General features: G+C 43.3%; 1 protein-coding gene across 1 annotated transcript; it reads right to left on the bottom strand.

The window, feature by feature from the left end:
* Window positions 1–9152: 9152 nt before the first annotated feature.
* Window positions 9153–36140, bottom strand: LOC120020973 (RIMS-binding protein 2-like). Its single transcript, XM_038964645.1, has 17 exons — window positions 36036–36140; window positions 33201–33251; window positions 26735–26939; window positions 25548–25699; window positions 25082–25161; window positions 23175–23284; window positions 21122–21937; window positions 19597–19748; window positions 14601–15407; window positions 14337–14492; window positions 13587–13733; window positions 13191–13296; window positions 11180–11349; window positions 10828–11005; window positions 10434–10534; window positions 10252–10323; window positions 9153–10010 (listed from the first exon to the last, which is right to left on the bottom strand). Exons 1-17 carry the CDS (start codon window positions 36135–36137, stop codon window positions 9849–9851), a joined length of 3567 nt encoding a protein of 1188 aa, XP_038820573.1. The 5' UTR covers window positions 36138–36140; the 3' UTR covers window positions 9153–9848.
* Window positions 36141–61144: the final 25004 nt, after the last annotated feature.

Raw genomic sequence — 61144 nt, 5'->3', positions numbered from 1 at the left:
TGGGTCATATCCTGGTACTTGATCAGGAAGTGCTGGCCCTCGTAGTCGTCGGAGAAGGGCTCCTTGTTGTTTAGCATCATTGAAACGAGCGTGCTGACACACCAGAAGGGATTCTGGTACTCATCCATCAGGGTCAGGCTCATCATGCAGCAGTTCTACAGAGAGGAGGGAGAGAGAAAGAGACATATATAGAGAGAGGCATATATATAGAAAGACATATATAGAGAGAGACATATATATAGAGAGGCATATATATAGAAAGGCAGAGAGAGAAAGAGAGAGAGACACATATAGAGAGAAAGACTTATAGAGAGAAAGAAATAGAGAGTGAAAGACATATAGAGAGAGCACAAGAGACTATCTATGTCTGCTGTTCTGTTATTACAATATCCCCATCATCTAGGCCTAGTGGTACGCACGCATGACTAAGCCGCTTTGGATAAATCATCTGCTAAATGGCATATATTATCATATATTATAAAGTGTAACCTCAACCAGTGGGAGTCAGTGTACCTCCACGGTGCCCTCCAGAGCCTCACACTTCCAGGGCATACTGATTCTGCCAGAGAGAGGCGTGTGCTGCGACAGGCTTCCCCTATTGATGACGTTCAGCTGGATGACACTACCATGGACCTGAGCTGGACAACCCCAACCAAAGTCAACTACAGACTGCATTCTGGTACCCAAAGTATATACAGTAGTTCTAGAATATAAACTCTCTTGGTAGTGGTTTGTTTACTTTTGCGGCAGTAGAGTTGAGAGAAGTGGATGGCCATTATCTGGGTTAGAGTGTTGTGCAGTATAATGCGGAGCGTGTAATCATGGAGGCCGAAGTTAGGGTCCACGTCATCAAAAGTAGGCTTGTCCTCTTGCATGGAGTAGGGGGAGGGAATGAGGGAATTAATGACTGAATGATTTAATTATTTAATCTATCATGCATTCCATCATCCTTTTCTGCTGAAATGAAACCTGAAATAGAAAGGACATAATCCAGCCAAGCTCTGCTCAAAAGTCCCCTCCAACCCCCTCTTGTCAGACACTGATCTCCCAGGTCACACGCTGGCTCCTGAGGCAGGGGAGAGGAGAGCAAAAAACTTTAAATTGAATTGAATTGAATCTGGTGCAATGAGTTTCAATGAGTAGGTTCTGACAATACTACAGTAGCATATGTTTTATATATTGTATGTTCTATACTTAACAACAGAGGCAGTACAACTTGAGCACTGACTGCAGTTAGTCTAACCTGAGGACACTCAGTCTGACTGGGCAGGCCTGTGAAGGGGTTGATGTCTCTCAACTGCTTCCTCCACTTGGTGTCGTTAAAGTCAGCCATGGTCCTAAAATATAGCCTTCTCCAATAGCCCTCTCCTGCACCACCACCACATTCAGCTTGTCCAGCACCTGGTGGGGGAAAACACCAATGATATTACAAAAAGTACTGTGCTTACAAGCATATAGTGCTCATAGCAAGCATCCCTGGTGGGATAAGCAAAAAGGAGTGTTATAAAATTGAATTTCAATGACCCTTGTCCATACGCTTGAGCCTCCACCTCTTACTCTGTACATACTCCGCGGAGTACATATTGTGCCACGTTCCACTGCAAGAAAATACTGTGGGTCAAAAATGATCATGCAAGACTGTAGGGAGGAAGAATAGCCTACAATGTGACCAGTACTTCACTCCTCACTCCTTACTTATTGTGAACCATCTCATAGAAGCGCTTGTTGACGTAGCCTATGGAGAAGAGAGGCATCCATGTATGACAGGATCTTCAGAAGAATCATCCTAATAAAACACCAATTAGACATGATTACAAAATGAATGAGAAAGCTCAATCTTTCCCATCTAGAGCAAACCCAATTGAGCAATTAGATTGCAGGGCAGGGCATGGAGCCAGTAACATTATGCACCCCTTTTATCCGTGTCAAGAGGGTACCATAACGACCCACTTTTACCACTCTGCGATTGTGAGTAACTACACAGCTGGCTTGAAAGTATGTCCCGTAGACCTTGGCGGCACGCTGCAGGTACAGTGGCCTTCACTGCCTTGTTTTTCCTCTTATTATTTTGTGACAGTGCTTGACTTGGGCAGAATCTCACAGGAGCTGAGTACTGGCATCTCAAATGTTTCACTGCTTGAGCTCTGTTCATCCTAAAATATTAACTTGTGGAGCTCCTGCACCTAAATATAAACTGTTGTACCGAAAATCTCCCCCCGGACAGAATCCCCCCCAGAACACGCACACACTCAATTCTTCATTGCTGCGACTTGCTTGCTAGTTAAGATTTCTGCTCTTCACTCCGTTGTCAGTTTAGCCTCCATTTCACTGATCTTAGTAGCAGAAAGTATTTTTTATTTGTGTCCTTCAAGGCATCTGTCAATGATCACGTTAGATGTCCAATGTCTTATTCGACTAGTAGTTGTTCTGAAACATTTCACTCCCCCCTCTATGTTTACTAACACACATACATTAATTATTCATTTTGGTTGCCTTTCCTGACGTGAAGTTTGTTCTATAGAAAGTATTTGACTCTGATGTGTGCCACAGAAAGTAGTTGACTCCAGTGACAAAATTAAGGAAATTAGAAGGGGGGGTGGGGGGGTTTCGGCAAGGTCATTTTCTTGCCTGCCAAAATTCTCCTCCTCCTCCTATCTTGGGACTGCAAGGCCTGGCACACTTCATAATAATTTTGGTAGCTCATGTTGACCAGTAGTGTGTGCCACAGAAAGTATTTGACTCTAGCCACAAAATTAAGGAAATTAGAAGGGGGGGGTGGGGGGTTGTCAAGGCCATTTTCTTGCCTGTGCCTGACTGGAGTACAATTCCCTTATACTTTGCTTGAAAAATTAAAATGTACTAAATAAATACCCTACCATCTAACACTACACTCACTAATTTCACAATTATACAAAATAAAATGAACACCCCCCTACTCCACTAACTAAATGTATTTATTCCTACCTCATGCCATCATCCTGAAAGGATGGGACATCACCACTTAACACATCCTGTAACTCTTCTGATGTCAAGTCTCGCACACCCAAAAACCTCTCTGCAGCTGCCGCCACAAACTCAATTTTCTGCAACTTCTGTTCCATCCCTGCAGTACAGTTGATAACCATTGTTATAAATGCTAAAAATCCAATCTTACTGAAACTGATATCACTTTTTGGTCTATCCATCTGTACTGGTATATCTCTACTACTCTCATCACTCCTCCACCTTGACCCATCTTCCTCTACTTTCTTCACTGCCTCAGCATGACAACTTCTTCTCTACTCTAACCCTGGAAACCTCAACCTGCCTCTCTCGCACGGGACATTTCTGATCCCCAGCTCCATGGGCACCCCTACAATTAACACATTCCACTACTTTCCCCAATACTACCCATTCCTTTGTATCATGCATTTCTGCACATTTCTCACACCTTGGGCCCTCCCTCCTACACACTGCTGCCACATGCCCATAAGCTTGACACCTATAAAATGTATTCGGCACATACGCTTGTACAGGATAACTTATATATCCTAACTGCACTTTGTCGGGCAAAGACTCAACTTCAAAACTCAAATGAACAGACAATGACTCTTCTGTTTCCCCACTCTCGCCACCCTGTCTGCGTCACATCAAACAACGAGCATCACATACACCGGGAATCTTTCCCCTCAGCTGGTCAAGTTTTATATTTACTGCTACCCCAGTTATCACTCCTTTCATTGGTGCCCTTTTCTTGAGAGTGAAACAATTCACTTTTCTTGCCCCCATTCGTTTTACTCTGAGTGCCTTCTCCCTCTGACCAACAGAAACACAAACAATTATCACTAGACCACTTCTGGTTACCCTCACCGATTCCACATTACCCAACTCTTTTTCACCCAACATGAAACTACAAATGGATCATCCACAAGGCAAGAGTCCACTTTTCGATGCATACCTCGGTCTCCGATAACTTCACCACACCTACCACCCTCACTCACTTCCATTTCTCCTCCTGTCTTCAGCTCCCTCTGCTTACACTTTCTACCATTCTTCTTTAACAAACCATCTCCCTTTTTCACACAATTTTTATCAGACTGAAGCTCACCCTCCATCTCTTATACCTCTTCTCCCTCTCTTTTCCCCTCCATTCCTTCTCCGTTTTCCAAGTATATGTCTCCTTATGATAATACTGCACTACTCCTGACAACCAACTTGTTCTTGCTTTCTCTAGGGACTCCATTTCCTCCGAGGCCCGTTCCCTCCACCAAGTGCCACCGAAGCTCCCTCCCACTCCTCCATGTGAGTTTATTATTGTTCTTATCACATTTAAATGGCCATCGGGTCCAGATCACTGCTGCCATCCATAGGATGTAAAGTGTAATAGCAGGCAGTAGAGCTTATCCCTTCAGTAGGTTTCCCCTTTCATCTCTGGTAGGCTATGCTTCAAAATCCACTTTTAATGATGTTATTAGTTTTAATTCATCCGACATGCGTGAGTAATTACTTGTCATTCATGAATAGGACACTGAGATAAAAAAGAAAATCACACACATACATGAAAGTAATCCAAACACAGATGTTCTACAAAATATCAAATTTATTTTTGATTTAAAAAAAAAATAGTTTTTGCACATGCACACAATATTTGATCACCATAAATATTGTCCAATGACTTCTATCTTTTTCTCTTTGATTCACAGAGCAAGCACATAACCACAGACTTAAACATCTTATCTTGAGGACACAATGGAGAATGCTTGCACTGTTTACAGTAAGAATACATCTTAAAGCACTAAAAAGGCAGTCTGAAAATCAAGTATAAACATTTAGAAATTATCTACAAATGGAAAAAGTACAAAAATGCAACAACATAGACATACACGCATTCACAAATGAATGATCTGGTATTATGACTTTAACACCTTTTAACAAATGGATGCACAACATAATGCATAACTTTGGATGCATAATAAAATATAAACTATTTTGCCTGCTCAACACTTCATACATTCCTTTTTGGCAATCCATCTTTAGATTTTCTATTTTTTAATAAACAGACGATCCCTGTAATCATTATACAGCGGGATATTACACTTGCCTTAAATATCTTAGCTGATGGGCATTTAAAGAACGTGTCTGATAGGTCTCTCTCCGACTGGTTTTCACTATCAATCACATTTAAACATATTTTATTGTGAATCATGGATTGACATATAGTCCATTATGATTATGCACATCAAATGGTGGCTGTACAGCAACTGTAGTGATGCTAAACTATTACAGAATGGGATCATGGGTTATGAAAATGGGTTAATATAGGGCTTTAAAAGCTGTCAAAAATACAGGACAATGTTTGTCTAGTGGCTATAACAGCCTCCCCAGTAAATGACAATCAGCTGGATGCATCCTCTATTTAGCCCTCATTTAGCCCATAAGCCACATGACTACTGGTTTAGAGGTTGTAGGTACAGTATGTAGGTCATCACTCCCTTTCTCTTGCCAATAGGTGTAAACAAGTAAACGGTGCAGAATCTTGAGGGCACACCTAGACATCTTTACTGAAATGGCTGAGTGGGTAACACAACCCTCAGAACTGAACATTACACCGGCAATGTAGTTAGCGGCACACCACTAAGATCACATGACTCCTAACCACATGTCCTCTTTTTGGAAAAAAGAATGCACAGACATGAATGCACACTGAGCACACACACAGCCTGCACCTACACCCACACACACAACAATGCTTTTCCATTCATCAGACAAAACATACCTCTTTGTGCAATTGAAAGGCAAACACAGAAGGTTCTTTTTAACTGTCTTTTTTTATCAAACAAAGCTGCAGAGATGCAGCAGGGGTTCTTGGCAGACTAGTGTTAGTTTAAAAACAACCTTGTTCAACCATAGAAAACGAGGAATGTCATGCTCATATTGTTTTCATAAAGGCCACTGAGATGGTTCAAACGTCTTACCCAATGTAGCTTCCTCTCCTGTCTGTAATGCTCTGTGGCCAACCACCCTGCAGACTTCTAGGTTCTGTGAGTGATTCAACCCTTTGTCACCCTCATGGTTGTGATGTATTGCACTGAATAAAGCCTCTGTATTAGCAGCCAGCATTACTGACAGAATGCCATCAATAACAGTGTAGTTGAGTTGTTGCTCTAGTGTTCCAGGAGTATGGTCTGTCTCCTAGTATTGACATCTGACTATCACAACAACTTGTTTTTGCCACGCCATGTATTTTAGAGACCTTATATTGGCACAATTGCCATGGAAACCAGCTCAGGTTGTAACAAAAAAAAATAGGCTACTCTGTTGTTACCCTACTTGTAACAAATGCACACAAATGCATTATCAGCATTGTCCTGATTTCCAAAGTCCCTTAATAACCATTTGATTAAAGAAAACCGTGGTAAAATGTAATGAAAGTCCTAGTTTATACTCCTATTTTTTCCTCCACCTCAAATATATCACAGTTATACAGTATGTGAGCAAAGTTCTCATTGAATTTGGCACTGAGTACATGTACGTAAATATGTGTATTCATCACTAGAACATGAATGTTGTATCGCTGACTATATTAGATTAGGCTCACATATATTGTCCTGTAATACATACGAACACGTAGCCACTGTAGTTGTGTGCTGTAGATTCGGCTGATTTGATTGTGTGTACTGTATGCAATTTACAATACTGGGCCCAGCATCTTTTCTGGGGTCAGCTGGGGACAGTTTATTTTACCGGAGAGATTCTCTTGAGCAGTTTCTTCCCCTTGGAAAGCAGTCCCTTTTTCTTTTTGTTGTCCCGGGGGTCCCTGGGGCCCCTGGCGGGGCTGATGGGCCGCATGGTGCCTGGAGGACACAGGGGACGCACTGTGGGGGACGCTGCTCGGACAGGCGGGGCCGTACTCTCTGTGGTATCCATGGCTACCTGAAGAGAGATGCCATGGTGGGTGTAGGGGCAGGGCATTACAAAGCAAGTAGTTGTCCTTTGTGGCTTACCCTTTCTCTGTCTGAGGTAGGACTAGTACACACAGTCTACAGTCAGCACTGTGTCCTTCAGTAACACTATCACCCCACTGTCACACTATAAATCCAATGGGACATTAAAAGACTTTGGGTTCAGTGCTCAAGTAGATCCATTACTGAAAGTTTCCCAGCCATAGAAATAGAATGAAGGGTTGATATGCCAAAATATCAATTTCTAGAGAGTCGAATTACAATTCCAACGATACTTGAATTTGATATGCTATGTGTGTTGACCTTGAGACTTCTCAACAATAGCTATCAACATACACACGTACGCATACATAACTCTGTATAAAGTCATAGGAAAACAACATAACAATGCCTTTACAGATCATTATACTTACTGTCGGTTTCCCACTAAAATGTGTGTCAAATACATACGTAACATGAATGTTTGGGCAATTCCACGATAACGTAATTATGCTAAGACTCCAATTTTTCACTTTGAAATGTATGCCAAACGAAAACCATTGATTTCAAAGTTTAACAAACCATGCAACTCTATGCACAATGATTACTTTGAACAATGATTACTTTGAATCCCTCAGTTTTATTCTGTTACCAAACTTTGTATCTGCACAGTTCTTTCTGTAAATGTGTTTTTGTAACATTTTATGTGGAAGTTGTTAAAATTAGTCCTTGTGCATATAATTATATTGTTTATTAAACTTTGAAATCAATGGTTTTTGTTTGGTATACATTTTAAAGTGAAAAAATCTGAATCTCAGCGTAATTCCATTATCGTGGAATTGCTCATTTCAAATATATATGGGCTGATTTCCCAGACACAGATTTAGCCTAGTCCTGGTCTGAAAGGCATGCTCAATTACAATTCTCCATTCAAATAGGTTTTTAGTTCAGGACTAGGCTGAATATGTCCAGGAAACCAGCCCAATAACGTTTTTCACCTATGGAGTGAAATTATTCAGCATGTCAAAACTGTGTGATTGTACTGTACTGTACTTACACCTCTGGTTTAAAAACAAGAGAGAAGAAACAAAGATGTTTATAAAAGAGGTTATGAATCAGGTATTGCTTTTGGACTGTTATTTAAACTATTCCTTTTAGACTCCTGTCCCTCTGTTGATGGGGGACTGAAGACGTTGGTGGGGCTGGTGAGATTTTATACATACAAACATTGAGTAGGAAGCCATCAAACAGGTCGTTACTAGTTACCACATCCACAAAGCCATAAACCCCACTTACTTCTTCTATGTATCTTCTTGAAATCTGAATTTAAACCTAACCTTAACCACACTTCTAACCTTATGCCTAACCCTAAGACCAAAAAGCACATTTTTGTTTTCCAGAATTTTTACGTTATAGCCCATTTTGACTTTGTGGCTGTGGTAACTAGTGAAAACAGAGCACAACATCACAATACCACAGCTTCTGATAGGTCACCGATCATGAGGGACACACAGAGTAATTTACAACACTCAGGGACACAACTGTAGATACCATCCCTCTTGTCTAATGCACTGGGCTGGCAACCAAACATGCTACCATACAGTTCACCTAGGACCTTTAAAATAAAGAGGAATCATAACTTTGAAACAAATGGGGATTTGCAGTTCCCATTAGTAAATGGTTTATCAATGACTACAGATATAGGGAACTTTTGAGCTTGCAAAATAGAGCACTATCTCTACTTTGCAGGCATTAAATCACTGCAAAAATGCAACAATGTCTAATTTATGCTGAAAATAAACATTCTGGTTACACTGAAAAGAGGAAACACTTTCCTCATTACACCAACTGGTATGTAATACTTTAATGTGCAAGCATGATGAATGACCATGTTGCTATACACCTGTGAATGTGTAAGCAGAATGTTTACTGGCTACAAATAAACCATTTAACACAGGTGTAATAATCACAATGCCCAGCATTAGATCTGTCCGGCTGGTATCTCTAGTTGCTCACTTACTGTACGAGGCAGATTTTATGACGTGAAATGAACAATCTTCTTCTGTTTGTATTTGCCAAGCAGGTGAGGAAAAAAGGAAATCAGATGTGGTGACATCATCATTTCAGTACAACCCACACCACAACTATGAGAACAAAAAAAATTAAAACAAATACTACAATACACACGAAGACAGGTCGCAAATGAAAATTATTCATATCCAATTTCTGCTTTTATTTTCCCATTGTACCATTACAGTATGGATGTCTCACTGTGGCTGTTATTTCTTCTGGTTTAGATCAAACATGGCATATCTATCCAATTTCACCAGGCCTGAAAAATATATATTTTAAGTGTGTGCAGTATACAAAAAGAAACAAAGCCTCTCCCAGGAAATACAGCAGTTGGGCCAATAAAGTCTACTATTATATAAAAGGTATCAAGTTTATTTTTGAAAAAGGCATGCTTTGCTATATTATCAACCCCTACAGTTTACTCAAATCCTTTACTTCCATTGGAGAACAACTGATAGAAATCAGGAACTCTTCAGAGGTGTTCATAAAGCACTATTAATAGACACAATATCCAGCGTTTGGTTTAGTGTTTCAGTGCAAAGAGGGTACCCAATTAATGACTTAAACCTTTTTCAAATATCCACTGTCCTTTGTCACTGCTATGTGAATATCACCTGCCCCGTACTGACATAGGTCAAGTGTTCTATTTCTCTGTCCACTTTGGCCTTGGCTTCTTCCTTTCTAACAATCAGAAGGTATGACTGTGTTTGTCCCTTTCACCAGGCGGGGGATAAGGTTTGTATGTTCACCACTGTCACTGTCAAACACGGACAACACACACACACAGAACACAGACGGCAATTGGAGAAAGCGAGACGTAAATCAAGAGAGACGGAGGATGGATGGACAGAGGGCCTAGCGCTGAGAGCGGCGATGTACCCTTTTGGCCTCTGCCCGGTTGGCGTGCTCGTCCTGGGCATAGTGAGAAGGAGTGTCCGTCAGGTACACCTCCACGTCGTCAGGCACTTCTTCTAGAAAATTAGAGGGGACGAGGCCGCGGTGGCCATTGATTTCACCCTGCAGAGAGAGGAGAGGAGGGGGCAGTGGGGATGAGAACCATGGCTAGACCCACTGAACTCTGGCGGTCAGGGAAAGAGCCCTCTCCTGGACATAATATGTGTATGAACCAGGTTCATTCAATGGCATTTCTTTGAAAAATGAATAACTGAAACATCCCAGACTTTAACAACCTGTGAATGGCCCTGTGTAATAAAACAAGTTAGTCACATCATGGAACCAAGAAAAGAGGCATACTCACATAGTAGAACCCGTCTTCATCAATCTCTCCAAATACAGAGATGATGTCACCAGCACAGAAGGTCAGCTCAGCCTATCAAGAAACAGAAACGTCATTAACACCCTTACGATGTCTGTCTATCTGGTTACATGTGCAGTGTCAGTATGTTTGTCTGTGTGTTTTGTGTGTTTGTATGGCAATACCTCCACGTCCACATTGGGGGAGCTCTCTCTGGGGTCATAGTCGTAGAGGGCCACCATCCTCCTGGTGGCCTGGTGCTGGCGGAAGCCTCGTCTGTCCTGCCCTGTGAGAGGAAACAAGAGGACACTCCAGGAGGTGATATAGTGACAGATGTGTGTAGAGTCATAGTGACTCACCTCATAGGGTGAGTTCGTAAATTCCTATCTACTCCGAGAGTGAAATGCTCGGAATTTACAAACAACCCAGAGCACACTCTGACACACCGGAGGCAATTTACGAACACACCCCTAGAAAAATAATAAATGGGTACAGTCAAAATGGTTGCCAGTCCATCTATTATGGAATCATTGACTTGAATGAGGATATCTGTTCTACTCATTCTAGTTCTGTGGTTACCTATTCCTACTTTATCCACTGGTGTGTTGAGCGGGAGGAAGCCCTGCTTGATGAGCTGGTCCATGGTCTCCTCGTCCTCAGCCCTGATCTCTGACACCATGTTGCAGGGCAAGAGCCCCATCCTGCCTCCCCTGATCTCCCCTCGGTAGAAACCATCTGTGTCCTTATCACCATATACCTGTAACAGACAGACAGAGAGAGAGAGAAGAAAAGAGTGAGAAAGCGCAACAAAAGAGACGAGAGAGGGAAAGAAAATAATATTTTCAATGCTGTTTTATGTTTTACCTCAATGTTTTCAAACACAAGCACAATATCTCAAAACATATGGCCTAGCCCTGTGTGTGACACCCACCCTAATGATCTGGCCCTCTTTGAAGGGCAGTTCCTCATCTGCTGCGTCCGGGTTGGGAGACATGGACAGGGGGTCGTAGTCAAACAGAGCCACAAAGATCCGGAAGGATTCCTCTGGTTCCGACTCATCGTAGTTAGGAGGGGAGCGGCGTTCCCGGTCCCTGTATCCCTCTTAAACACGGGAGAGAGAGAGAGAAGAACACATCCACCTGCATCTCATGGGGTCACAGTCTATGGCTTTATGTTATTCTGACATTAAATTACATTAATCATAGATTCATATAGCATGAGAAACACAAATCTATATTTTGACTGAGTTTGGCAACTCAGTAACACCAGTGAGTAGTAGTGAAGCAAGTTACGCATGCTATTGTGCATGGAGTGAATAAGGGGAAGAGGCATATACAGACAGGTGTGTTGTTTACAAGTGTTTGACAAGTGAGAGAGCCAAACCATTTAGGTGACCATGCAGTACTACATAATGGATTGAGCTTGCTTCGTAAAACCAACACTTCATTTTGTAGCATGCTAGCAGAATTCTGTGGTCAATCCATCAATTGGTCCCATTATCAGCACAAAAGTATATCATGTTATGTACATCCATCTGACACCACATATGAGCTTATGACGTTATCAGGCATTACATACTTTACAGTTACACATGGATGGAGATTGGATAGCAAGCCGGTTGTGATGGGTTACAAGAGCATGGTGGACACCATAGACAAAAACACAATGACACACAGCAACACACACACAGAAAAGAGCACATAGACCACAAGACTCTGAGTTAAGCATGCATACTATTGAACCCTGAGGTAGTGATCTGACTATTGTATTAGGCTCCTCTAAAGTACGCTGGGCCTACAGTTTGTCCAAAGACAACTCGCTCTCTGTCCTTCAGTTGACCCCTTGCTTAGAAACGATAAAATAAGACCAGGCCATCAGCAAAGTAAACATATGAAATCCCAAACAAACAAATGAGTTTGTCTCTATGTAAGATGTAAAAATGTATTTTCACTATAACTTTCTGCAACAGTCATTGAGTTTGCTCAGCAAGGACAGCATTGCTATATAATTGTGTCTTCAGCAACCATGACTCCTCCCACCCAGTCATGCATAGTAACCCCAGTAAAGGTGTGGTGGGGGTGGTTAGATTGAGAGGGAGAGGGGTTTAGCAGGCATCTGATGGAGTTCAGTGCAAGGGAGGGAGGGGAGAAGCATTCTCTGAGCAGCAGTCATTCCAATCCGTAACATTGGGTGGCCAACATGGGCCCAGTGTGGCTCAGTGAGCCGCCATTTTGGTGCAGTGCAGTGGATCATGCTAGGCGTTCTGAGGCATGTTAAGCCACTCGTTGATGTCACTACTGTTCTCTCCACTAGCACTGGTGGATTTTGGCAGTGCTTTGGCGGAGGAGCGAGGGAGAAACCACTGCACGTACCATTATAGGAAGGCTTGGAGCCCGTGGGGTGTCGGCGGGACGACCATGTCCTGTGCCGTGCTACACTGCCATAGTAAACATCCTCCGTGACGGATGAGAGGTTCCCATCACTGTTACTCTCTGTGGTTATCTCTACAGGAAACACCAATCAGATGGTGGTGGTTAAAGCGCGGAGGTCACTCATTGGTTGGTTCATTCTAAGGTCTCTTCCCGTCATAACCTTGATAATCCTAACATATCACTGGCCATAAACAGAGACATCAAAAGCAGTTTTTTATAATTGGAATATTAATTGAAATGTGATAAATGTGTCTGTGTCCACTGTCACCCTAGCAGCCACGGAACTTTCTAGTAGCTGATAATACTGTGCTGATTGATCTCTATAAGTAAGCTGTCAGTACTGGGAAGGCCTGAACATGGTTCAAAGACACAGAGGTGATCTGTAGAAACCGAGGAGCTCATGGAGGATTAAAACAGGAAGCAGAATATCTACTAGAGCACAGAGAACATCAAAGCACAAAAAGACTACAATACCCAGAGTCCTCTCTGTGTTTATGTAACCCTACTGACCAATGGAGGGCACCATGAGAGGGCGTCTCTGGGGCTGTGGACCGTCTCGGGGCATTCTTCTCCCCGTCTCCCGATCCAGCCGACCCCCGGAGAGGGTGTTCCCAATCTTAAAAAGATCCCACAAAAACAGTGTTAATATTCCCACAACTAGCAAAGATGACTTTCATGCATGTCATTGCTCCAAACAAAGGAGAATGTGAAGGTCAATCAATCAAACAAGCTAGAGTAAAGTGTCCTACTGTAGACACATGGCTCGACACGTGCCATATCATCCAACAGTAATAAAGGGGTTTGCATGCTTGCTTGTTTCCATTGTACGAGTGGTAATCAGAACCAAACTCAATTTAAAAATTTAACATTTCAATGTTGAGCGTTGAGGAGCTTTGTTATTCCTACCTTGAGTGCATTGTGGGAGTTGCGTCGTCGTCCCTCCTCCAGCTGCATCTCAGAGTAGAGCTCCTCCTCATCCTCCTCCATGATGTCAGAAAGGTCAGAGCCCCGGCTGCTGTCACTGTGGTACTCCTCACTGTGGCTGTAGTGGGCCTGACACACACATACGCAAACACACACGCAAACACATATACACACACACACACACACACACACACACACGCACACACACACACACACGCACACACAAAAGATGTGAAATCGAATCAAAGTTTATTTGTCACGTGCGAGGAATAGAACAGGTGTAGACCTTACAGTGAAATGCTTACTTACAGGCTCTAACCAATGGTGCGGGAAAAAAAGGTATGTGTGTGTGTGTGTAGGTAAGTAAAGAAATAAAACAACAGTAAAAAGACATTTGAAAAAAAGAGTAGCAAGACTATATACAGACACCTGTTAGTCAGGCTTATTGAGGTAGTATGTACATGTAGGTATCGTTAAAGTGACTATGCATATATGATGAACAGAGAGTAGCAGAAGCGTAAAAAGAGGAGTTGGCGGGTGGTGGGACACAATGCAGATAGCCCGGTTAGCCAATGTGCGGGAGCACTGGTTGGTCGGGCCAATTTAGGTAGTATGTACATGAATGTATAGTTAAAGTGACTATGCATATAAGAAATCATACCAAGATATACAGCATCTGCACAAAACTACGGAGATGCGAGTATGTTCGATACTTTTTATTCTGTGTCTTACCGGCCTGCCCAGCTCGGACCCTCTGAGAAACTCATCCACTGAGGCCCCCTGTCTCCTGCGGCTTCGACCTTTCCCTTCCTCATCCTCCTCCTCCTCGTCTGAGTTCTGTTGGTGGAAGGCCTGACACTGCTCATTGTAGATGACTCTCCTCTCCATCTAACCCAACCAATAGGCAGATATGTGTAATTTAATTCAACAGAAAAATGATCAGACTAGAGCTCTAACCAGGGTATCATTGATTGATTTTATGTATGAATGACTCACTCTGCCACTCTCTGCAGCCACCCTCTGTGCTGCCTTGCGGGCGATGGCTTTGGCCATTTGGTCTGGGATGGGGGTGCCCCTGGGCTGGGGCAGGATCCTCTGGGGGGAGGGCGAGCGCAGGTTAGCAGAGGGGGGCGCCTCCAGGGTGTGTCCGTGCATGGGGGTAGGAGGAGGCTGGCCGGAGGGGGAGCAGGTAGGGTCCCAGGGCTGGCTGGGGATTCCCCCATGGTGGGCCACCTGCTCTTTCGGTTCCAGGTCTCTGGCACTAACTGGTCTCTGGTGGAGCTGGGGGGGGGGATGAGGCAGCAGGGGTAGGCGGTGCTGGGGCATTGGGTGAGGTGGGTGAGGCTGGAGGTGCAGTGGCTGTGGAGGACCACCAGGGTGAGGGGGGTGAGGCTGTTGGTGAGTCTGGGGCTGGGAGACAGGATGAGGTTGCAGGGGTTGGAGGTGTGGCTGGGGTTGAGGGTGAGGAGGGTGGTTAGGGAGGGGTTGTGTGTGAGGCAGGGGTGAGAGAGGCTGGGGGTGAGGCATGGGTAGTTGGGGGTGGGGGAGGTGAGGTGACTGGAGGTGGGGTGGGGGGGCATGGGGGTGAGGTGGAGGGGGCCCTGCGTGTAGGTGCGGAGGGGGCAGGGGGGCATTGTGAGGAAGAGGCACCAGTAGGTTGTTTGGAATGGGGGCGACTTGGGAGTCCTGGGACTCTCCCTGTGCTGACAACGTCCTGACGATGACCTCCCTGGCCTCCAGACACTGGATCCTGTTCAGCTCCACTGTTACATAGTCAGCCAGGGGGTATAACACCTCCGCTATCTGACAGGAAGCACAACACACATAACTCGGGTTGGAGACCGTTGACATTGAATTAATTGTTGCATTCCTTTCAACTGCTTTACCCTCTATTGCTCTTAAATTCAGAGCAAAATCCACTACTATAGACACAGTTTAACTAACACAGACCCTGTGCATGACTACAAAGGGAGGATGTCAATATTTATGTTCACCAGCAGAGGGAGGGAGAGTGCTTTCTAGGGTTTTCACAGGCCCTTGTATCCTGAACAAAAATATAAACACAACATGCAACTATTTCAAAGATTTTACTGAGTTAAAGTTCATATGAGGAAATCAGTCAATTTAAATAAATTCATTAGGCCCTAATTTATGGATTTCACATGACTGGGAAGGGGTGCAGCATGGGTGGGCCTTGGAGGGCTTTAGGCCCACCCAATTGGAAGCCAGGCCCAGCCAATCAGAATGAGGTTTTCCCCAGAAAAGTTTTTTTTTACAAACAGAAATACTCCTCAGAACCACCACCCCACCCACCCCTCAAATGATCCTGCAGGTGAAGAAGCCGGATATGGAGGTCCTGGGCTGGCGTGGTTACACGTTTGGTTGTACTGCCAAATTCTCAAAAACGACGTTGGAGGCAGCATATGGTAGACAAATTAACATTCAATTCTCTGGCAACACACACTCCTTCAAAACTTGAGACATCTGTGGCATTGCGTTGTGTGACAAAACTGCTCATGTCCTTTTCAGTGTCCCCAGCACAAGGGGCACCTGTGTAATGATCATACTATTTAATCAGCTTCTTGATATGCCACACCTGTCAGGTGGATGGATTATCTTGGCAAAGGAGAAATGCTCACGAACAGGGATGTAAACAAATTTGTGCAGAACATTTTTGAAAAATATGCATTTTGTGCGTATGGAAAATGTCAGCTCATGAAACATGGAACCAAAACTTTACATGTTACGTTTATATGTTCCTTCAGAAAGTATTCACACATCTTGACTTTTTCCACATTCCACAATTTTACCATCTACTCCAATGTCAAAATGGAAGAAAATTCAAACTTTTTTTTAAAGACTAAAGGAAAATAATATAATACAGTATATCTTCATTAGATAAGTATTCAACCCCCTGAGTCAATACATGTTAGAATTATCTTTTGCAGCGATTACAGCTGTGAGTCTTTTGGGGTAAGTCTATAAGAGCTTTGCACACCTGGATGGTACAATTTTTGCCCATTATTCTTTTTTAAACTCTTCAAGCTCTGTCAAGTTGGTTGTTGATTACTAGACAGCCATTTTCAAGTAACCAACAATGCAGTTTTAATAAAAATAACTGTTAAGTAAAAAAATTGATTAGTAAAAATAGAAAATAAAAGTAACAATAGCGAGGCTATATTCAGGGGGTACCGGTACAGAGTCAATGTGCGGGGCACCGGTTAGTCGAGCTAATTGAGGTAATATGCACATGTAGGTAGAGTTAAAGTGACTATGCATAGATAATAAACAAAGACTAGCAGCAGCGTAAAAGAGGGGTCTGGGTAGCCCTTTGATTAGCTGTTCAGGAGTCTTATGGTTTGGGGGTAAAAGCTGTTAAGAAGCCTTTTGGACCTAGACGTGGCGCTCCGGTACCACTTGCTGTGCGGTAGCAGAGAGAACAGTCTATGACTAGGGTGGCTGGAGTCTTTGACAATTTTTAGGGCCTTCCTCTGACACCGCCTGGTATAGAAGTCCTGGATGGCAGGAAGCTTGGCCCCAGTGATGTACTGGGCCGTACGCACTACCCTCTGTAGAGCCTTGCGGTTGGAGGCGGAGCAATTGCCATACCAGGCAGTGATGCAACCAGTCAGGATGCTCTCGATTGTGCAGCTGTAGAACCTTTTGAGGATCTGAGGACTCATGCCAAATCCTTTCAGTCTCCTGAGGGGGAATAGGTTTTGTTGTGCCCTCTTCACAACCGTCTTAGTGTGTTTGGACCATTATAGTTTGTTGGTGATGTGGACACCAAGGAACTTGAAGCTCTCAACCTGCTCCACTATAGTCTAGATCTATTACTGAATAATGTGGCAATTAATTGAGGAGACTAAACTGCTGGGTGTAACCCTTGATAGCAAGCTGTCATTGTCAAAACATAAAGATTCAATGGGAAGAAGTCAATCCATGATAAGACGTTGCTCTGCTTTCTTGACATCTAAATCAACCAGGCAGGTTGTCTCCCCTGGACTACTGCCCAGTTGTGTGGTCATGTGCAGCAAATAAGAACATTGGAGAATTGCTGTTGGTCGAGAACAGAGCAGAATGTCATGCACATAGATGTGTACATGGAGGGTGAATGTCAGTGGTATGCATATTAATCTCTCCCGGCTCAAAGTTGAGGAGAGATTGACTGCATCACTATTGGTCTTTGTGCGAAGTGTTGGTGCGAGGTGTTAAAGGTACTGAACTGTCTGTTGAAGCAGTTGGCCCACAGTTTGGATACTCAAGAGTACCACACAAGACATGCAACCAGAGGTCCCTCACAGTCCCCCGGTCCAGAACAGAGCCTGGGAAACGGACAGTATTAAATAGAGCCTTGACTACATGGAACTCTGTCACCCCAGGTAACTCAAGCTGGCAATAAAAACAGATAAAATAACACCCACATTTTTGTATATACTGAACAAAAATATAAATGCAACAATTTCAAAGATGTTACTGAGTTACAGTTACAATAAGGAAATCAGTCAATTTAAATCAATTTGTTAGGCACTAATCTATGAACTTCACGACTGCTGGGCAGGGGCGCTGCCATGGGTTGCCATAGGCCCATCCACTTGGGAGCCAGGCCCAGCCAATCAGAATACGTTTTTTTATTACAGAAATAACTAGTCCTCTGTTTCATCAGCTGTCCGGGTGGCTGGTCTTAGATGATCCTGCAGGTGAAGAAGCTGGATGTGGAGGTCCCAGGCGGGCGTGGTTACAGTTGGTCTGCGGTTGTGCGGCCGGTTGGACGTACTGCCAAATTCTGTGCTTAGCACTATTACGTTTATTTTTACCCTAATAAAACTCACTTGTCCTTGCCGATGATGAGCATATCCATAACATGATACAGCCACCACCATGCTTGAAAATATGAAGAGTGATACTCAGTGATGTGTTGGATTTGCCCCAAACATAATACTTTATATTTAGGACAAAAAGTGTATTTCTTTGCCGCATATTTTGCAGTATTACTTTAGTGCCTAATTACAAACAGGATGCATGTTTTGGAATATCTTTATTCTGTACAGGTTTCTTTTTTTTCATTCTGTCATTTACATTAGTATTGTGGAGTAACTACAATGTTGTTAATCCATACTCAGGTTTTTCCTGTCACAGCCATTAAACTTTGTAACTGATTTAAAGACATCATTCACCTCATGGTGAAATCATTGAGCGGTTTCCTTCCTCGCCGGCAACTGAGTTAGGATGGATGCCTGTATATTTGTAGTGACTGGGTGTATTGCTATACCATTCAAAGCGTAAATATTAACTTCACCATGCTCAAAGAGCTATTCAGTGTCTGCTTTTTTTTATTTACCCATCTACCAATAGGTGCCCTTCTTTGTGTGGCATTGGAAATCTTCCCTGGTCTTTGTGGTTGATTCTGTGCTTGAAATTCACTACTCAACTGAGGGACTTTACAGATAATTGTATGTGTGGGGTACAGAGATGAGGTAGTCATTCAGAAATCATGTTAAACACTATTATTGCACATAGAGTCCATTCAACTTATTATGTGACTTGTTAAGCACATTTGTACTCATTACCTTATTTAGTTTTGCCATAACAAAACGGTTTGAATGCTTATTGACTCAAGACATTTCAGCTTTTCATTTTTAATTACATTTGTAAACATTTCTTAAAACATAATTCCACTTTGACATTGTGGGGTTTTGTGTGTAGATCAGTGGCACAACAACAATGACACGATTACACACATACGTCACGTACTCTGCCACTGTTGTTCACTCACTCTCACATAGTGCATACTTTCTCCCTCACTTCTTTGTCACTTAGGGTATTCCCTTACTCACCTGTCATTTGGCGCACAGTTACTGACTCACTCTCTGTCCCTTAGTGCACATACTCACCCACTCCCTCACTCACCCTCTGACATTTAATGCACACTCCCTCACTCACCCTCTGACCTTCAGTGCACACTCTCTCAACCACCCACTCTCTCACTCACCCTCTGTCCTTTAGTGCAGACTGCATATCCGATGACGCTGGCTCCATTGGAGGTTCCGGTGGGTGAGAGGACAGGGGGCTTCCAGCGCACCTGCAGGACCCCTGGGGCCTGGCCACACTGCACCTGCACCTCCTGAGGGGGTAATGGGGGGCCTGGAGGGGGGATGAAATATTAGATACTGTCTCGACAGGTTTTACACACACAAACAGGGAGGGAGTGGGGGTGAGTGTAGCATTCATAAGACACCAAGTGCTGTTAACTTGTTTAATCCCATCTATTTTTGTTGTGAACTACATGATTGTGACATGTCTATGATACACAAAGCAGTTCCCTTTCCCAATGTTGGTTGTATACACCAATTAAATCATAATTTAAATGTCATGCAATATCTGGTCAAATTTGAGTGGATTGTTTTGAGAGTGAATCCCAAATTCATGAAACGTCTTATCTGGTTAACATCAAACTCTTTGTAATGACACTCAAACAAATAAAAGTGCATTTCTCGATAAAGTATTTATAAGCTAAGCTTTTTGGAATATAAGTGTATTTATTGATATAGCATTTATAAGCTAAGCTATTTGGAATGTTTTATGTGCAGCATTGCCCTGTTGCTTGCCATGTATTGCATGATGCAAATATTGAAAGTAGAAGGCACAAAGGGAGGCCCAAGGCCACCTGAAAGCACGACTGTGTGTGTTAGTGTGTATGCATGTGTGCATGTTTGTGTGTGTGGGCGTGTGTGTGTGGATGGGTCTGTGTGGCCGACCGTCTATATAGTCTGTCTGTGTGTCTGTCAATGTTTGTGTCTGTGTGTGTCTTATGTGTGAGAGGCGTCAGTGTGAGTTGAATGAGTACAGCCTGTTCTCTCCTGGTTCACTGGGTACACCATGCAGGACGTCACAGTGATGTCACAGCTCAGGCAGAGGGAAATGCACACGGATACTGATGTAGTCATCTCAGTTAAGGATCGAGTGGGAGGGAGTTACTTCGGCAGCTTTAGGGTTGTGTCCCAAATGGCACCATATTCCCTGTATAGTCTACTACTTTTGACCAGGGCTCTGGTTAAAACTAGTGTACTATATAGGGAATAGTTGGCTATTTGGGACGTACCCTTAATTTAAAATGTATATTAGCATCAAGCCAATGGCAGGGAAAAGCTGAGAAAGTTACTCATAATCGTTTCTTAGGTTTTAAAGTGCTGTTAGCTTCTTTTCATTCAATGTGTCAGTTACCCATGCCAATCAAAAACTACTTCCTACTTTTCCCATAAACAAACTGGTCTTCCTTCTGACCTGATCTGGAATATGGTCCAGGACCTGGACAAAACATAACAGACATACATGGCACGGGGTAAAGACATGAGTTATCTATCTATCTTAATGGTCTATATCTAAAGTCCAATGGACTTTCATCCAACCTTTCCATAACACATTATAGATGACAGAAAAACAATGTATTGGACAAAATAACATATAACATATGTTGGCCAAAGAACCAGTTAGACTTAAGACGAACCCAGCCTCACCAGCAGCTTGTGTGCAGAACTCCACAGCAGTCTCCTTCTTCTCCCTCTGCTCCATGAGCAGTTGCCATGGCACCTGGTGTGGCCGGGCCACCACCCTCACCTTGTACACCGTCATGGCCTTGAGGTTGACGAAGCGCAGCCTGTACCTCCCCGGCCGCACCACCGCATGCTCCGCCCCATCCAGGAACACCGTGTGCCCATAGTTACTGTTGCTGGGCAACCAGGAGAGCTCGGCCGAGTCGCGCAGGATGTCGTCCACACGCAGGCCGTACGGCGCCACCACCACGTTGGCTCCCACCATCAGGGTGCAGCGTAGCTCGTCCGACAGTCCCCTGTCTGTCACACTCTGCACGGACACGCGGTGCGTATACGTGTCCAGATCCAGCTTCTCCAACAAAGACTTGGTCCTGCCCCCGTAGGGCACGCTGGCACGCACCTCGCCATCCACCAGCACGTTGTAGCAGCTGATGTTTCCCCAGCCCATGGTCACCATGGGGGGCTCCCAGGCCACAATGACGCTACGGGCCAACTGCTTGATTAGGGTGATCCTCCGGGGGTAAGGCACAATGTCATCAGACAGATCCTCAGGGTCCAGGGGGCCTGTGCCGTTGCTGCAGGGGCCCAGTGGGTTGGTGGAGCCCAGTAGCCCATCCTGAGGGGGCCCTCCATCGGCCCCCATTAGGCCCAGGGAGGTATTGTCCAGAGAGCCCAGGTCCTCCCCTGTGTCCCCTGGCTGGATGGATGGTTTCTCCTTGTCTTGGACAAACTCCACAAAGTTGGAGGGGACCAGTCCTCGCTGGCCATCCAGCAGCTCCCCTGGAGCACACAAAGACAGAGACAGCAAGAGATGCTTACTTTATAATCAACAAAATACAAACCCTATGTCTTCAAATTCCTCTATTAATCTCATCCCAAAACATACAGTATATTCCAAATAATTAAATGAAAAAGTACCTTTAGAATGTATAGAGGAATGTCTAATATATTTATATGGCAATGAGGTATGTAAAGACACGATCAAAAGAGTTAAGCAGAATATGGATATTTCAATTGTCAGCAACATGTAATATCACTCAGGATTAGCTGGCTGTGAAGATTTTATTGAGTGATTATTCAGACAGACACAGTAACACCTTCCAGGAACCCTGTTCTGTTCTGTTCTGACACACAGCAGCCTGAAGGTAAAGACACCAGTCTCGCACGGCTGTCTCAGGGGGAATCTATGGAACGCTCAAGCCTTTAATGATGCCTGCTGCAAATGTACCATCAGCTAAAAATAGACCATCTCATTAGTGAAAAAAGAGAAAGAAAAATAATGACTAGAGCCCTTGTGATTCAATGCAAGTGTTATCTGTGAGTGTGAGTACTACTGGTGTGGAAAGAGAGACTCTGTGGTGCCCGTCCCCAAGGTTGGGACAGTTCTCTTGAATCAAACAGAGAAGGTAGGGATATGATGTCATCAATTACTCCAGGAAGTACAGGGGGTGAAAAAAACAATTCCTGCACAATGGAGAGGGTGCGTATGAAACCGCACCCAGTTCACTATAGTGACCACCAAACTCTTTCTCTCATCAGTACTGTACTTGCTTTTCGAAGACAGCCTAACTGTCCTCTCCCTCTCTATCTCGTAATTCCAGTCAGTACATTCATGAGGCTGGGAGGCCCTAGATGGCTCTCCATCTGCAGGGGAATATGTATGTGATTAATCAGAGCCCTGTTGCCGGCTTAGCCTTCTAGCTACGGGGATCAGGCTGCATCTTGACAACAGCTTGGTCTGAGCCCCAGTATCCCTGTGGTAAATACAAACATCATCCATTTCCAAGCAGCCAGCCAGGCAGGAGCTAGGCTAACACTAGGCAATCTCACCCACCACCAACAATGGCAGCTAGTGATGACTCACCAGAGCTGCTGAAGCAGGCTGAAATCTGGGCCAGGGATGCTAGGAGGATTAGCATAGCCATGGATGGAAAAGCCTTCATAATGCTAATGAGATTGCATATGTTGCTACTGATGCTAGTGGTGAAGTGTGTAGTAACCCTGGATTCCCTCTCACCTTCGTAGAAGCCGTCGTCATCCATCGTGCCGTACACATACAGGTACTTCCCAGCCACCAGGGGGAGCTCTGCCTCTGGGTGCTCATTAGGTCCATCATAAGGGTTGTAACTACACAACAAGAGAGAGGAGGGTTCAACATACAGTACCAGTCAAAAGTTTGGGCAAACCTACTCATTCTAGAGTTTTTCTTCATTTTACTATTTTCTACATTGTACAATAATAGTGAAGACATCAAAACTATGAAATAACACATATGGAATCATGTATTAACCAAAAAAGTGTCAAGCAAATTAAAACATGTTATATTTGAGATTCTTCACAGTAGCCACCCTTTGCCTTGATGACAGCTTTGCACACTTGGCATTCTCTCAACCAGCGTCATGATGTAGTCACCTAGAATTCATTTAAATTAACAGGTGTGCCTCGTTAAAAGTTAATTTGTGGAATTTATTTCCTTTTTAATTCGTTTGAGCCAATCAGTTGTGTTGTGACAAGGTAGGTGTGGTATACAGAAAATATCACTATTTGGTAAAAGACCAAGTCCATATTATGGCAAGAACAGCTCAAATAAGCAAAGAGAAACAACAGTCATGAGTTGAAGACATGAAGCTCAGTCAATGCGGAAATTTCAGAACTTTGAAAGTTTCTTCAAGTGCAGTCACAAAAACCATCAAGCGCTATAATGAAACTGGCTCTCATGAGGACTGCCACAGGAAAGGAAGACCCAGAGTTATCTCTGCTGCAGAGGATACGCTAACTGCACCTCATATTGTAGCCCAAATAAATGCTTTACATAGTTCAAGTAACAAACACATTTCAACATCAACTGTTCAGAGGAAACTGCTTGAATCAAGCCTTTATGGTGGAATTGCTGCAAAAAAAACACTACTAAAGTACACCAATTATAAGAAGAGACTTGCTTGGGCCAAGAAACATGAGCAATGGACATTAGACCGGTGAAAAGCTGTCCGAGATGAGTCCAAATTTGAGATATTTAGTTCCAACTGCCTTGTCTTTGTGAGACGCAGAGTAGGTGAACGGATGAACTCTGCATGTGTGGTTCCCACCGTGAAGCATGGAAGAGGAGGTGTGATGGTGTGGGGGTGCTTTGCTGGTGACATTGGCAGTGATTTATTTAGAATTCAAGGAACACTTAACCATCATGGCTACCACAGTATTCTGCAGTGATACTCCATTTCATCTGTTTTTTGCTTACTGGGAGTATCATTTGTTTTTCAATAGGACAATGACCCAACACACCTTCAGGGCTGTGTAAGGGCTATTTGACCAAGAAGGAGTGTGATGGAGTGCTGCATCAGATGACCTGGCCTTCACAATCACCCGACCTCAACCCAATTGAGATGGATCGGGATGAGTTGGACCGCAGAGTGAAGGAAAAGCAGCCAACAGGTGCTCAACACATGTGGGAACTCCTTCAAGACTGTTGGAAAAGCATTCCAGGTGAAGCTGGTTGAGAGAATGCCAAGAGTGTGCAAAGCTGTCATCAAGGCAAAAGGTGGCTACTTTGAAGAATCTAAAATCTAAAACATATTTTGATTTGTTTAACACTTTTTTGGATACTACATGATTTCATATGTGTTATTTCATAGTTTTGATGTCTTCACTATTATTCTACAATGTAGAAAATAGTACATATAAAGAAAAACCCTTCAATGAGTAGGTGTGTCCAAACTTTTGACTGGTACTGTAGATGTACTCCTGACTACAAAATATACTACAAGATGTTTATGGAGAGAATAGTGCTTCTGATGTGCATGTGGAGGTACTATGTGATCTAGCACTGGTCCAGAGTGTTATGTGTGGATTTCTGGCGCTGCTCGGTGTCAGCAAGCTATACGTGATTCAGCTTTCCCAGGTGTTGTGTGACAGACACACTGGTCTCACCTGTAGCGGGCGGTGCATAGACGGACTGCGCCAGTGTAGCGAGGCTTGGACCTGGGTGCACGACGGATCTCATCCTCCATCTTGGGAAACACACGGGCAGGGAAGCAATCACAGAGTTGCATCTAAATACCATAACTCTGATCCATTGAGGCAAAACCAATTCAAACACAATGGCTTTGCTTATGATCATAGCCACTCATAATCATGTCTGCAGTGGAATGACTGATCTGACACAGAAAACTTCCCAGCACTCTTATACTGTCTAGTTCTACTGTCTGACAATTGCCACAGGAGACTCATGTTGCTGTCTGGTGGTAAACCAATTGGTTTAACAGCTATTGCTCAGCTGATGGCTATCAAGTGCAAGTATACAGCTCGTCCATGAATAGCCCATCTCTTGAGCAATAGCACCCTCATGCTTTAGCAATGGGACTTTGTCTCTGTATGAGAAGAGAGCAGGACCCACCTCTGAGGGAGTCGCCCGCCGCGGGCTGCTGGGGCAGCTCGTTGTCACGGCAGAGGGATTGACAGACAGCAGCTCCGGCCTGTCTCTGTCTCCGATCTGCAGTGGGCGGAGGAACTTGGATATCAGCCGAGTGTTTGCCGAGCTCTCATCGCCTGGGAAACATCGATTTCCACACCAAATAAAGAGCATCTGTCATTCCTTCTGCTCTCATTCATGGCACAGCTATTGATTTCCTGTTCAGGGGAGTACACAGCAAACACTCTTTATGGCCAGGACCTGGCTCTGCTCTCTGCCTGACACATCTGCAAGGCATTTCTCTGATGCTTAACACTCTCTACTCTCTGAAGACATAACTGACACGGAACGGGACTCTACCATCACAGAGTTCTAGCAGCCACACCCCTACACAAAGCCATGCCTAGGTAATTTCCTATCTTAGACAAAAATATTAAATTTGAATTCTTGGTGGTTGGATTTGGTACATCATGCTACCAGATTACAACCGTACAGTAGCATTCTCACTGCAGTAAAGCGAGAGAAGAGGATATCTAGAGCAGTATCTCAGAGGCTTCTAATCTACAGTATCTGCATCGATGATTCTGCTGTGTGTTCAACTGGCAGGTTACAGTATGTGGGGTTAGAAAACTAACGTGTTGGTTCTCATTAGCAGAAGTAACATACAGTATCAGCCCGCTGATCAATGAGCTGTGGCATTGATCATGAATAAAGCAGCATGTCTTCCATTTCCAGTGATCCAGACTGGCCTTGAAGCCTGTTCTGCTGAGATGGACTGAAGAGAAAAGCGGGGCCTTACTGTGACTCACACCAGCCCGTTTAGTTGCCAACTTTCCCTCGCTTTCTCCCACTCTCCCAACCTCACCCCACAGGGTTCTGGCAAAGGTCATTGTTGTGACAACTAGATTAAACGACTGTCTCGTTCAATTTTTTATTAATTAATTACCCAGGCATAATGACTGACTGAGAGCCTCCTTGTCTGGAGCACAAACATGGGTGTTTCAGAACTGTCTTTTGGTCTTGATTGATGAGATACACTGTTTGAATCAAATGCCAGACATGATGTATATACTTTAATTCTCTAGTGATAAGCACTTTTCTGCTTCATATCTATGTCGTCTGACACCACAATGTTTTCACAGTGGGCAGGGTTGGGAGTTGGGAGTGCTCACCTTTCCCTGCCTGGGCTGCCAGTCCGTTGAGGATTTGGGAGAGTTTATTTTCCGGGTGAAAGGGAACGTCGTGTTTGGAGAAAGGCTCAGTGCTGAGGATGTCTACAGTATCCGCCTCCAAACGGAAATCCTCCAGGTCCTTGGACAGCTGAACAAACTGTTCAGTCTGTGACCTGCATTTCAGCTCCAGGTCGCGAACCTTGACCTTCCATAGACAGGGATGTGTGAGAGATAGACACAAACGGTCAATGGGAGGAGGGTTTCTGTGTTCCTATGTAGCAAATCTTTAGAACAGGATACACTAAATTGCAAGGCAATGCATGTTTTATGTTAATAACATGTTAGTAATATACCACTACATGGATATGAGTTAAACTAATCATTGGCTTAAATCCTTTACTGGTGCTGCAGATCGCAAGCTGAACCAATTATGGCACGGGATCCCAAAAGAGCCATTTCTAGCTTAGAACAGCTCATTCATATCAAAAACACTGCCTGCCGAGTAATCAAATGATCTGGAAGTAGAGGCTGTGCAACGCTGATACACTTTGATAACAAAGCCAAGCAGTGTGACGAGTTAAGAGGCTTATAAAAGTATGTACTTTAAAGACATTATCTAAGCAGCTCCGAGATTACATTTAGAGCCTTGAGTTATTAACAACCGTTGGGTTTTCTCTGAAAGCTACAAGACTGAAACACCATGGCCTGCACAGTAAGAGATAAGGCAAGCCAGGGTCCTAGTCACGAGGAAAGTTGGTTTCACCCAGCGATAAAACTAGAGAGTCAGAACACTTCAGAGTCAGAACACTCAGCTGCAAGATGGGCTGAGATACAGAAACTGAGGATGAATAAACAGCCATCGGGGAGCCACTACTTTGGTCTGATTGGTTTAAAAAGGAAACAAGGACATCAAATATGCTTGGATCTTACAGGACATCTGGTATTCGTCCCAAATGCCACCATATTCCCTATACAGTGCCTTGCAAAAGTATTCACCCCCCTTGTCATTTTTCCTATTTTGTTGCATTACAACCTGTCATTTAAATTGATTTTTATTTGGAGTTCATGTAATGGACATACACAAAATTGTGAAATGAAAAAAATTACCTATTTCAAAAAATTCTAAAAAACAAACAACTGAAAAGTGGTGCCTGCATATGTATTCACCCCCTTTGCTATGAAGTCCCTAAATAAGATCTGGTGCAACCAATTACCTTCATAAGTCACATAATTAGTTAAATAAAGTCCACCTGTGTGCAATCTAAGTGTCACATGATCTGTCACATGATCTCAGTGTATATACACCTGTTTTAAAAGGCCCCAGAGTCTGCAACACCACTAAGCAAGGGGCACTACCAAGCAAGCGGCACCATGAAGAACAAGGAGCTCTGCAAACAGGTCATGGACAAAGTTGTGGAGAAGTAAAGATCAGCGTTGGGTTAAAAAAAAATATCCGAAACTTTGAACATCCCATGGAGCACCACTAAATCCATTGTTAAAAAGTGGAAAGAATATGGCACCACAACAAACCTGCCAAGAGAGGGCCGCCCACCAAAACTCATGGACCAGGCAAGGAGGGCATTAATCAGAGAGGCAACAAAGATAACAAAGATAACACCGAAGGAGCTGCAAAGCTCCACAGCTGAGATTGGAGTATGTCTATAGGTACACTTTAAGCCACACACTCCATTGCTTACTTCTTATGGCTGCAATCCCGGTAACGGGATGATATGACAACAGCCAGTGAAAGTGCAGGGCGCCAAATTCAAAACAACAGAAATCTCATAATTAAAATTCCTCAGACATACATGTTTCTTATACCATTTTAAAGGTAATCTTGTTGTTAATCCCACCAAAGTGTCCGATTTCAAATATGCTTTTCAGCGAAAGCACTACAAACGATTATGTTAGGTCACACCAAACCACAATAAGCACAGACATTTTTCCAGCGAAAGATAGCAGTCACAAAAAGCAGAAATAGAGATAAAATGAATCACTAACCTTTGATGATCTTCATCAGATGACACTGATAGGACTTCATGTTACACAATACATGCATGTTTTGTTTGATAAAGTTCATATTTATATAAAGAAATCTGAATTTACATTGGCGCGTTACATTCACTAGTTCCAAAAACATCAAGTGATAGTGCATAGCCACATCGTTTCAACAGAAATACTCATCATAAATGTAGATGATAATATAAGTTATACACATGGAATTATAGATATACCTCTCCTTAATGCAATCGATGTGTCAGATTTTTTTTTTTAAATACAGAAAAAGCAAACCATGCAATAATCTGAGACGGAGCTCAGAACAAGAGTCAAATTAGCCGCCATGTTGGAGTCAACAGAAACCAGAAATTACATGATAAATATTCCCTTACCTTTGATGGTCTTCATCAGAATGCACTCCCAGGAATCCCAGGTCCACAATAAATGCTTGATTTGTTCGATAATGTCCGTTATTTATGTCCAATTAGCTACTTTGGTTAGCGCGTTTGGTAAACAATTCCAAAGTCACAAAGCGCGTTCACTAAAACGTGACGGAATGTCCAAAAGTTCCGTAAACAGTCAGTAGAAACATGTCAAACGATGTATTGAATCAATCTTTAGAATGTTGTTCAAATAAATCTTGAATAACGTTCCAACCGGAGAATTACATTGACTTCAGATGAGCGATGGAGCGGAGGACCTCCTCATGTTAACGCGCATGGTGAAAAAATGGTCACCTCATGGCAGTAGTGACTCATTCCTGTCTCCTTCGGCCCCCCTTCACAGTAGAGTCATCAGACAAAGTTCTATTGACTGTTGACATCTAGTGGAAGCCGTAGGAAGTGAAAACTCATCCATATCTCGCTGTAATTTCAATGGGAGCTTGGTTGAAAATCTACCAGCCTCAGAAAAAATCCAAACAGGAAGTGGAACTTCTCAGGTTTTTGCCTGCCATATGAGTTCTGTTATACTCACAGACATAATTCAAACAGTTTTAGAAACTTCAGAGTGTTTTCTATCCAATACTAATAATAATATGCATATATTAGCAACTATGACTGAGGAGCAGGCCGTTTACTCTGGGCACCTCTGTGCACCTTTCATCCAAGCTACTCAATACTGCCCCTGCAGCCATAAGAAGTTAAAGAAAAAAACAAGCAAACACGTTTGGTGTTCGCCAAAAGGCATGTGGGAGACTCCCCAAACATATGGAAGAAGGTACTCTGGTTAGATGAGACTAAAATGTAGCTTTTTGGCCATCAAGGAAAACGCTATGTCTGGCGCGAACCCAACACCTCTCATCACCCCGAGAACACCATCCCCATAGTGAAGCATGGTGGTGGCAGCATCATGCTGTTGGGATGTTTTTCATCGGCAGGGACTAGGAAACTGGTCAGAATTGAAGGAATGATGGATGTTGCTAAATACAGGGAAATTCTTGAGGGAAACCTGTTTCAGTCTTCCAGAGATTTGTGACTGGGACAGAGGTTCACCTTCCAGCAATGACCCTAAGCATACTGCTAAAGCAACACTCGAATGGTTTAAGGGGAAACATTTAAATGGCTTGGCCTAGTCAAAGCCCAGACCTCAATCCAATTGAGAATCTGTGGTATGACTTAAATATTGCTGTACATCAGCGGCACCCATCCAACTTGAAGGAGCTGGAGCAGTTTTGCCTTAAAGAATGGGCAAAAATCCCAGTGGCTAGATAGAGACATACCCCAAGCGAATTGCAGCTGTAATTGCTACAAAAGGTGGCTCTACAAAGTATTGACTTTGGGGGGGTGAATAGTTATGCACGCTCAAGTTTTCAATTTTTTTGTCTTATTTCTTGTTTGTTTCACCCCCAAAAACATCTTGCATCTTCAAAGTGGTAGGCATGTTGTGTAAATCAAATGATACAACACCCCCAAAAAATCCATTTTAATTCCAGGTTGTAAGGCAACAAAATACTGTAGGAATAATGCCAAGGGGGGTGAATACTTTTGCAAGCCACTGTATAGTGGACTAATATACAGTGCACTAATTTTGACATGATGCAGCCACCACTATGCTTGAAAATATGAAGAGTGGTACTCAATAATGTGCTGTATTGGATTTGCTCCGAGCATAACACTTTGTATTTAGAACAAAACCTTAATTGCTTTGCCACATTTTTTACAGTATTACTTTAGTGCCTTGTTGCAATCAGGATGCATGTTTTGGAATATTTTTATTATGTACATAATGACTTAAATGTAAATGTAAATGTACAGGCTTCCTTCTTTTCACTCTGTCAATTAGGTTAGTATTATGGTCGTGCACTATAGTAGTGCACTATATAGGGCAGGGGTAATTAACTCTTATCCTACGAGGTCCGGAGCCTGCTGGTTTTCTGTTCTACCTGATAATTAATTGCCACCACCTGGTGTCCCAGGTCTAAATCAGTCCCTGATTAGAGTGGAACAATTAAAAAATGCAGTGGAACTGGCTTGGAGGTCCAGAGTTGAGTTTGAGGGATATAGGGAATATGGTGTGATTGGGACACAACCTTAGACTGGAGTACAGAGGATCCAGGGCAAAAGAGGATCTATAGTGTGATGCAGTACCAGCACTGGGCTCTGTTCATCTGAAATACTTCAATTGAATACAATATTAGTACGTTTGATTGCCTAATTACCATACCTTTCATAACATATGCACTAATGTGAATTAGAGCCTAAGTGATTCACTGAGACTATTTAAAGGTTATAGGACGAATGTGACCATGGAGATGATGAACATTTGGGATTGTAGATGTTTCAGGGTAGGAAACATAAATACCTGCATTCTGTCCAAATGGTTCTGTTCAGACACAAAAGAAACACATAGAAACACACAATGACATTGAACAAAGATGAAAGAAAACAAACACCCAAATCAAACTGTTACACCGTATGAGATCAATGCATACGTAATACAGTAATCCATGCAAAATCATGTAAATAAATGAGAAAAGAGAACCATTACAAAACAAGTAAGAACGAGTCCCCCATGGGGAATATCAAGTAACTTACAATAAATATAAAAAATTAAATAAAAAACACCCAAAATCATACCCAAGACAGTGATGAGAACCAGAAATTATGGAAAGGAATAATACTCATGTCCCTAGATAATCTTAGTGTCATCTCCTCTCTAGGTTAACTCGTTTTAACGCAGTAACTGAGCATGCTATTGGAGTTCTTTGTGAACAGTGCCAGTCCTCCTAATGCATCTCCTCTACACTGTAGATATTTCATCATCTGGATAGTTGGGCTCTGAATTTTTTCTGTAAAATAGGTTTCTCCAGGAGCCATTAGTGCCATGGCTGGTATGAGAGCTTCTGAGCTGAGCCTGAGCAACGGTGATGTTGAGCGGTCTCACTGAGTCGTAAAGGAGAGAGTTATGAGCAGGTTTTGCTGACCCAACTCTCTGTAAAAGTGTTCTATTCTCATTACAGCTAAAATCACCACTCAACGAAAGCCTCAAAAAGGTATATATACTGAACAAAAATATGAACGCAACATGCAACAATTTCAAAGATTTTAGTGATTTACAGTTCATAAAGGAAATCAGTCAATTGAAATAAATTCATTAGGCCCTAATCTATGGCTTTCACATGACTGGGCATGGGTGGAGCCATGGGTGGGCCTAGGACAGCATAGGCCCACCAGCTTGGAAGCCAGACCCACCCACTGGGGAGCCAGGTCCAGTCAATCAGAATGAGTCCCCCCTCCAGAAGATCCCACAGATGAAGAAGCTGGATGTGGAAGTCCTGGGCTGGCGTGGTTACACGTGGTCTGTGGCTGTGAGGCCGGTTGGACACACTACCAAATTCTCTAACACAATGTTGGAAGCAGCTTATGGTAGAGAAATGAACGTTCAATGGCAACAGCTCTGGTGGACATTCATGCAGTCAGAATGCCAATTGCAAGCTCCCTCAAAACGTAAGACATCTGTGGCATTGTGTTGTGCAACAACATTTAAAATTTTAAAGCGGCCTCTTATTGTCCCCAGCACAAGGTGCACCTGTGTAATGATCATGCCGTTTAATCAGCTTCTTGATATACCGCACCTGTCAGGTGGATGGATTATCTTTGCCAATGGAAACATGCTCACTAAGAGCGATATCAACAAATTTGTGCACAACATTTTTGAGAAATTAGCTTTTTGTGCATGTGGAAAATGTCTGGTACAATTCACATGTTGCGTTTACATTTTAGTTGTTCAGTGTAAATACAGTATGGAGTATGACCTGGGATGAACCAGGCTTACCTCAAAACTAGCTTTTCATGAAAGGCAATATGGATTTGGTGGAATTCAAACAACACAATGGAGGTATTTTTCATATGCATCAATGTATCTTGCATACACAAACAAAACCACATATCAGTCAATTGACAGACATTTTGAAAACAGCCACCGAAGCCATCCTCATTTTGCCCATCGGACCTCCATGTCCACTTACCTCTAACAGGTGGACCGCTCCCTCATGCTCTTTCTCAGCTTTAACTTGAGCCTGAAGAATACACAGAAACACAGTGATATACTACTGTAGGACCTGCAGGTGACACAGTGAGCACTGCACAGTATCTCTCTGTCAGTGTTACATCAAACATACAAGTGGCATAGCTCTTGGTACACTGCAGACATACAGGTAACTGCCAAAGTAATGGAGACAGTATATTGAAAGTAGGTGTTTCCACACAGGTGTGGTTCCTGAGTTAATAAAGCAATTAACATCCTATCATGCTTAGGGTCATGTATAAAAATGCTGGGTAGGCCATTGCATTATTTTGGCTATTATTTTGGCTACTATGGCTATGCCCCCATAGGATGAGAACTCCCCCATTCCCCGGGGCACCAGCGGTCACTGAGTGGTTTAATGAGCATGAATACGATGTAAACCATATGCCATGGCCGTCTCAGTCACCAGATTGCAACCCAATTGAGAGGGTTGATTCTGTAGTGAATCGGAGACAGTGTTTTCCACCACCATCAACAAAACACCAAATTATGTAATTTCTCGTGGAAGAATGGTGTCACATTCCTCCAATAGAGTTCCAGACACGTGTAGAATCTATGCCAAGATGCATTGAAGCTGTTCTGACTTGTGGTGGCGAAAGGCCCTATTAAGACACTTTATGTTGGTGTTTCAATTATTTTGGTAGTTACCTGTAGAATAGACAGTCTGGGTTGAACAACAACTGATGTCAGCTCTGCACAGCATGAGGAGGAGAAGGCAGTTAATGCCTCACAGCTGAGGGCTATCTGAGGACCGGGGGAGACTGGGTGAGAACAGATGGGGCGCGATGAGTTCCAACAGAAAAACCTGAAACTGAGGTGCATCAGAATAGCCTCATGAAATCAATCTGTTTCATCCAGATTGGCTTTGATATCGATAAGGACAAATTGCTGTTCTACTCCAATGAGATAATATCTGTGCAATTGCTAATTGAATGAAATCACAGCACAATAAATTAGGTTAAGGAGTAAACAGAAAAAGGAAGGACAAGGACTCAAACGAGCACGCTGAGGCAGATGCATACAAACACATGGATTGAAGCACAGATAGTCACGGATAGACGTGCAGACACAGAAGCTGACACACATTCTCTCTGCGTCTCTCTAAAGTGAAGTGCTCGGTTTAGGCTCAGGGGAGTCTGATCTGTGCTGTGTTTGCCGTTTGCGCTAATTGCCTGTCATGGCTCCTCTCTGAACAGAACACATACACACAGGAATACACACAGCTCTCTAGAGGCTCAGATTATTGCTGCCCATAGAGACAGACAATCACAGGAGACCACTGATTATATGACCCCTTTTACTTTCTCATCAGTCTCACCAGGACTAATGGTCGAATTTTTTACGTTTTTTTCATGGAGCATGAGTTAGTGTTTAGGGGGGATCATTTCATGATAGTTGCACAATACTTGTCTCTCATAATCAAATCAAAGTTTATTTGACACGTGCGCCGAATACAACAGGTGTAGACCTTACAGTGAACTGCTTACTTACAGGCTCTAACCAATAGTGCAAAAAAGGAATTAGGTGAACAATAGGTAAGTAAAGAAATAAAACAACAGTAAAAAGACAGTTGAAAATAACAGTAGTGAGGCTATATACAGACAAAGGGTTAGTCATGCTGATTGAGGTAGTATGTGCATGTAGATATGGTTAAAGTGACATATATGATGAATATGCATATATGACGAACAGAGTAGCAGTAGTGTAAAAGAGGGGTTGGCGGGTGGTGGGTGGCGGGACACAATGCAGATAGCCTGGTTAGCCAATGTGCGGGAGCACTGGTTGGTCGGGCCAATTGAGGTAGTATGTACATGAATGTATCGTTAAAGCTACTATGCATATACGATAAACGGAGAGAAGAAGCAGCGAAAATAGGGGTTTGGAGGGCACACAATGCAAATAGTCCGGGTAGCCATTTGATTACCTGTTCAGGAGTCTTATGGCTTGGGGGTAAAAACTGTTGAGAAGCCTATTTGTCCTAGACTTGGCACTCCGGTACCGCTGCCAAGCGGTAGTAGAGAGAACAGTCTATGACTGGGGTGGCTGGGGTCTTTGACAATTTTTAGGGCCTTCCTCTGACACCGCCTGGTGTAGAGGTCCTGGATGGCAGGCATCTGAGCCCCAGTGATGTACTGGGCCGTACGCACTTCCCTCTGTAGTGCCTTGCGGTCGGACGCCGAGCAATTGCCGTACCAGGCAGTGATGCAACCGGTAAGGATGCTCTCGATGTTGCAGCTGTAGAACCTTTTGAGGATCTCAGGACCCATGCCAAAACTTTTTAGTTTCCTGAGGGGGAATAGGCATTGTCGTGCCCGCTTCACGACTGTCTTGGTGTGTTTGGACCATTCTAGTTTGTTGTTGATGTGGACACCAAGGAACTTGAAGCTCTCAACCTGCTCCACTACAGCCCCGTCGATGAAAATGGGGTCATGCTCGGTCCTCCTTTTCCTGTAGTCCACAATCATCTCCTTAGTCTTGGTTACGTTGAGGGATAGGTTGTTATTCTGGCACCACCCGGCCAGGTTTCTGACATCCTCCCTATAGGCTGTCACACTGTTACCATGATAACAGTGTGAGGTAACTATTATATTTTTTATTTAAAAATTGCACTGCTGGTTAGGGCCTGTAAGCAAGCATTTCACTGTAAGGTATACACTTGTTGTATTTGGCGCACGTGACAAATAAATGTTGATTTGTCTTGTGACCACTGTGGTCATACTGTGGTCATGGTGGTTAGAGTCTAGGGAGGAGGCGAGGTAGGGTATTATGGGCTTACCCTCTGCAGAAGGTGAATCTCCTGCTGCTTGGTGGTGAGGACAGCCAGGGCCTGCTCATGCTCCTCTTCCAACTGCTGCCTCCTCTCTGCAGCCTCTCGCATATGCTGTGGAGAACAGGCCACAACACAGTCAATACATGGTCATATGCTCGGGAGACCACAAACATATCACAACATGTTCAATACGTGGTTACATACTGGGGAGACCAGGTCACAACACAGTAAGTTCATGGTCATAGTGAGGTAACTATGCCTTTAAAATCTCCAAATGGATCATAGAATGGTCACACAACAGTCCAAACACATAAAAATGACACAATACATAAAAAGCTCTCATTTTTAATTCAGAGGGTATAACATTTGTCTACCTGTATTGACTACATTTAGTCCGACTCACTGATTCCTGTGATCCATCACACAGAGACACCTACACAAAACCCAAATCTAGTCACTCCCAAATTAGCTGAGTCATTATGACTGTATCTGCCGCTGCCACCGGTAGGAATTGGAGTTAGGGACATAAGATGTTTCTTGGAGTTTAAAAACATAAAGCAGCTATGGATTCTAATTACTGTGTGAGAGAGAGAGCAAGAGAGAGAGAGAGAGAGGGTGTTTGGGTACTGTGGTATTCTTTAATCAGCTTGGCCCATTAGACAGGTCAGAGTCCATGTTTGTAATTGTTGAGTGGTTTTTGGCAATACACTGTAGATGCATGTGTTCCAGAGTAGAGACTAAAGAGTGTTCCAGAGTAGAGAGACCCACAGTAGCAACTCTAATTGAGTACTGGCAGTGTCTGCTGTAGAAACGTTACCTGAAAAAATATCGAATCTCTCAATGTTCTAATCTCTCAAAGTTCATCTCAAAGTGTACCAAATTCATGCTTCTGAAATTACACTTTTTTTTGTAGGGGAAGAATAACCCCAGACACCCCTACTAGCTTTGGGCTAAGCAGGCACTGCTTTGCATAATCATAGTCTTAAACTCTGCTGGGGACTCCAGTGACTGAGGGACTGTCACCAGGCTCATTTGTGAGAGGCAAGTGCTCAATGTGAAACCTCCCTCCCCAAATGCATAATTTACTACTGCTCCTATAGTCGAATTAAATATTTATTTTCACCATATACGTAAATACTGTGTAAAAGCATACTCCGTCATCACACACTGTAACCAAGCTAGTTATGTAACCAATGCTAATGAATTACTTAAAAATCATACAATGTGATTTTCAGGATGTTTGTTTTAGATTCCGTCTCTCACAGTTGAAGTGTACCTATGATAAAAATTACAGACCTCTACATGCTTTGTAAGTAGGAAAACATGCAAAATCGGCAGTGTATCAAATACTTGTTCTCCCCACTGTATAATGTAGATAAATCAGTTATTTAACTAGTCTTTACTAGATTTTCTGCTGCTGACATCTGCCTCAACAAACAGTCGAATTCCCCCCTTCCCAGTCCCTGACAGTGAGAGATGCAACTTCAAAGTAGCCTACTGCTCAACTCGCCACCAGGCACCCATATGCTCTGCATACAGGACAGCTCGCTGCCGCACTCACGCTAGCAGGAGGGCGAGGAAGGGTATTTTCCAGCATTCAAGGGTTTGAGAAATTAGCTTGCTTGATGATCAAATCATTACATTAAAATAGTCACCAATCAAAATGGCATTTTTCTCATAGGAGGGCATGTACCTCTGTCGGCGCCATGACAAGTTGGGGCAGCCGTGCTTCTAGCTCCTAAGTAACTATGCAATATTTTGTTTTTATATGTGTTATTTCTTACATTATTAGCCCAGAATTTTTTTTGTGTTATTACATACACCCGGAAATAATATCAGAGCGGTGGTAACTCACCAGCATTACCAGCATTACGACCAGGAATATGACTTTCCCGAATTGGATCCCTTGTTTGTACCCCCCAGGGCAATTGAACTGATTCCAGAGGCTGATCCAAAACACCGCCGGCTGAGAAGAGAGTGGACTTCTAGTCCGACTAAGGAGGCGCGCACAACACCCACTGCTTCCGAGTATATTACTCGCTAATGTTCAGTCTCTGGATAATAAAGTTGATGAGCTCAGGGCGAGGATCTCCTTCCAGAAAGACATCAGGGCTTGTAACATACTCTGCTTCAAGGAAACATGGTTCTCGTTATATATAGTCTGAGTCCATTCATCGCACAGACAGGAATAAAGATCTCTCCGGGAAGGAGAAGGGCGGGGGCGTATGTTTCATGATTAATTACTCATGTTGTGATTGTGATAACATACAGAAACTCAAGTCCTTTTGTTCCCCCGACATAGAATACCTCACAATCAAATGCTGACCGTATTACATCCCAGGAGAATTCTCTTCGGTTATAGTCACAGGCGTGTATTTTCTCCCTCAAGCCGATACCACAATGGCCCTCAAATAACTACACTGGACTCTATGCAAATTGGAAAACAAATATCCTGAGGCAGCATTTAGAGTACCCGAAGATTTTAACAAAGCTAATCTGAGGAAAACGCTACCAAAGTAATACCAACACATTGACTGTAGCACTCGCTCTGAGAAAACATTGGACCACTGCTACTCAGCTTTTCGAAATGCCTACAAGGCCCTCCCCCGCCCTCCCTTCGGCAAATCTGATCATGACTCCATGTTGTTCCTCCCTTCCTATAGGCAGAAACTCAAACAGGAAGTACCCATGCTACGGACTATTCAACGCTGGTCTGAACAATCAGAACCCATGCTTCAAGATTGTTTTGATCACGCGGACTGGGATATGTTCCAGGTAGCTTCTGAGAATAACATTGTCGAATACACGGTACGGTGACTGAGTTTATCAGGAAATGTATAGGAGATGTTGTACCACTGTGACTATTAAAACCTACCCAAACCAGAAACCGTGGATAGATGGTAGCATTCACGCAAAACTGAAAGTGCGAACCACCGCATTTAACCATGGCAAGGTGACTGGGAATATGGCCGGATACAAACAGTGTAGTTATTCCCGCCGTAAAATAATCAAACATGCAAAACGTCAGTACAGAGACAAAGTGGAGTCGCAATTCAATGGCTCAGACACAAGATGTATGTGACAGGGTCTACAGACAATCACGGACTACAAAGGGAAAACCAGCCACGTTGTCGACGTCTTGCTTCCGGATAAGCTAAACACCTTCTTCGCCCGCTTTGAGGATAACACAGTGCCACCGACACTGCAAGCTATGAAAGACTGGGCTCTCCTTCTCTGTGGCCGACTTGAGTAAGACACTTAAGAGTGTTAACACTCGCAAGGCTGCCGGGCCAGACGGCATCCCTAGCGCATCCTCAGAGCATGCGCAGACCAGCTGGCTGGAGTGTTTATGGACATATTCAATCTCTCCTTAATCCAGTCCGCTGTCCCCACATACTTCAAGATGTCCACCATTGTTCCTATTCCTAAGAAAGCAAAGGTAACTGAACTAAATGACTATCGCCTCACTTCTGTCTTATGAAGTGCTGTTAGAGACTAGTCAAGGATCATATCACCTCTACCTTACCTGACACCCTAGACCCACTTCAATTTGCTTACCGCCCCAATAGATCCACAGACGACGCAATCGCCATCGCACTGCACACTGCCCTATCCCATCTGGACAAGAGGAATACCTATGTAAGAACGCTGTTCATTGACTATAGCTCAGCATTCAACATCATAGTACCCTCCAAGCTCATCATTAAGCTTGGGGCCCTGGGTCTGAACCCCGCCCTGTGCAACTCGGTCCTGGTCTTCTTGACATGCCACCCCCAGGTGGTGAAGGTAGGCAACAAGACCTCCACTTCACTGATCCTCAGCACCGGGGCCCCACAAGGGTGCGTGCTCAGCCTCCTCCTGGAATCCCTGTTCACCCATGACTGTGTGGCCATGCATGCTTCCAACACAATCATCAAGTTTGCAGACAACACAACAGTAGTAGGCCTGATTACCAACAATGACAAGACAGCCTACAGAGAGGAGGTTAGGGCCCTGGGAGCGTGGTGCCAGGGAAATAACCTCTCACTCAACGTAAACAAAACAAAGGAGCTGATCGTTGACTTAAGGAAACAGGGAGCACCCCCCCTATCCACATCAACGAGAGTGGAGAAGGTGGAAAGCTTTAAGTTCCTCGGCATACACATCACTGACAAACTGAAATGGTCCACCCACACAGACAGTGTGGTGAAGAAGGCACAACAGTGCCTCTTCAACCTCAGGAGGCTGAAGAAATGTGTCTTGGCACCTAAAACCCTCACAAACCTTTAGAGATGCACAATTCGAGCATCCTGTCGGGCTGTATCACCGCCTGGTATGGCAACTGCACTGCCCGCAACCGCAGGGCTCTCCAGACGGTGGTGCAGTCTGCCCAACGCATCACCGGGGGCAAACTACCTTCCCTCCAGGACAGCTACAGCACCGGATGTCACAGGAAGGCCAAAAAGATCATCAAGGACAACAACCACCCGAGCCACTGCCTGTTCACCCCGCTATCATCCAGAAGGCGAGGTCAGTACAGGTGCATCAAAGCTGGGACCGAGAGACAGCTTCTCTCTCAAGGCCATCAGACTGTTAAATAGCCATCACTAGCTCCGTAGTGGCTGCTGCCCTATATACATAGACTTGAAATCACTGGCCACTTTAATAATGGAACATTAGTCACTTTAACAATGTTTACATATTTTGCATTACTCATCTCATATGTATATACTGTATTCTATTCTATTCTACTGTATTTTAGTCTATGCCGCTCCGACATTGCTCATCCAAATATTTATATATTCTTAATTCCATTACTTATTCCATTACTTATATATTATATATTCTTAATTCCATTAATTCCATATATTCCTTAATTCCTTTACTTTAGAAATGGTGTGTATTGTGTGTATTGTTGTGAAATTGTTAGACTTGTAAGATATTACTGCACTTTCGGAGCTAGAAACACATGCATTACGCTACACCCGCAATATCATCTGCTAAATATGTGTATGTGAACAAAAACATTTGATTTGATCTGCTAGGCTCACACTCTATCAGATGTGGTGGTGGTCATTCAAAAGCTCCAGAATGAACTGTCCTCTTGCTCTCCTACACACCGATCAGACAATAGCCTACAGATTTTCATAATCGCAGTCATTGGTATAGTCACCGTCATTATCCCTGAAACATTGAGCAGACTGGAAACGAAGGAGAATGCTCCACTTTGGGAAATCTTCTTTCTCCATTTTCAGAGTCTTTCTCTGCATTCGCCATCTCTCTCCATAATGTTTTCCAACATGCAATCTACCCATCTGTACAAATCAATAGGCAATGAGAAAGCAACACACATTCTTTCATTTTTCAGGAGCAGGAGTCAATTTCCTCTTGATGGGTACATTTTTCCCCTCAAACATATCCACTCCTTACAAACATACAATCAATATGGAATGGAGGGAAGCAGTGATTTGTAATGAGAGCATTTTCACACTGCTATGAGACTACTGCTGATTGATATTGGCAAATAAGAGTCTAATGAAAAAGTGTGTCCTGCAAAACGGATAACAAAGCTTATGACTTACACCAATTTCTTCCAAGCTTTTATTGTAAAAACAATATGTATTCTATAACTCGAAGGACAGACTTTGTAGATAGATGCATTTGTCCAATCAGACTTTCACAAAAGGTTCAAGTGATCTGGCCTTACGTTAACCTAAACCAATCAGATTGCAAAGGCCTTATAGAACCGTGCCGCTGATGTTTAGTCCATATCTCATGATTGGCTGAGTTGGAAGAACAGTAGCAGTGAATTTAGTAGAGCTAGGATGGATTGATAGATGTTTGGATGGATGATCAGGCAGATGGATTCTCACCTTGAGGACCTGCTCGAGGTTCTCCAGTTTGCCTTGGAGCTGTTTCCTCTCCTCTTGAGCCAAGTCTCTCTCCTGACTCACAGTGCTATAGGTGTGTCTAAGTTGCTCATATTCTGACCTTACCTAGAGAAAAATAAAATAAGGGAAGAGAGAAATCAAGTCAGGGGAAGAGTGAGTCAGAGAGATTAAATATACAGTATATGCATTTGGAGTGAGGGAAGAAAAAATTGGAGAAAACCAATTCTTCTTCTATTCTAACAATTTATCCTTCTTCTTCATTCATATCCATTCATTTCAGAAGTAACAGAGGCATGCAAAATTGATGAAGATTGGTCTTACACCATTACATGAATCAGAGTTTCATGGGGGTGAGGGGGGGGGGAGAGTTCACAAACTGAAGTAAAGTTAATCAGCCTATTTCCATAGTGACTATGAAAGGTAGCTGCTGACTCAAAATCGGTAGCTTCATTTCATCATCAATCTGAATGCCTTGAAGGTGAGTTCAGTTGGGTTCTCTGGAGTTAGGCTGCATCTGAACACAATCATTCCTCACTGCTTTCCAACCCCTTAAGTCACTAATTAATTACCACAACAGATTAGCTCATTCAAGGTAATTTGCAGACCCCATGAAATTGCACCACACAAGTTATTTATAATGTTGTACTTGTACGCTGAAACAAATGATTTCAGCCAGACCCTCAAACAAATTAATCTATAATCATTCTTGGTTGTGGGTAAAGTTTGTGACAAGATATTCTGTTCTGATATAAAATCAAATCTACTGTATATCTCCCCATAATTCCAGTATTCTGACAACTCCACTTAGATGTGATACAATCCTTTCTCGACACAGGGGTCAGTTAAAGTTCATCTGGGGATCATGAGGGGGTTGACCATAAAGAGAAAATGATAATGACAAAGACCAAACTGACTGGCTTAAATCACCCACAGCAACTAGTCCCTCGCCTTCCCTCCCATCAATCAGACAGTCCTGACAAGTTCCTCTTAGCACTCTCCCCCTTCGTTCACTCTCCCCCTTTCCTGTCGTCCACCTGGGGCTCTCTGTCCCCCCCGCTGCATCCCCTCCCTCTGATACAGGAAGACCGCTCCACTCACACCTCCCATCGATCTCACATCGTCCGCTTTGAGAAATCGTCCCTTTGATGCGGGGGTTAGACAGAGGCGCGTTATTTACTGAGTCTCCACAATCTCATTAATACCCAGAGAGAGAGAGCACCTTGGCTAGCGCCCAGCAGTAATGCTAACTGCTCCTGTGATTACTGCCTCTGATGCTAACGCTAAGCATGCCTCCTCAGGAAGTAGCATCAGACCTAGGCTTGGGCTCTGGTACCTCCCGTCTTTCATCTCAAAGACCCGTCTTGGCCGGCGGAGAAAGACAGCTCCTTTATGTTGGGGGTGGCGTGCGCGAGGAGCTGGTTGGGGCAATAGGACGGAGCCAAGAGCCAAGTTGTTCCCTTGACACGTGTTAAAACTGGTCCTCTGTAAGTGAGACTATTAGCGCTAGCTGCCTCCCTCCACAGACGGTCATTCACTCACAGTCAGTCACTCAGTCATTCACTCACAGTCAGTCAGTCACTCACTCACTCACAGTCAGTCAGTCATTCACTCACAGTCAGTCAGTCATTCACTCACAGTCAGTCAGTCATTTACTCACTCACAGTCAGTCAGTCATTTACTCACTCACAGTCAGTCAGTCATTTACTCAATCACAGTCAGTCAGTCATTTACTCACTCACAGTCAGTCAGTCATTTACTCACTCACCCACTCACTTACAGTCAGTCTGTGAGTGAATGACTGTCAGTCTGTGTGTGTGTGTGTGTGTGTGTGTGTGTGTGTGTGTGTGTGTGTGTGTGTGTGTGTGTGTGTGTGTGTGTGTGTGTGTGTGTGTGTGTGTGCGTGTCTGCGTGTCTGCGTGTCTGCGTGTCTGCGTGCGTGTCTGCCAGACGGGAATGAGATAGATATAGACGCACTGAGAGGCTGGGAGTGGTGCTCTCGATGTTTGTGTCATCGAGTAGAATTACATGCACACTAATAATTCAATATTAAATTGATTATAGCAGTAAGGCCATACATCGCAATAGTCATGTAAACACTTTACTCTGCTGATCTTAATTGGCGTAAGATCAAAATCGAAGTAAGCATACGGCAATTAAAACCTGGCTTTCTGAGCAATCTTTTGAATTATTAGGACATGTAAACAGCTTAATCGGCGTTCTAGCTGTGTATTTGATCTGCACATGTGCCAGCTTCGGGTAGCGCAAGCCTCCCTCTTACACGAGAGTGAAGAGATTTCAGAAAAACTGAAAGTACTGTATGCATGTTAGAAATACTGTTCACATACAAACATTATATATCCGAACTCAGAATGAAATAGGCATCGCAAAAATAACATGGTCGCTGTGGTAGAACATTTATTTTGATTGCCGATTTTCTGCATTTATTTATACTTTATTTATACTTATTTATAATATAAAACGCAACATGCAACAATTTTAAAGATTTTACTGAGTTAAAGTTCATATAATGAAATCAGTCAACTGAAATGAAATAATTAGGCCCTAATCTATGGATTTCACATGACTGGGAATACAGATATGCATCTGTTGGTCACAGATACCTTTAAAAAAAAGGTAGGGGTGTGGATTAGAAAACCAACATTTGCCTCATGCAGCACAACAAATCTCATTCAAATCTCCTTCATCAGGCTGTTGATTGTGGCCTGTGGAAAGTTCTCCCACCTGGATATTGGCGGGAACAGGAACACGCTGTCGTACACGTCGTACCAGAGCATCCCAAACTGCTCAATGGGCGACATGTCTGGTGAGTATGCAGGCCATGGATGAACTGAGCCATTTTCAGCTTCCAGGAATTGTGTACAGATCCTTGTGACACAGGGCCGTGCATTATCACGCTGAAACATGATATGGGCCTCAGGATCTTGTCACGGTATCTCTGTGTATTCAAATTGCCATTGATAAAATGCAATTGTGTTGATTGTCTGTAGCTTAATGCCTACCCATATCATATGGTACACTCTGTTCACAGCGTTGACATGAACAAACCACCCACCCACACAACGCCATACACGCTGTCTGCCATCTGCTCGGTACTGTTAAACCGGGATTCATCCGTGAAGAGCACACTTCTCCAGGGTGCCAGTGGGCATCGAAGGTGAGCATTTGCCCACTGAAGTCGGTTACGATGCCGAACTGCAGTCAGGTCAAGACCCTGGTGGCGACGACGAGCGTGCAGATGAGCTTCCCTGAGAAGGTTTCTGACAGTTTGTTCAGAAATTCTTTGGTTGTACAAACCCACAGTTTCATCAGCTGTCCGGGTGGCTGGTCTCAGATGATCCTGCAGGTGTAGAAGATGGATTTGGAGGTCCTGGGCTGGCGTGGTTTCAGTTGCTCTGCGGTTGTGAGGCTGGTTGAACGTACTGCAAAATTCTGAACATTGAATTATTTGGCAGCAATTCTGGTGGACATTCCTTCAGTCATCATGACAATTGCACGCTTCCTAAAAACTTGAGACATCTGTGGCATTGTGTTGTGTGAGAAAATTGCACATTTTATTGTGGCCGTTTATTGTCCCCAGCACAAGGTGCATCTGTGTAATGATCACGCTGTTTAATCAGCTTCTTGATAAGCCACACCTGTCAGGTGGATGGATTATCTTGGCAAAGGAGAAATGCTCACAAACAGGGATATAAACAAATGTGTGGACAAAATTTGAGAGAAATAACCCTTTGTGTGTATGGAACATTTCTGGGATCTTTTATTTTAGCTCATGAAACATGGGACCAACACTTTACTTTATGTTTCATTTATATTTTTGTTCAGTGTAAGTCCCATCAGGTAGCCTGATCTCAAATGTGTCCATGCAAACAGGATTATTATGGAAATCCTTATTTCTGCAAAACGCAAATATTTTAAACTATTATATTAATCTGACTATCCACAATAATCATATTATTGTGTTCATGTATAGTAACCATACACATTGTGGTGTCCTGGTTTTTGTGTCCCAGATTACAGTGTTTAGAGATAGTAGTAGAGCCAAGTGTGGGCATTGATCATCATGACTGGGCTATGTGCTATGAGCATGGTCTCTCCACCTCCATCGGCAATGCACTTCAACTACAAAACTCTACAACATCCATATGGTAGCCTATCTGTTCCATACTGCTGTGAATATCATCTATCACTGGCTAACACATTATGTTACGGCTAAAAGATATCCCAGCTTCCATGGTACACAATCCATGGTACACTCCTCACCTAATGTGTACAATTCTATTGAACCACGACAAGCATCATCTCTCCATGGAGACAGGCAGTGAAATTGTGCAAGATGCTTTCAGTGGCTATCAATCTATTAGAGATGGATCCCAGATTCTATTAGTTAGTGAAATGCAGAGCCCCATCTGTGAGGGTTACCCCTGGGGCCCTGTGGCCCTGATAGGTCAATATGATATACAGTTGAAGTCAGAAGTTTACATACACTTGGGTTTGAGTCATTAAAACTCATTTTTCAACCACTCCACAAATGTATTGTTAACAAACTATAGTTTTGGCAAGTCGGTTAGGACATCTACTTTGTGCATGACAATGGTAATTTTTCCAACAATTGTTTACAGACAGATTTTTCACTTACAACTCAGTGTATCACAATTCCAGTGGGTCAGAAGTTTAGATACACTAAGTTGACTGTGCCTTTAAACAGCTTGGGAAATTCCAGAAAATTGACATAATTTGAGTCAATTGGAGTTGTACCTGTGGATGTATTTCAAGGCATACCTTCAAAATCAGTGCCTCTTTGCTTGACATCATGGCAAAATCAAAAGAAATTAGCCAAGACCTCAGAAAAAAATTGTAGACCACCACAAGTCTGGTTCATCCTCGGGAGCAATTTCCAAACGCCTGAAGGTACCACGTTCATCTGTACAAACAATAGTACGCAAGTATAAACAACACACAGCCGTCATACCGATCAGGAAGGAGACGCGTTCTGTCTCCTAGAGATGAACGTACTTTGGTGCAAGTCACTCCCAGAACAACAGCAAAGGACCTTGTGAAGATGCTGGAGGAAACAGGTATGGAAGTATATATATCCACAGTAAAACGAGTCCTATATCGACATAACCTGAAAAGCCGCTCAGCAAGGAAGAAGCCACTGCTCCAAAACCGCCATAAAAAAAGCCAGACTACGGTTTGCAACTGCACATGGGGACAAAGATAGTACTTTTTGGAGAAATGTCCTCTGGTCTGATGAAACAAAAATATAACTTTTTGGCCATAATGACCATCATTATGTTTGGAGGAAAAAGGGGGAGGCTTGCAAGCCGAAGAACACCATCCCAACCGTGAAGCACGGGGGTGGCAGCATCATGTTGTGGGGGTGCTTTGCTGCAGAAGGGACTGGTGCACTTCACAAAATAGATGGCATCATGAGGTAGGAAAATTATGTGGATGTATTGAAGCAACATCTCAAGACATCAGTCAGGAAGTTAAAGCTTGGTCGCACATGGGTCTTCCAAATGGACAATGACCCCAAGCATACTTCCAAAGTTGTGGCAAAATGGCTTAAGGACAACAAAGTCAAGGAATTAGCCATCACAAAGCCATGACCTCAATCCCATAGAAAATGTGTGGGCAGAACTGAAAAAGCGTTTGCGAGCAAGGAGGCCTACAAACCTGACTCATTTACACCAGCTCTGTCAGGAGGTGTGGGCCAAAATTCACCCAACTTATTGCGGGAAGCTTGTGGAAGGCTACCCAAAATGTTTGACCCAAGTTAAACAATTGAAAGGCAATGCTACCAAATACTAATTGAGTGTATGTAAACTTCTGACCCACTGGGAATGTGATGAAAGAAATTAAAGCTGAAATGAATCATTCTCTCTACTATTTCAATTTTAAAATAAAGTGGTGATCCTAGCTGACCTAAGACAGGGGATTTTTACTAGGATTAAATGTCAGGAATTGTGAAAAACTGAGTATAAATGTATTTGGCTAAGGTGTATGTAAACTTCCGACTTCAACTGTATGCCCATTGATCAAGAGATTTTCGCGCTGTGCTGTCGTGCGGTTGAGCCCTATGGGCCCTGGTCAAAAGTAGTGCACTATGTAGGGAATAGAGTGCCATTTGGGATGCATGCTGAGAGTCTTATCTACCTGGTCATACTTGGATACCTTCAGGCTGTGGCTGGACAACTCAAGGTTCAGGCGATTTTTCTCCTGCAATGCATCCTGGAGCTTAGTTTTCTGCAGAGGGATAGAGAGAGGGAAGAATATAGGCAGGAGAGAGAGAGAGAGGGTGGGGAGAAAGAGAGAATTAGTCTAAATGCGACAGTACATTCAATGGTGATATCGGTGTATTAAATCATAAAGTAATAGTGTGTACAGCACAGCAATAGGCTACAATGCATTTTGTACGTTTACTCCATCTGCAAACGTGTACTGTTATACAACACATAGACATTCATCTCAGGTTGTCGTATCCAGGTCACAACATCCTGTTGTTATCTAGACAACAGAATACACCGCTGCACACGTCACCTTCCATTTGGTGTGTGACCAACACCATTAACAGTGCCACCCTGAGATCTCCAATGACCCAGCAGATAATCAGGTGCTGATTGACCAGGACCCTATGGGCCCTGGTCAAAGTAGTGCACTACATAGGGAATAGGGTACCATTTTGGACAAAGATGTTGAGAGGCGGAGGTCTTCCCTCTGACAGATCTGGGGACGTTTATGCCAAATCTCACACAGTGAAAGAGGTGTGAAGTGACTCTTGCTTTAATACAATTATGTAACAGGCTTAAGTCCTGAACACACAGAGAGAGAGAGAGAGAGAGAGCTGTGAGGGTAGATGCCAACTCTAGACCCAGGGTGGATGGAGGATTTGTGAGGAGGATAAAGCCTCAGCAGGCTCCTTATAGACAAATTGTCTGCACATATGGAGGGACTCAATAAACAGCAGACTGCCACTGTGAGTAAGTGTGTGTGTGTGTGTGTGTGCACGCATTTGTGTGTGTGTAGATGGTAAGGTGTCGATGACAACATGGAGAAACAGAGGTGCAACACATTCTCCCCATCCCCTCTTCCTGCGGTGTACTGTACTGTACACTGTACGGTGGCTCTGGAGACTCCTCTCCCTACAGGGATAATCCTGATGTCAGTGTACTTCAGGTGACAGCTCCACTTTGTACCTTAGCCCTAAGAGGACTAGACAAGGCCTTAGAGTCAACACCGCAGTCTGTCACACACAGCGAGAATAGAGGGGGGCGAGAAGAGAAGACAGGGAAGGAGGGAGATAGACTGAGAGAGAGAATGTTCCTGGTCTGACCCCCCTTTTATGGGCATGACTGGGTACAGTTGCAGGCAGTGAAGTATCCTCCAACAACTCCTCCTATGAGTCAGAGATTCACAGCTTCACCCTCGTCACACGACCTGTAGCACAGCCCTCTATTCCTAGCCTCTGGAAGGGATGGAAATGCTCCTTCATCCCATTGATGTGTACAGACTGCATGCTGTTGTTGAACATTCTATGGACACTTCAAACCTGCTGTAAAAAAAATCTAAATCAAACACTGACAATAAAATACTTTAAAACCCACTCCACAAAGGATTAACAAATGAAGACAAATGGAGCAACATGGTTAAAAAACAGTAGAAGACCAGGGTGCAAATGGAGCTGAAAAGCATTTATTTCCAGCAAGGAGCCGTGCTGTAGAAACACACAAACAGACAGACAGTGTCTGTGTGTCTAAAATCCATATTTGCGTGCCAGCCGTTTGGGTGGAGGGTGGACAGAGCAGAATAGAGAGAGCTCTCAACACTCCCAGTGACTAATTCACACTGACATCTCTGGCTGTTTTCCTCCATCCTCATCATCATCCCAATCCTTTAATTTAGCCTGTGGCACTGCATCTGCTCCGGACGCTCTGTCCAGTTCCCAGAACACAGGTCCAGAGAAAAATAGATCATAGTGTGTGGGGACTCTGTCTATAACCCACCGCACACTGTTCATATTATATCAAATGCATTGCATTGTTGTTTTGTATCCACACACTTACAATTATGAACTACTGTCACTGTGCATCTGATTCAAAATAGGGTTAATCTCTGTCAGTAGGAGCTGATTAGAGAGCAAACACATTATGGCTCAAGGCTACAAGACTACTCTTCTCTCCTCTGTCTCCAGCAGTATCTTCATGTCAAGGTAGTCTCTCATTTTAAAGTACTAAGTCAATGTTTACAACACACAGAGAGAAACACCTGTATACACACGTTCTCTCTCTCTCTCTCTCTCTCTCTCTCTCTCTCTCTCACCACAAGTGATCGCTCTCGCTCTCTCTCAGAACATCAAGGTAATCTGTCTCAATGACTATCATAGCACTCACATCTGTAGCCATGAAATGCTTTGAAAGGCTGGTCATGGTTCACATCAACACAATCATCCCAAACACCCTGGACCCACTTCAATTCGCATACCGCCCCAACAGATACACAGATAACACAATCTATATTACACTCCACACTGCCCTTTTCTACCAGTATAAGAGGAACACCTATGTTATAATGCTGTTCATTGACTACAGCTCAGCGTTTAACACCATATTGCCCTCATAGCTCATCACTAAGCTCGGGACTCTGGGACTGAACGACTCCCTCTGCAACTAGATTCTGGACTTCCTGACGGTCTGCCAGTAGGTGGTGAGGGTAGGCAACTACACATCCGCCACCTGATTGCATGATCACTGACGACGATGAGACAGCCTATAGGGAGGAGATCTGTGACCTGGCAGTGTGGTGCCAAGACAACAATCTTTCCCTCAACATCAGCAAGATAAAGGAGCTGACTGTGGACTACAGGAAACGGAGCGCTGTAGTGGAGCAGGTGTCCACATCACTAAGGAATTAACATGGTCCACACACACCAACACAGCCGTGAAGAAGGCATGACAATGCCTCTTCCCCCCCAGGAGGCTGAAAAGACTTGGCATAGGCCCTCAGATGTTACCCCTTCAGCAGGTCAGGGTAACATCACTGCTTTGGCAGCTGCAGTGATGTCATCATCCTATGCTGGGGGTGTGATGCTGTGCACCTGTCAGAAAAATGTATGGATCAGTTCAGTCTTCTGACATGGCATCATTCCCTTGCCATGCTATTTTACCAGATATTAAAGCAATGACTAGGCATCCAATCACTCCAAACAATGACAGAAACAAGGCATACTGAATGTCTCCTAGGCCTATACACTCCAGTCTACCAATCCCATCTTATTTAATCACTAGCATTGTCTTGGTGAGAGTGTAGTGTTAATGTATATAACGTGGTTGGTTTATCTATACCTAGACAGCTATTTACCTAAATGTCTTAGACAGACAGTACGCAGTGTACAGTATGTGTTTCTGTGTTTCTTCAGACTAAATTCATTCCTGTGGACCCCGTGGTTTCCCGCTGGTCGCTTTAAACTCCCGGGAGGATTTCCTAGGTTAATGAGACGACATTCAGCTTTGTTCCCGGGAACAGTAGGGAGACCTTCAGTGCCTCTACTAGGTGGCCTCCATACTGTCTCTTTGATGGGATTAGTGGCAGGCAGGTCACACTGGGATACACGGCAGTGTTGGAGCTATACCATAGCACTATCATCAGGGGCATCAGAGTTCATGTAGAACAAAATTAGAAGATATCCTTATAGAGAGCACTGCAGTATTCACTGAACCATGTTTTAACGTGTCAAGTCTAACATACGATTTAGGATAAAGCAATATATTGGGCATGCATTCTAAGTGGTACGCTAGTTTGCATGTTGGAACGTAGCCCATCTTTCGTAACTCTGGCCCTCATTTCCTCCAGTCACACCCCCACTCTGTGTTAGTCCAGTGTGATGTAGATGATGTAGGACAGCAAAAGGGCAAAGGGAACGTGACATGGCCCATAACCTTAATAGAAGGATCAGTTGTCTGTTCAGCACCATCAGGTCTGGAAGATTCAGAACCTCCCAGCCAGCTCTCAGCAGCAGTGAGGGAGGCCATGTGCCTACAGTCATACTATGATAGGACTTTCAGCTGATTCTACTTAACAATGTTCCTCTCACCTCTCCCTGTTGGCTCTCTACAGGTAGCTCATTCATAAAACACAAGTGAGTGGGTCTAATCCAGTGTTTTGGTGTGTGTGTGTATGTGCTCTGTGTGTGTGCACGCCATGAGTGTGTATGTGCTCTGTGTGTGTGTCAGTAGTAGCAGGCCTACGGGGCATCTCTAAAACAGTGCCGGGTTGAAATGAGGACTGTGCTGCCAAGACACAGCTGGCTCAGTATACAGCAGAAAGAAGATCTGCACTGTGAGCAGTGCACACTGGATATGTTTGGGTTGCATAACCAGCAGCTTTTGGGAGGAGCTGCCTCTAAGCTCTGGTCCAGGGTCAGTTTCTACAACCTCAGTCTTAACTTATAAGGATTTGAACAAGACCCAGTCTTGTGGTAAAGGGCAACTTCTATTTCAGCCCTGAAATCTCTATGGTTGCATCCCAAATGGCATCCTATTCCTTATAGTTCACTACTTTTGGCCATGGGCCCTGGTCAAAAATAACGCATTATAAAGGGAATAGGCCAGTGTCAGTTAGGACGCAGATTTTTGCTAGTGCACTCTCGCTCTTCTGACATGCCTAGGGTGTGTACTATCTCTCTCCTGTGCTGTCTGAAGTATGTATATTTTTGGATCCTTTGATATACATTCCATAATACATGCCACCTATCATTGTCATCAGGACTACCTGGCCTGATGACTCCTTGCTGTCCTCAGTCCACCTGGTCGTGCTGTTGCTCCAGTTTCAACTGTTCTGCCTGCGGCTATGGAACCTTGACCTGTTCACCGGACATGCTACCTGTCCCAGACCTGCTGTTTTCAACTCTCTAGAGACAGTAAGAGTGGTAAAGATACTCTGAATGATCGGCTATGAAAAGCCAACTAACATTTACTCCTGAGGTGCTGATCTGTTGCACCCTCTACAACCACTGTGATTATTATTATTTGACCCTGCTGGTCATCTATGAACATATGAACATCTTGGCCATGTTCTGTTATAATCTCCACCCGGCACAGCCATAAGAGGACTGGCCACCCCTCATAGCCTGGTTCCTCCCTAGGTTTCTTCCTAGGTTCTGGCCTTTCTAGGAGTTTTTCCTAGCCACCGTGCTTCTACACCTGCATTGCTTGTTGTTTGGGGTTTTAGGCTGGGTGTCTGTACAGCACTTGGTGACATCAGCTGATGTAAGAAGGGCTTCATAAATACATTTGATGGATTGATTGTCATCTTCGCTATTTGACCAAATGACAGCCAGCCTTAGCCTTGGACTCACCAACATAACAACAAGCCAGGCCAGACTTGAGTTTGTCCTTGTCCTTTTTCACTGGCTTAAATGAAGAGGCTGGATTGATGGGGTAAAGTGATATGCCCAGCTCCTGAATTGTTAATGTATTTTAGTTGAGCTGTATGAGCAAAGATACAAGATATAAGAAGGGGTTGGCCAGAAAAAAATGCTTTTAGGGGACAAATTCTGAGAGGTTTGTGAAGGGTGAGTTTTACGCCCGATTACAAATCAGCAACACCTAGACTATATGTACTTGCGGAGATGAGAGAATCGTACAGGTGTAAGCAACATAATTTGGGATTGGTATGAGTAGTGGGTGCGGTATGCCTATATATTCCTGCAGATCGCTAGCGTCTCAACAACCACACAGTCTAAGGAATAAACTATGCGTGTAAAGGTTGTTCTTCCCGAGCTGGCTGCTTGTGAAAGGCACAGAGAAAGACCCCCACCGCCTGCCTCCACTAAGCAGGACGAGTCTCAGCCAGGCTTTCACGAAGGAGACAGAGGAGAGTACTGCCAAGAGAAAGGCCAGCACTACAATCATGAAGGATTAACTTCTTCACTGTATAATACACCTCCTCCACATCCTCCTCTCCCTCTACCGTGCATAACCTCCCTGCCTAGGTTGTGTGTGTGTGTGTGTATGTGTGTTGAGTTCATGCTGTGCATGCGATCGAGTGAGTCCGTATGCATGTATGTGAGTATGATTGTATGCAGTGTATGTGTGTATGCCAGTATGTGTGTGTATAAGTGAAGGGATCCAGCAGTGTGCGTGTCTCTGTGTGTGTGTGTATGTAGGGCATGGAGCCAGGGTGACATGCATTGGCCCCTTTTGAGAACAAACGGGCCCCGGGGCTGTGAGGGACATGGGCTGTTCCACTCTGGCAAGGAAGCCTCAGGGGAGAGCAGAGCACGCATCAGATGACGTGACTAAAACAAGTTTTCAGTCAAACAGCTACCCAGGAAAGAGCAGAAAATAGCCCATATTAATATATGTAGCCTTAGAAATAAGGTTCATGAAATCAATAACTTGCTAACATCAGATAACCTTAACATATTACCCATTTCTGAGACTCACTTAGATAATTCATTTGATGATACAGCAGTACAATGAAATAACATCTATAGAAGAGACAGAAATGCTTATGGGGGAGGTGTTTCTGTATATATTCAGAGCCATATCTCTGCAATTCTTAGAGAAGATCTTATGTCAAGAGTTATTAAAGTGTCGTGGTTGCAGATTCACTTGGCACATCTAAAGCCTTTCTTTGGGGATGTTGCTATAGGCCACCAAGTGCTAACAGTCAGTATCTAAATAATATGTGTGAAATGCTTGATAGTGTATGTGATGTAAACAGAGAGGTCTACTTTCTTGGGGACCTGAATATTGACTTTTTTTTATCAAGCTGTGCACTCAGAAGGAAGCTTCTCACTGTAACTAGTGCCTGTAATCTAGTTTTGGTTCTTAATCAACCTACCAGGGTGTTTACAAACACTACAGGAACAAGACCATCCACATGTATTGATAAAATGTTTAATAATACTGTAAAGCTGTATCCGTACCCATTGGATGCAGTGATCACAATATAGTGGCTATATACAGGTAAGCCAAAGTTCCAAAAGCTGGGCCTAAATTAAATTAGTGTATAAGAGATCATACAAAAGATTTTGCTGTGACTCTTAGTTGGATGATGTTAAAAATATTTGTTGGCCTGATGTGATTAATAAGGAGCATCCAGACACTGCACTTCCAATTATTTATAAACATGCACCTGTTAACAAACTTACTGTTAGATCTGTTAAGGCTCAATGGATTGATGAGGAATTGAAAAACTGTATGGCTGAAAGAGATGGGGCAAAATGAGTAGCTAATAAGTCTGGCTGCACATCTGACTGGATGACATACCGCAAATTGAGAAATTATTTGCGTAAACTCAACAAAAAGAAGAAGAAACTGTATTTTGAAGCCAAGATAGATCAATGATATGAAGATTGATGGAAAAAAAACTTGAGTAAATTAAATTACTTCAACTCCATCTTTCAATGAATCAGATGGCTTATTCATCACAAAACCATTTGATGTTGCTATTTAGTTTAATGATTTCTTCACTGGCAAAGTAGGCAAACTTAGGCAGGAAATGCCAACAACGAACAGTGAGCCATCGTATTCATGCATAAAAAAACAAATAATGAAAGAAAAGCATTGTAAGTTTGAATTTTGAAAAGTTAGCGTGGGAGAGGTGGAAAGATTATTGTTATCAATCAATAATGACAAACCTCCTCGCATTGATAACTTAGATGGAAAGCTACTGAGGATGGGACGAGGACTCTGAGGAAGCTACTGAGGACTCTATAGCCAGTCATATCTGTCATATCTTTAATCTGAGCCTAGATTTCCTCAGGCCTGGAGGGAAGCCAAAGTAATTCCTTTACCCAAGAGTGGTAAAGCGGCCTTCACTGGTTCTAACAGCAGACCAATCAGCCTGCTGCCAAATCTTAGCAAACTGTTGGGAAAAAATGGTGTTTGACCAAATAGAATGCTATTTCTCTGTAAACAAATGAACAACAGCATGACTTTCAGCATGCTTATAGAGAAGGGCAGTCAACATGTACTGCACTGACACAAATGAATGGTTGAAAGAAAATGATAATAAGAAGATTGTGGGAGCTGTACTGTTAGATTTCAGAGCAGCCTTTGATATTATTGACCATAACCTGTTGATGAGAAAACCTATGTATTATGGCTTTTCAACCTTTGCCATGTTGTGGATTCAGAGCGACATGTATCTATCTAATATAACTCAGAGGGTTTTCTTTCATGGAAGCTTCTCTAATGTCAAACATGTAAAGTGTGGAGTACCGCAGGGCAGCTTTCTAAGCTCTCTACTCTTTTCTATTTTTACCAATGACCTGACACTGGCATTAAACAAAGCATGTGTATCCATGTATGCTGATGTTTCAACCATATATGCATCAGTAACAACAGCTAAAGAAGTCACTGAAATCCTTAACAAAGAGTCACAGTCTGTTTTGGAATGGGTGACCAGTAATAAACTGGTCCTGAACATATATAAAATTAATATCATTTTATTTGGTACAAATGATTCCCTAAGTTCTAGACCTCAGCTGAATCTGGTAATGAATGGTGTGGCTGTTGAACAAGTTGAGGAGACTAAATTACTTGGTGTTACCAGAGGGGTTGGGTTAAATGCGGAAGACACATTTCAGTTAAATATATTTAGTTGGACAACTGACTAGGTATCCCCCTTTCCCTTTTTTTTAACCTTAGATTGTAAAACGTCATAGTGAAAACATATAGATTCAAGGGTTATAAATATCGGGAGAGGTCTGTCTGTAATAAAAAGATGCTCTGCTTTTTGATACCACAATCAAAAAAGCAAGTCCTGCAGGCTCTAGTTTTATCTTATCTTGATTATTGTCCAGTCATATGGTTAAGTGCTGCAAAGAAATACATAGTTAAGCTGTAGCTGGCCCAGAACAAAGCGGCACGTCTTGCTCTTCATTGTAATCAGAGGTCTAATATTAATACTATGCATGCCAGTCTCTCTTGGCTGAGAATTGAGAAAAGACTGACTGCGTCACTTCTTGTTTTTATAAGAAACAATGTGTTGGAAATTCCTAATTGATTGTACAGTCAACTTACACACAGCACTGACACACACGCTTACCCCACCAGACATGCCACCAGGGGGTTTTACCAGTCCCCAGGTCCAGATTATATTCAAGTAAACGTACAGTATTAGACAGAGCCATGAGTGCATGGAACTCCCTTCCATTTTATATAGCGGAAGTGAACAGCAAACCTGGTTTTAAAAAACAAATTAAGCAACACCTCAAGGCACAATGCCTCTCCCCCATGTGACCTACTTGTTGTGTGCATGTACTGTTATGTATGTATAACTGATAGATTCACACACACACACTGCATATTCATGTTTTTAAATGTAGAGTACCTGTAAAAAGTTTGGACACACCTACTCATTCCAGGGTTTTAATTTTAAATGTTTACTATTTTCTATATTGTAGAATAATAGTGAAGACATCAGAACTATGAAATAACACATAGGGAATCATTTAGTAACCACAAAAGTGTTGAATAAATCCAAATTCTTCAAAGTGGATGACAGCTTTGCACACTCTTGGCATTCTCTCAACCAGATTCATGAGGTAGTAATGCATTCCAATTATGAAGTGTGCCTTGTTAAAAGTGCATTTGTGCAATTTCTCTCCTTCTTAATACGTTTGAGCCAATCAGTTGTATTGTGACAAGGTAGGGGTGGTATACAGAAGATAGCCCTATTTGGTAAAATACCAAGTCCAAATTATGGCAAGAACAGCTCAAATAAGCAAAGAGAAACGACAGTCCATCATTACTTTAAGACGTGAAGGTCAGTCAATCCAGAACATTTCAAGAACATTGAAAGTTTATTCTAGTGCAGTCGCAAAAACCATCAAGCGCTATGATGAAAATGGCTCTCACGGGGACCGCCACAGGAAAGGAAAACCCAGAGATACCTCTTCTGCAGACAATAAATCCATGTATATGTAAAACACAATTTCAGAATAACAATCCAGAAAATAGACCATTCTAAACATTACCATAAGAGCATGCTCATATTTCCATCTTATTTTGGGAGCATTTCGGGAGCTTATTTTTGAAGAGTTAACTGCAACTCAGATTGCAGCTCAAATAAATGCTTTACAGAGTTCAAGTAACAGACACATCTCAACATCAACTGTTCAGTTGAGACTGAATCAGGCCTTCATGGTCAAATTGCTACAAAGTAAGCACTACTAAAGGACACCAATAAGAAGAAGAGACTTGCTTGGGCCAAGAAATACGAGCAATGGACATTAGACCGGTGGAAATCTGTCCTTTGGTCTGATGAGTCCAAATTTGAGATTTTTGGTTCCAACTGCTGTGTCTTTGTGAGATGCAGAGTAGGTGAACGGATGATCTCCACATGTATGGTTCCCACCGTGAAGCATGGAGGAGGACCTGTGATGGTGTGGGGGTGCTTTGCTGGTGACACTGTCTATGATTTATTTAGAATTCAAGGAACGCTTAACCAGCATGGCTACCACAGCATTCTGCAGCTATACGCCATCTTATCTGGTTTGCGCTTCGTGGAACTATCATTTGTTTTTCAACAGGACAATGACCCAACACACCTCCAGGCTGTGTAAGGGCTATCCAAGAAGGAGAGGGACGGAGTGCTACATTAGATTACCTGGCCTCCATAATTACCCAACCTCAACCCAATTGAGATGGTTTGGGATGAGTTGGACCACAGAGTGAAGGAACAGCAGCCAACAAATGCTCAGCATATGTGGGAGTTCCTTCAAGACTGTTGGAAAAGCATTCCAGGAGAAGCTGGTTGAGAGAATGCCAAGAGTGTGCAAAGCTGACATCAAGGGAAAGGATGGCTACTTTGAAGAATCTCAAATATTAAATATTTTTGGATTTGTTTAACACTTTTTTGGTTACTACATGATTCCATATGTGTCATTTCATAGTGTTGATGTCTTCACTATTAATCGACAATGTAGAAAATAGTACAAATAAAGAAAAACCCTTGAATGAGTAGTTGTGTACAAACTTTTGACTGGTAATGTATGTAAATTGTAGTCTTTTTTGACAGTAATGGCTTTTTCGTTATGTCTCCGACCCCAGCAAGACTAGTTGTCGCCATTGACATCAGCTAATGGGGATCCTAATACATTAAAAATCAAATCAAATCAAGATGACATAATACATTTGGCATCACCGGGACCTATTGCTCCCATTCGTCACACTGGAGCATATAAAAGGGTAAATAAAAATATTTTCCCCCCGAAAGTCACTTAGGTGGATCAGTGAACTTTGAGGTGATTAAGAATCCCTATGGCAAGGACTTACCAAAGTCTGACTAGGACTCCATCCCGCAACACACAAGACCCAAATCTCTAGCAAAACATACGACTGAAGAACGGCTAAATAATTCAAGGTTGACCCCATTGCACAGTTAAAACGTATGCTATAAATACACTGAACCCTGTCATGTTGCTTAGCCCACTGTTTCCATGACGATGGTACTGTATAGCACATAAAAGGGGATCCCAATAGGTCCTGTAAGCCTATACTGTTGACTCTACACTCTACAGTACATGCGGTTTGGCTTGTGGACCCTCATCCTTCTCTAGTGAGCCCAGCTCGGTGACACTATGTGACTGAGGGGCAGTCCCAGGTAGATGTGGCTATCATGTTGGCTGTGTTTGAACAGAACCATATACAGTCTCCCTAATGTCCCCATGGCCTGGTCCCCTCAGCTTGTGTTTAGTCCTGCTGTGGCTCAGTCCTCCACTAATGAATGATTCAACTGCCAAGCACAACACCACTGTACTGGGGACAAGGAGATAGGGGGAGCGAGAGAGCGGAACATGGAGAGAAGATAGATGAGTGGAAGATGGATAGATACTGGAAAGAGAATAGGTATAACGATTAAGGTAGAGAGAGAAATAAAAAAAAGAGAGAGAGCTACAGAGAGAGAGAGACAGAGACAGAGCGAGAGAGACAGACAGACAGAGCGAGAGAGAGAGAAAGAGAGAGAGAGCGTGCGGTGAGGGGCTTGTAGATAGCTGGGAGTGCCAGCTAGCCCACTGTTGTGGAAATAACTAGTGCTTTCCATTAGTGCCGGCTGTCGGCTAATCAGCCGGTTACAGACTCATTTTCAGCCAGCTACATTTTCCACTTCATATTAACTAGGCTACTTTTCATTTAAATTTAAATTTACTAGCCCTCTCCTGCTAGAATGAATGATATGCACCTTGTAGCAATCTATTGATAAGATAAGCACCTGTCAGTCACAAAGCCAACAATCACTGGAAAACGCAGCAGAGAGGAAGAGGCAAAGAGAGAGGTTTCACTCTCGCCAAAATCTGTCCAAAATAAGTGCAATGTGTTTCTATAGGCTTATTTTGGACCTAAGCTTGTCGCCTGCCTTCCCGCCTTTGGGACAACGACTCCCATTGCTAGGGTGGAGACATCTCGTCATTATAGGATCTCGTCATTATATACAGACCTCTGGTTGTTGTCAAATTTCTTTACACGGAGGGAGAGAGAGCAATTAATGTATTTGTATTTATTATGGATCCCCATTAGCTGCTGCCAAGGAAGCAGCTACTCTTCATGGGGTCCAGCAAAATTTAGGCAGCTATAAAAAAAAATGACAATACAGATTTCACAACACATTAAATGTGTGTCATCAGACTACCACATATCTACAACGCAAAAGCCATGTGTACGTGTGTGTATAGTGCATATGTTATCATGTGTGTGTATGCATGTGTCTGTGCCTGTGTGTGTCCCTCTTCACAGTACCCTCAGTTCCATAAGGTGTATTTTTAGGTTTTTAAAATCTGATTCTACTGCATCAGTTACCTGATGTGGAATAGAGTTCCATGTAGTCATGGCTCTATGTAGTACTGTGCGCGTCCCATAGTCTGTTCTGGACTTGGGGACTGTGAAGAGACCTCTGGTGGCATGTCTTGTGGGGTATGCATGGGTGTCTGAGCAGCATGCTAGTAGTTTAAACAGACATGCCGGTGCATTCAACATGTCAATGCTCACAAATACAAGTAGTGACAAAGTCAATCTCTCCTCTACTTTGAGCCAGGAGAGATTGACATTCATATTACGAATGTTAGCTCTCCATGTACATTTAACAGCCAGCCGTGCTGCACTGTTCTGGGCCAATTGTAATTTTCCTCACCACACAACTGGACAGTAGTGCGACAAAACTAACAACAAGTTGAAATCCACAACTTAGCCTAATTATTGTTTTATATTGTGTGTTTAA

The sequence above is a fragment of the Salvelinus namaycush genome, chromosome 26 (genome assembly GCF_016432855.1).
Source record: "Salvelinus namaycush isolate Seneca chromosome 26, SaNama_1.0, whole genome shotgun sequence".
Taxonomy (NCBI): Eukaryota; Metazoa; Chordata; class Actinopteri; order Salmoniformes; family Salmonidae; genus Salvelinus; species Salvelinus namaycush.
The sequence above is the reverse complement of the archived record's forward strand: the minus strand, read 5'-3'. Positions and strand labels throughout refer to the sequence as shown.

Coding starts and splice junctions, on each gene's coding strand:
- LOC120020973 (XM_038964645.1), bottom strand. CDS start 36,137: ATGCGAGAGGCTGCAGAGAGGAGGCAGCAGTTGGAAGAGGAGCATGAG. Junction 25,162..25,547: donor GGCGGGCGACTCCCTCAGAG/GTGGGTCCTGCT, acceptor GTGTTTCCCAAG/ATGGAGGATGAGATCCGTCG. Junction 21,938..23,174: donor TGACGACGGCTTCTACGAAG/GTGAGAGGGAAT, acceptor TGTGTGCTCCAG/GGGAGCTGCTGGATGGCCAG.